Genomic DNA, 65,516 nt, shown 5'->3' with positions numbered 1-65,516 from the left:
CAAGCGTTCTGTGGTTTCCCTGCGTGAAATGTTTACTTCCTGAAATGTTCAGACATCTATGAAAAGACGTGGAAAAGTGAAGGGTGGAATCATCAGCATAGGAGTGGACAGGTTCAGAAGATTATTGATGAATAATTAAGAAGAGAGTGGGTTACAGGGACAAGAACACTGAAAAACACCACTGTTAATAGATTTAGGAGAGAAAAACAGCAACTGTCTACCACAGCGGCAATAGATTTGTTAGAAAGGAAACTTAAGATGAAGTTACAGAGAAAAATGATAGAAGTCGTAAGAGGGTAGTTTGGGAAATGAAAGCTTTATGCCAGACTCTATATAAAGCTTTTGATAGGATCCAAGACAACTAGCGAAGGTTTCACCAAAATCTCTAAAAGAGAATGACGAAGATTCAGTAAGGGAAAGCCAAAAGAACACTAGTAGAGCGGCCATGACGGAACCACATACTGGCGATTAGATAGAAGAGATTGTGAAGTGATAGATGTTTAAGAATGCCTCTCCCATTGAGGTTATATTAAAAAAAAAATTACATAGGGCAGGAAATTTAAGGGATTAGAAAGGTCACCATTTTTAGGAACAGGCTAAATATAGGCAAACTTCCAGCAAGAAGGAAAGGTAGATGTTGACAGAGTTGAGTTTGACTAGGCAAGGCGCAAGAACAGAGGCACACTTTCGGAGAAACAATATGGAGGACCTTATCAGGTCCATAAGCCTTCCGAGGGTTTAGGCCAGCGAGGGCATGGAGAGCATCATTGTGAAGAATTTTAATAGGTATTGTGAAGTCGTCAGAGGGTGGAGGAGAGGGAGGAACAACCACTAAATCGTCCAAGGTAGAGTTTTTAGGAAAGGTTTGAGTGAAGAGTTCAGCTTTAGAGATAGATGTGATAGCAGTGGTGCCATCTGATTGAAATAAAGGAGGAAAAAAAAAGAAGAAGCAAAGTTATTGGAGATATTTTTGGCTAGATGCCAGAAGTCACTAGAAAAGTTAGATCTTGATAGATTTTGACACTTTCTGTTAGTGAAGGAGTTTTTGGCTAGTTGCAGAAGAGACTTGGTATGGCTCCGGCCAGAAACATAAAGTGCATGAGATTCTGGTGATGGAAGGCTTAAGTACCTTTTGTGAGCCACCTCTCTATCATGTATATCACGAGAACAATCTGTATTAAATCAAGCTTTTGAAGGTTTAGGTCAAGAAAAAGACTGAAGAATGTACGACTCCATGCCAGACACTATCACCTCTGTTATGCGCTCGGCATACAAAGAACGGTGTCTGACATGGAAGCAGTAGTCATTCCAAGGAAAATTAGCAAAATACATCCTCAGGTCCTTCGTTTAAGGGGATCCTGAGGAGTAACTGGATAGGTAGGACAAGATACATAAATGAGATTGTGATAGGAGGAGCCTAACGGAAAAGAGAGGATGACAGCATAAACAAAAGGATTAGAGGTCAGGAAAAGGTCAAGAATGTTGGGCTTATCTCCAAGACAGTTAGGAATATGAGTAGGTTGTAGCACCAATTGCTCTAGGTAGTTGAGGATAGCAAAGTCAAGGCTAGTTCACCAGGATGGTCAGTGAAGGGAGATGAAAGCCAAAGCTGGTGGTGAACATTGAAGTGTCAAAGAATGGACATCTCTACAAAAGGGAAGAGAGTCAGAATTTTCTCCACTTTGGAAGTTAAGTAGTCAAAGAATCTCTTATAGTCAAAGGAGTTAGGTAAGAGATATACAGTACAGATAAATTTAGTTTGAGAGTGACTCTGTATTCGTAGCCAGATGGTGTAAAACTTGGAAGATTCAGGAGCGTGGGCACAAGAGCAGGTTAAGTCGTTGCGCACATATGCGCAACATCCAGCTAGGGATTAAAAATGAAGATAGAGAATGTACGAAGGAACAGAAGAGGGGCTATTGTCCGTTGCCTCAGACACCTGAGTTTCAGTGAGTAAATCAAGAAGAGGTTTAGAAGAGGAGACGTGATGCTCTACAAATTGACAATTAGATCTTAGACCACCAATGTTGCAGAAGTTAATGAAAAAAAAAGTTGAGGGGGTTTGTCAAATCTCTTAGGGTCGTTCTCAGAAGGGCAGTCTGAGCTGAAGACATTTATGTTTCCCTCCCTAGATGAGGACTCTGAGGCTGGTGTAGGAGTCGCCATGATAATTTTGAAATTTTGAGTAAAGGGTGTGTGTTATTAGGTGCTTGTAGTTTTATGTGGAGGAAGAGAGTTGTCTTTAGAGGGCAGACTGTGACTGCCCCCTTGTGTTGTGAGACACAAAGGAAAACGTTCAGTGAGGTCACAGCTGGGGTTTAATGATTAGTTCACAGCACCCCCTGAACTGTGACCTCACTGGGAGTAATTATCGTTTCGGCAGGTGCCTCCTGCCTCCTCCAGTCACAGTACCTATAAGGAGAGCCAGACAGTCGTTATGCAGTCAGAATAAAATGGTTGTGTTATATATTGACAAAGACGGATTGAGTAGGTGTAGGATGTGTTCCTCATTGAATGTTAGTTGCGAGGTTTGTGTAGGGTGTGATTTGTCATTGATAATTAAATATGTGAAGTGATTTGAATCGGAACTGTAATGTGAAGTGTTTGAAATATTTAATGGAATTTTATTTTTAAGAGAGACAAAACAATTTTTTGTAGTGTATCGTTGTTGTCAGAAATCGTATATGATTACCATAGTGAAAATACATGTATATAATACAAATTAAGTAAAAATTATAAAAAAAAGTTTAAGCGTTTCCGAGAAAACACAAAAGCCAGTCTCATAGATTAGGGATGCATCAAGATCGTGCAATGTATAAGCACGACACTGGTGGCAGCATTGGGATTTTATATTGCAAAGGATAATGTTGCAAAGATAGCATTGTATAGATTGACACTGCAGAGAGAGATATTATCATACTGTTATTGCAAAATTAAGAATTTTGCAAGTATAGGATGTGGCAAATGTGACATGATAGCTGTAATGATTTGTTGCAATGGATGTTATAATTAATTGTTGTTGAGTCGCCTGCTAAATTTGGTGATGTACTGAAATAATAAGAAAGAAGTTTTGGTCACATCAGAAATAAATATATATATATATATATATATATATATATATATATATATATATATATATATATATATATATATATATATATATATATATATATATATATATATATATATATATATATATATATATATATATATATATATATATATATATATATATATATATATATATATATATATATATATATATATATATATATATATATATATATATATATATATATATATATATATATATATATATATATATATATATATATATATATATATATATTGCAAAATTTAGAATTTTGCAAGTATAGGATGTGGCAAAAGTGACACGAGAATTGTAATGATTTGTTATACATTTTGCGTCTGTGTTGCTCGCAAATCATCGTCACACAAGTTCTCACTCCCACACACTTCATGATTATTTGACTGCTTAAACCGTCTTGCTCTGATTTAAAAAAAAATGTAATATGTTCAAAGGATTATATTGCTCATGAGATCAAGAAATTATGTCCTCTTGTTATGGTCATCAGTTACGTACTTGTTTCACCAGCGGCGTACATTGGTGAAGCAGGGAAGCACATATGGCAAAAAAATAAAAATCTACAGCATGTCATAGGTGCTGTCATAGTAACTGGTATAAAAGAAAAAAAAAAAAAAAGGAATATTGTTGCCTTCTGGACGGTAGACCAAATTTAGCAGGCGACTCAACAACAAGTAATTATAACATCCATTGCAACAAATCATTACAACTCTCATGTCACATTTGCCACATCCTATACTTGCAGTATTCTAAATTCAACAAGTTACTTATAGATTCAGCTGGGACATGGAACGCAGGTGCTAGAGATTTGTACAGAAGATGGTGAGGATAAGATTGAGTTGTAAACACTTAATTCTACAAATGGCAGAGTCTGTTTGATACGAGAAAATTTAGTTGTTAAGAGACGTAATGGAAAGGATTTATTAAGCAGAAATTTACAGAGAGAAGCAAGTGAAGAGAAACAAGACGATAACTTTAATGGAGGAAACATACGAGCCGAAAAATTAACAATATATAAGTAGTAGCTTTGATACAGAAGCGAGTGTCTCAAATAATGTTGAAAAATTCTGAAGGGTGATGTATGTTTGTATGATCATCATAAAAAAATAAATAAGTAAATAAAAATAAATAAATAAATAAAATAAATAAAATAAACGAAAACTAAAAAAAAAAAAAAGAGCTGTCCTCACAGCTGATGTGAGTACTTGATATGAATAAATTAAAGGTATATAAAAATTACCGTGGAAGCGTATGTGTGATTTCCAGGCCTAAATAAGCCATAACTAAACTGAGTTGATAAGGCGACTGGACATAAAAGGAAATGTTAGGGGTGAAGACAGAGGAAATTTTTCAGTGAAGCATTAACAAAACTCTCAGCTATGTGTTAAGAAACATAAAGGGAAGAATTAGGATACTGAGGTCCCTGTAAAGTACTGGGAGAGGTCATCGAATCAGGTAACACTGTTGGAACGGTGGTAGCTCATGCAACAGAAGGACTGTTAGTTAGACTCTGACTCACGGGACTCTCTCAGTGACGAAATGCGAGATAGATCAGGTTATCACTGCAGCTTCTGCTTGTGCTATGAGATCAATTACAATTAGATCAATTATTTGTAGACAGACTGAGTAAAGAGAATTTAAGCATATGGTAACAAAAAAATAAATAGTGTGGAAAGGTAAATACATGTTAATCATACGGAATCATGACTGTATATTCACAAAAAGTAGTTAACAACAAGTGTCTGTATTAAAAGACGATAGCATGCTGATCTGCCTTCTTGCAAAGTACAATGATATGTGGTAAAAAATATTAAATGATATCGCAAAGAGAGGAGTAGATTTTCAAAATAATAAAGAGATAAGGTTGAAGAAGTCTTAAAAGGTAACGTAAGTCTGAGTTCGCAGTGTGAAAATTAGCCGCCAGTAAATGACGAGAATTGTTTATGTTAGAATAGTTAAGAGTGGGGCGATGGAACAACTGTTTTGCAACTTCTGTAGCTCACACTCCAAATACACTGCAAATTCGGCGATAATGACTTGATGAGGATTACGAAGATTATGGAAGGGCATCTTGATAAATTAAGACATTGGTCAGAGTCGTATATCACGTACTATTATAATGATGATTTACAAAATTCGTGCTGTTTCATAAATTGAAATCAGAATAGGAGATAATGCAAGTGCATAGTACTGAAATAGACAAGTGCACCACTGAGAAAGCCCTCTCCTTCCTTGCTATTAATAACGATTTCAATAAACAGAATTACGTGTTGGGTAACAAGTTGTTTTCAAGAAACCAGAGCCTCCTGTAGTGGGTACTGTCTGCAGCTAGACGCACAGTGTAGTATATCAAAATGACACTGATGGCACAAGCTGACATCAAGGTGAAGTACATTCCCGGGAAAAAAAAAAAAAACATGATATTATAGCAATGTTATCATGTGTGGATGACCTTAAATGATGGAATATGATGGAGAGATTTTTCATATAATTGAAAGAAAGTATACACTGATGCGTGATATATATATATATATATATATATATATATATATATATATATATATATATATATATATATATATATATATATATATATATATATATATATATATATATATATATATATATATATATATATATATATATATATATTTTCATCTCATATATATTCTCTCAATCATTTTAAGTAGCAAATTTTGACATTTTAGCACAAGATGAACGATCGTTAATATTTTAAGCACATCACTAATTGGAAATTTAACATTAACTTTTCCTTCCTCGCTTTTTGAAAATACAACACTGAAGCAATTATGCATCAAATTATCTGAGTCTGCGTTGCGTGCAATGTTTTTTTTCTTTTCCTTTTCTTCAGTTGAGTATTTTTCTTTTCTATCTCGGATAATTTTTCGATCATTCATATATATATATATATATATATATATATATATATATATATATATATATATATATATATATATATATATATATATATATATATATATATATATATATATATATATATATATATATATATATATATATATATATATATATATATATATATATATATATATATATATATATATATATATATATATATATATATATATATATATATATATATATATATATATATATATATATATATATATATATGAATGATCGAAAAATTATCCGAGATAGAAAAGAAAAATACTCAACTGAAGAAAAGGAAAAGAAAAAAAACATTGCACGCAACGCAGACTCAGATAATTTGATGCATAATTGCTTCAGTGTTGTATTTTCAAAAAGCGAGGAAGGAAAAGTTAATGTTAAATTTCCAATTAGTGATGTGCTTAAAATATTAACGATCGTTCATCTTGTGCTAAAATGTCAAAATTTGCTACTTACTCGTAAAATGATTGAGAGAATATAAATGAGATGAAAATATTTGTGTCTATGGATAAAGGGAAGTCATTACTTATATATAAGACTCTGATGTTGTCCAGTTGGCTATTGCGTCCATTGCAGCAGTTCATATTGTTCTTATGATGTGATTAAAAACCATGATGAAGGTACATGCTTTTAGATAATTATTGTTGTTCCTTCTGCACATTATTTAAACACATAATGAAATGTTTATTCCTCTAAGAGATGAGATTCCTGCCGACACCTGATGTCCGCAGGATGACCTCCCTTCCATTATTTCTTTATAAATACAAGTGTTTTCTGACTGCATCAGACTTGTAGTCATATTGAAAATACTCAGAACTGATTTTCCTGCCTTACGATATAACTATTGTAGAAAAATATGATTGATTGTTGATATCTCTTCTTCCTAGTCAAGATATTGAATTTTATATTTTGTTTTCGCCACAAAGGCTCTATTTCTAAACTCGGAAGTTATGAATTTTGCTAATATATGCCTTCCCAGGAGTTATTGATGGGTACTTTTGTCTCTACACAATGTAGAAATAACATGCACTTCCTGATAAAGGTATCAGCCACACAGGACATGGACAGGTACAACTGGCTGTTGACAATGCTGGCTGTTGGGATCACCCTGGTGTTCGTGGGCGTGGATGAGGGCCGCACCGATGGCTCCCCTGGTTCCGGGAGCATGAAGCGGGCCTTCCAAACCCACACCCTGCACCACATCCACGGATGAGGGAACGAACACCTAGCTAAGTAACCAGTCGCGGGAGGACGCGCGAGCATAAGGAGGGAGGCGTGTTGTAACGCAAAAAAAAAAAAAAAAAAAACAAGAAGAAAAGAAACACGTAACAAGAGAGAAAAATAAAAAAAATATATATAAAAAAATAAGAAATAAAAAAGGAAATAAGAAGTAGAAAGAATAAATGAGGGAAGACGATGATAAAAACGAAAGCATATACCAAGAAGCTATCACCACCTTGATAGATAAGAGACGTGACGTGACCACCGAAGAGATGCGGTGAGTCATCACAAGACTAACATAGCCGGAGATTAATACAAGATTACAAGAAGAGATACCTAGGTATCACTGAATTAGTACACGATTAGAGCAGAAGTCAACGGGATCTGATAACGAGGACAACATGGACAGAAAGAACACCATAGGAGTCGCCGCCTCCTTGTTCCTGACTAGAAGATGCGATTACCAAAGGTACTCGAGAATGAACCTTATTGGAAGTTAAGGAAAAATAAACTGTATGATCGAAGTACGGGGAGATAAATATAGTTACTTGAAAATCAACCTTATTGAAAGATACAGGAAAATGAACTGTGTGATTGAAGTATTGGAAAATAAACCTTACAGAAACGGAAGCCTTCTTGGGGCAAAAGGTCGCTCTAACCTCACGTGTATATTATGAGGTGTAGAAGAAGGGAATAGACAGAAGCAGACAGAGAGATAAGCTAGACAGAGCTGTCAGACCAAAGAGGGTCAGGATGGGCAAGCCGCCTGTCTCAGTACCAGTAAGTAAAGCCAGACAGTTGTAATGCAGTCATAGTAAAATGTTGGTGATATATATTGACAGAGAGGGATTGGGTAGGTGTAGGATGTGTTCCTCATTGAATGTTAGTTGCGAGGTTTGTGTAGGATGTGATTTATCATTGAGTATTAAACATGTCAAATGATTTGAATCGGAAGTGTAATGTGAAGTGTTCGAGATTTTTAATGGAATTTATCTAAAGAGAGATGAAACAACATTTTTTTTCGTTATTGTCGGAAGTTGCATATGATTGCTTGAGGATATATATATATATATATATATATATATATATATATATATATATATATATATATATATATATATATATATATATATATATATATATATATATATATATATATATATATATATATATATATATATATATATATATATATATATATATATATATATATATATATATATATATATATATTAAGCAAAAATTTGAAAAAACAAAATCCAAGCTTTCCTTTGAACCCACAAAAGCCAGTGTTATAGATGAGGGGCGCAACAATGTTGTGCGACGTAGAAGCACAGCATCCCAACAAGACACTTAATATGTAGCTTCTTTTTATACACAGCTTCTTTTTCCCGCAAATATTCTACCATAACTGCATCTACAATCAGTGTTAACACAAAGCCTTCTATGTGCTTTTTTGTACTTTCATTTCATGGGAATTCTGAACTGAAATTACTTTTCTTTCAAGTGTTTTTATTCTAAACAAGAACATTACCTGCTTAACGAGTCAAAACTCCCTGAAGCCTCAACCCCTCGCTTGCTGTCTCCTTCCTTCATCTGACAGACAGTGTCAGCGCAGTGTTGCTGAGACACAGGGGAAGAGCGTAGAGCTGTGTGGTGTCGACTCCTCTGCTGATCCAAGCTGTCAGCATGCAGACAATAAGTCCCCAAGAGAAGACTAAACCTGCATCAGCCAGCAGTTCACTGATCATTGCAAATACAGTATGACACTGACAAAGAAAAAAGTGTACGTGAGGCCTGTAAATCAATTAAAGAAATCACCCGTGGGCTTGAGTATACTGGAATAAAATACCAAGAAAATCTACAGGGAAATGACATAAGTTTTGTGCAGTGGTGTAATAACTACAAAGACTTACTTTTACATAAAAGTTGTGGCTGAGTGGCACTTTTCTATTAAACACTGTACCAACATAATCCTTAACAAGACAGAAAACCACCGGTACATTTCTTTCATTAACTGTAAGTGGTAATGTGTTATTTATAGAACATGGAAAGAAAACAGGCAGACAAGTTTTTGGTGTATAAGGTACCAATACACTTCCTTACACCGTATAAACTGAGTGTACGACTGACGCTTACGAAGTGTGCACCCTAATCCTGCTCAAAACCTGTTTTAAATTGCTCACTATGACAATTACAAGAAACTATGATTAAGAATAATATTACGTGTGTGGAATACCCATCATAAACACATAAGAACTCAAAAAATATATCGTGTTAAAGAAAAGAAAGTGACAAATATGCACTTATGTTTAAATATAGTGAAAGCATGCATTTGCATATATAACCCTCGCAAGCCCATGTCACCATTCCTCACTAAGTGCAGTACTACACCAGAATATATATATATATATATATATATATATATATATATATATATATATATATATATATATATATATATATATATATATATATATATATATATATATATATATATATATATATATATATATATATATATATATTAGCACTGGTAGTTCTGTATACCTAAACTTGATGCAAACTCCAGAACAAAAAAAAATAAATAAATAAATAAAAAGAAAAAAAATACACGGATGCACAAAGCAAGCAAACTCCACTCATCGCACATCACCTCCACCCTTGCTCCACTAGGCTTCGCCACCCGCCCGGCTACCACGCCAACATATTATTATTATTATTATTATTATTATTATTATTATTATTATTATTATTATTATTATTATTATTATTACTAACATAATAATTGTTTTAATTTTCATTAGTGTCATTTTAATTATCATTTTTATTACCTATAATCATTACTTTCTTTATTTCTATCAATATTTTTATTAATAATAATAATATATTCAACAACATTATAATTATAACTACAATTGTTATTGTTAACCTAATGTATGGAAGAAGTTGTTGATGGAGAGGCCAGCGGTGCAGGAGGTGCTTCATGGAGAGGAGGAGGCGGCTATGCATGGCAGCATATGTGCAGGGAGGGTGCACTCCATCCTGAGGCGTGCCACGATTAAATGCAATAGAAAAATGCAATATAAAAAAAATGTGAACAAGACTTTGTAAGTTTGCTTTAGTCACCGTCACTGCGTTGATCTCCTCGAAGACTGCGTTGACGGAAGGGGTGACTGCACCAATGCCACTGATGGGATGCACTGCGCTTAAAACTGTCAGGCATTACTGTCATCGTTGAGGGAATTGAAAAAAAAGGGATGTGCTTCAGAACTGGAAAAAAAGCAGGGAGGATCTAGATACTTGCAAAGCCATGGGAGTGACAAATGTAATGGTTGCACCGCTTGTTTAGGTGGCTGATGAATAACAACATAATGAAATTAGTCAAACGCAAAATTTTGTGAGAGGAGGAGCAAAGGGATTTACGCTGTAGCAATGTTTGAGTGACCCCTCTGTGTATTAAGTACATAAGTGATAGAAGCACCGCAGGATAGCAGAGCTGGGTTAAAAAAGACACTTAGTGTTGACGGAAATTTGCCTTGCAGGAAAGATAAGGAACGGTGCAAAAGAAAGGAGAAACTAGACTTGACGAAGAATGGCATAGGTGAGGCAGCAAGATGGTGAGGAAGACAGCAGAGGAGAATATGACTGGGGCAGTAGACAGTCAGTTGAAGCAATGACAGTGCCAGTATTGTGAAAGCCTCTGCCCTCACCAACTCTGTTAGCGATTGGCTGGGGTTTTTTTTTGGTGTTTTTCCTGTAAATAACGTAAAAAAAAAAAGTTAATCTGTCACTAGAAGAGTCAAAACCTCCTTAAAAGCCCGTCTCACTTGAAGCACAGCCTAGTGAACGTAGCGGAGGTGCGGTGCAGAAAGGCTGCACAGTACTAGCTTGTGTAGAATGAAGAGGCGATGGAAAGGTTCAGCGTCAAGTGTTGTAGATGTGAGCGACACAGAGGCACACTTTTTAGAAGGGCAGTTGTGGGAGCCACAGTTGAACCAGCGTGGTGGTGGCAAGGGAGGAGGTGCTTAGACAGAGATGGACTCTGGCAGTGCTGCCAGTGTATCATGGCAATGAAGAAATGGAAGGGACCCTAAAAGAGAAGAAAAGTCCTTTGTGCACTTTTAGGAAGTACGCCACACAGAGCTTACTTTTTAAATTAGAGGAGACATGTTGACACTGTGCTTCAGAAAGCGGACCTACGGAAGGCCCTATCTTGATCTTGGTCTTGATCTTACAGGAGGCTCAGGATTTCTCACAAGCCAGTCCTTTACATCGGCACTCCTGTGGGGAAAACAATGAACGACAAACAGAAAATGGCATGTAGAGTCATACAGCATCAATCACAACACTGGTTTCCATATCTAGAGCGTTACTTGTTCTCCAGGAACTCTTCCACAGCCTCAATCATCCTTTCATTGTCTCCCACACAGTCCCAGCAGCAACACCATCCATTCCCTTCTTGTCTTCTCCACTCTGGTATGCCCCATTTCCCTCAGCACCACTTGTATCATCTCATATCTGTCTGTGGCATACTTTACACAGTTCAGCACCATCTTCTCCACTGTCACATCCTCTCCCATGGCACACGTTGCTATGGGACTCAGACCATCTGTAACTCCTTACGTTCACAACCATACACTGCGCCCTCGCTCGGAAGAGATGATCCCCACTCAGGCTTCCCTCATACCACTTTTCATACATTGTGGCCTCTTTCTCTCTATACCACTCCTAAGCACTCTTTTGTTCCATCTTACTCTTCATTTCACTCAATCCCACATACTTCACTACTCTGTCTCACTTTTCCGCTTTCTTACATCCCATACTAAGCCTTCTCATTTCTGACAATCATACTCCAGTCAATCTCTACATGCCTCCCTTCAAACCGCTGAAAAGCCCAGCTAGTTTCCATGCTACTCTTTACTAACATCTTAACACACTTTTTCCCCCACCTGGTGTTCCTAACATTCCACAGAAACACCTTTTCTCACTAGTCTGGCATCATCCATTCGCTCTAATCTACCTTTGTACCTCAAGGCTGCTTTTGCATGACTCTCTAAAAGTATTCCTTCCAATTTTCCCCTCTCAAAGCCTCTACCGCAGCATACCTTGGTGCATTCAGTGCCATTCTTGCTACTGTACTCTGTCTTACTTTTAAATTTATCAGTACATTCTCATTCCACACAATCACATCCATAACATACACAATGCTCGGAACAGTCACGCTCTTCCTAACTTCTCGTAGCGCGTCATTTTTACTCACTCTCATCCTTGCTGCACTTCCTAGACGACCCATCCACCCGTCCAGAATGCTCATCTTTTCATTATTTACCTTCACACAGCCATTCGGACTCATCCACATACCCAGCTACTTGTATTCATCTGTCTGTTGCAGCTCATTCCCTGTCGGTCTCCAAACTTAATTTCTCTCATCCTCTAACTTATTCACAATCATGTCCTTGCTTCTCTCACTGCTAAATCTCACACCAAAGTCCCTTCCATACCCATCTACAACAACAAACAAACTTTGAGGCTCATCTGCCGATTCAGTCATAACCACTACATCATCTGGACAAAAAAGCACACACATCTTAACATTCCCCACACTCACTCCCCACATTCATTCTTCTCATTCTGGGTGCTAACTCTTCTGTGTACAAGCTAAAAATGGTTAGTGATAAAAAACAGCCTTGCCTAACACCCCCTCTGACTCTTTACCCAGTCTGTTTCTATATCTCCTAATCTGTATCTAGCTCTTGTATCCACATATCATTATTATTATTGTTTATTGACCATCAACATCCCTTATAAATTTACACTTAATAACATACGACTGGTTCATAAAAAAATGACAAATAATTCCTCATATATGCCCATAAACTTCATATTTCAATAATAATACATCGCTGTAATGCATCGCTGCTAGCAGTTAACCGAAAGAAGAAAGAAAAGGAACTAAATTATTTACGTAAAAAATCAATAAAACACTACTTTTCAACTGAGAAAACTGCAAAAAAAAAAAATATCCTGTAAAAAAAATAATCTTCAAAATAGACTTCAAATAAACTGTAACAATTTACAAGCGTACTAAACAAAATAAAAGGGAATAACATTCAAAAACATTAACTTAAAACTTAATCAAACTAACCTAATATAAAAAAAAAAGTTGTAAATAAAAACTATTCTAAAAAGGTAAATCTCAAGTAAGAGTAATCCAAAACTTAATTACACACGCATCAATACACACAAGAAAAAAAAATATTAAAATTAGTTAAATCACAATTAAACATCCCCTAATTAACTACATAAAAAGTATTATTTACACACAAAAAAGCTATTGATTTACTATCAAGATCTTATAAATTATCTCACATATCAGAGCATCACTATACTTATCTGAGAACACCTCAGCAACAGCGGAAAAATTGTAGGTGTCTCTTAATTGTTGTGTTAATGTACAATATTGAACTACATGTACCTCTGTTTGTATCTGACCACACACACATGTCCTGTCCTCTACTGGCAATCTTCCTTTACCATTTCTGTTTCACCTTCCAACTTCAATTGCCAGCGAATGTGCCGACACCCGGAACCGAGTGAAGGCAACACGATGGTGCTCACTGACATTACATTTCGTACTATACACAGAGTGAACTGACAAACTAGGGTTTATATCTTTATATACAATTCGTCTGGAAGAGGTTGAATTAAGGAGATTTGCTCTCAGCTCATTAACTCCCTCACATATGTCGTCAGTGTTGGCATACAACAAATCACTGACGTAATTACGTATCCTATATTGACTTTCCATAACAGTTTTTACAGAGAGAACCAAGGGATCATCATCCATTGACGACCTCTCGTTCCACATCTTACCAAAGAAGTTTCTCTGTCTACTCTTTACTAAAGCGGGCAATGGGGGACAACCAGACTCGGTATAACATACATCATTTCATGTAGATAATCGTACTCCCAATAAATATTTTAATGACCAATTATATAATTTCATCACCGGTCTCAAGTCAGCGTTCAGCCAGGACTCACACCCATACAGTATAGCTGACATTACACAGGCTTCAAACACTCGTTTTTTGACATGGAATGGAATATCATTATTTTTCTTTAGGAACGATATAAATTTCGTGACATGAGCCATTTTAGCAGTGGCGTGGGCCTTCACTGACGACGACACGGACCCATCAGCAGTGAAGGGTGCAGCCAGTACATGTACTGGCTGCACGGCTCCACCTTCAGGTCACCTATGCGTACGATTTCTTTGTCCTCGATCGTGCCATTTATCACAAAAAAAAAAAAATGTTTTTGCCTCATTGACTTCCATTCCGTAATCATCACAAAACTTATTCATAAGAGACAGTTTTTGAATCATTCTTTCTCTGGTAGTTGACAATAAAACAGTGTCATCCATTACAATAATTATGTGTAACCATTTCAAGAAGCCATCATCATTACAGTTATCCTTAATAAGCTTAATAAGATCATTTACATATATAATAAATAACAGACAGGATGTGGGAGAGCCCTGGCGGACCTCGATTGTGGCCACGAACATAGCGGTGCCAATGATACTCTCTGTCATACTGTACATGGCACAGACGACAGTCAGCATCACCATTCCACACCCAAGGCGCATTAGAATTCTTATTAATATATGTCTTGGCACTAAATCATACGCTTTCCTAAAATCGAAAAAAAGTAACAAATTTTTTTCTTTCTTCTTCTGGCAAAGTCCATGAGGAGACGTAAGGTAACAATATTAGTGACCCGTTAGTTTCTGTCTTTAGGAAATCACTGGAGTCGGGTGAGATAGCAGTAATGTGGAGGCAGGCTAATGTAGTACCCATCTTTAAGAAAGGAGATAAAACTTTAGCGTCTAATTATAGACCTGTCAGCTTAACTTCAGTTGTAGGTAAAATGTTACAGTCAATAATAGCGAGGAACATTAGGAAACATTCAAACAAACATAACTTGATAAATCAGTCACAGCATGGCTTCACGAAGGGGATGTCTTACCTGACAAACTTGTTAAGTTTTTACAGTAAGGTGTACGAGGCAGTAGATAATGGTGATAGCTATGATATCTTATATCTGGACTTTAGTAAAGCATTCGACAAGGTACCCCATCAAAGGCTCTTGAGAAAGGTTAGGGCACACGGGATAGATGAGAAGGTGTTAGGCTGGATAGGGTCATGGTTTAGCGACAGGCGACAGAAAGTGGTAATAAACGGCTCGAAATCCGAGTGGGGTCATGTAATTAGTGGGGTGCCACAGGGATCAGTATTAGGGCCATTGTTATTTCAAATATATATCAATGACTTGGATAGTGGAATTAGTAGTGATGTTAGTAAATTCGCGGATGACACAAAGATAAGTAGATTAATTAGGTCAGAATCGGATGCCATCGCCTTGCAGGCAGACTTAGATAGAATGAATGAATGGACGGATAGATGGCAAATGCAATTTAATATCAATAAATGCAAAGTGTTTAGCGTAGGTAGAGGAAACCCACACAATAGGTACACATTAAACAACCAAACTCTGGTAGGTACAGGGTACGAGAAAGATTTAGGAGTTATAGTTAGCTCTTAACTCCGTCTAGGAAAACAATGCATAGAAGCCAGAAACAAGGCAAATAGAGAACTAGGATTCATTTTTAGGAGTGTTAAAAGTAGAAGTAATATTAAAGTTATACTTGGCACTGGTCAGACCTCATCTAGACTACGCTGTGCAGTTCTGGTCCCCACATTACAGGAAAGATATAGGTCTATTAGAATCAGTACAGAGGAGAATGACTAAAAGGATACAGGGGATGAGGAGTATTCCTTGCGAGGCGAGGTTGAAGCTATTAAATTTACATTCTCTAGAGAGACGTAGGTTAAGAGGGGACCTGATAGAAGTCTTTAAGTGGTATAAGGGTTATAACAAGGGAGATGTAAGCAAAATTCTTAGGATCAGCAACCAGGGTAGAACAAAAAATAACGGGTTCAAGCTTAAAAAAATTAGGTTTAGGAAGGAGATAGGAAAAAATTGGTTCGCAAATAGAGTGGTAGATGAGTGGAACGGACTCAGTAATCATGTAGTTAGTGCTAGGACACTAGAGAGCTTTAAGAGAATATTAGACAAGTTTATGGATGGGGATAACAGATGGAAACAGGTAGGTGTGTTCCATACAGGGACTGCCACGTGTAAGCCTGGTCGCTTCTTGCAGCTTCCCTTATTTCTTATGTTCTTATGTTCTTAAGTAAAAGGTTTGTGAAATGTTTTATATGGTCGGTTTTGTTGTATGGCTGTGAGTCCTGGACAATGAGAAAGGCAGATGAACAAAAGACTGCAAGCAGCTGAGATGTGGTTCTGGAGGAGGATGCTTAAGATATCTTGGACAGAAAGAACAAATGAAGAAGTGCTGCAAGGGATGGGTGTTGGAAGAGAGTTGATGAGTACGGTTAGGAGTAGACAGATGCACTTCCTGGGCCATGTTATGAGAAGAGAGGGACTGGAACATCTATCTCTAACTGGTAAAATAGAAGGCAAGAGACCACAAGGAAGACCAAGACAGAAGTACATGGATGGACTGGTGCAAGTGACTGGAGGAGGAATGTCTGCACTCTGAACCTCACCTAACCTCCCCTAACTTCAACAAATGTCACCTAACATTACTTAACCTTATCTAACCTCACTTAACCTAACCTAACCTCAACTAACTTCAACTATCTTCAACTAACCACAATAATCTTACATAACCTCACCTAACCACACCTAACCTCACCCAACCTCACCTAATCTCACCTAACAATACCTAACCTCACATAACATCACCGAACCTCACCTAACGTCACCTAGCTTTTCAAAACTTCTTCCAACAACAACCTAACTAACCTCTAACAATCACCTAATCTACATAACCTGAAGTAAATTCACCTTACATAACCTCACGAACTTCACCTAACCTCTCATAACATAACAAAACCTCATGTAACCTCACATAATTACACCTGACCTCACTTAACCTCACCTAAACACACATAATTCTCCTAACATCGCCTAATCACACCTAACCAAACCTAACCTCATCCAACCTCACCTAATGTCTCCTAACTACACATAGACTCACCTCACCTAACCTCCACAACAAACCTCACCTAACCGAACATAACCCAACCTAACCTCACGTAACTTCTACCCAAACCTAACCACACCTATCCATACTTAACCTCACCATACCTCACGTAACCTAACCTAACGTAAAACAGTCAAGAGGTTAATGAGGAAAGCTAAGGGCAAATATGAATTAAAGATAGCCTCCTGGCGGAAACAGACTCCAAGAGATTTTATCAGGTATACAGGACGATGAATAAGGATACTATAAGTCCATTAAAGGCAGCAGATGGCGAGGTGGTTAGTTCTGAGGGGGAGATTAGTAAAATTTGGAATGAGTATTTCTTAACTGTCTTTAACCAGGAAAACATACAGGATATGCCAAATAGTGAACAGATATTTAGAGCAGATGAGAATAAGAAGCTGACATATATTACCTTAACTAAAGAGATAGTGGAACAGGAGATAGATTGGATAAAAAAAAAAGTTCAATACACCAGAACCAGGTGAAATGTGTTCTAGAGTACTTAAGAAATGCAAAGAGGTTATAAGTGAGCCATTCATTTCTGTCTTTTGGAAACCACTTGAGTCAGGTGAGGCACCAGTAACCTAACCTCACATAACCAAACCTACTGAACATACCCTAACCTTACCTAAAAAACACCAATCCACACCTAACCTCAATTAGCCTAACCTAACCTCTCCTAACGTCTCCTAACCTCAGATAATATTTTTTAACCTCACGACACGTAACCTAACCCAACTTCAATTACCATTACCTACCATCCCTTAACCTCAGCTAACTTCACACCTAATCTCACCTAACCTCTCTTAACAACACCTAATCACACCTAACATTACCCAACATCAACTAACAATAACTAACCATAAATAACATTCTCAAACTTCACCTAGCCTCTCCTAACCACACTTAACCACACATAACCTCATATAACCTAACCAAACGTCTCCTAACCTTACTTAACCTCTCCTAAGAACACCTAACCTCCACTAACCTCACCTAAGTCACATAACATTAGTTAATTCCACATTTTTTTTTTTTTTTTATGTAGGAAGGACACTGGCCAAGGGCAACAAAAATCAATAAAAAAAATGCCCACTGAAATGCCAGTCCCATAAAAGGGTCAAAGCAGTAGTCAAAAATTGATGAAAAAGTGTCTTGAAACCTCCCTCTTGAAGGAATTCAAGTCATAGGAAGGTGGAAATACAGAAGCAGGCAAGGAGTTCCAGAGTTTACCAGGGAAAGGGATGAATGATTGAGAATACTGGTTAACTCTTGCGTTAGAGAGGTGGACAGAATAGGGGTGAGAGAAAGAAGAAAGTCTTGTGCAGCGTGGTCGCGGGAGAAGGGGAGGCATGCAGTTAGCGTGATCAGAAGAGCAGTTAGCATGAAAATAGCGGTAGAAGACAACTAGATATGCAACATTGTGGCTGTGAGAGAGAGGCTGAAGACAGTCAGTTAGAGGAGAGGAGGCGATGAGACAAAAAACTTTTGATTCCAGCCTGTCTAGAAGAGCAGTATGAGTGTAACCCCCCCAGACATGTGAAGCATACTCAATACATGGACGGATAAGACCCTTGTACAGAGTTAGCCGCTGGGGGAGGTGAGAAAAACTGGCGGAGACGTCTCAGAATGCCTAACTTCATAGAAGCTGTTTTAGTTAGAGATGAGATGTGAAGTTTCCAGTTCAGATTATAAGTAAAGGACAGACCGCGGATGTTCAGTGTAGAAGACGGGGACAGTTGAGTGTCATTGAAGAAGAGGAGATAGTTGTCTGGAAGGTTGTGTCGAGTTGATGGATGGAGGAATTGAGTTTTTGAGGCATTGAACAATACCAAGATTGCTCTGCCCCAATCAGAAATTTTAGAAAGATCAGAAGTCAAGCGTTCTATGGCTTCCCTGCGTGAAATGTTTACCTCCTTAACAATTCTCACATAACCAAACTTAACCACATTTAATCACAGATAACCACACCTAACCTCTCCTAGCCTCATTTAACTTTACCTAACCTCACCTAATCTCAGTTAACAACACCTAACCACACCTAACCTCACCTAACTTCAATTAATCACACTTAATCTCACCTAACCTCAACTAAACTTACCTAACTTCACCTAAACTCTCCTAACCACATCTGACCTCACATAACCTCTCCTAACTTTCCCTTATATCTTTTAACTTCACCTATCTTCACCTAACTACATGACGATTGTAACCTCACCTAATCTTAACTAAACACACATATTCTCAACTAACAACACCTAAATACACTTAACCTCACCTAACCTCACCTAACCTCTCTTAACCACATCTAATCTCACCTAACCTTACCTAGCCTCTCCTAACCTCACCAAATCTCACTTAAGCACATCTTATTTCACCTAACTTCACCTAAATTCACATAACTCTAACCTCACTTAACAACACCTAACCTAACCTAACCTTTCTTACCCTCTCCTAACCTCATGTAACATCACCTAATTCACCTAACTTTACCTAACCTTACTAACCACACCTAACATCATCTAATATCACGAAAACTACACTTAACCTCACCTAACCTCTTCTAACCTAAGTAACTTGACATAACATGACATACCCTCACCTTACCTATCCTAACATCAGGTAATATCATCTAACCTCACTTAACCTCACCTTCCCTTACTTAACCTCACTTAACTTGACCTAACCATACCTAACCTCATCTAACTTCAACAATCCACAACTAACCACTCATAATCTCACTTAACCTCACCTAAGGACATGGAACATCACCTAACCTTACCTAATCTAACATATCCTCACCTGATCACACCTAACCTCACACAACCTCACCTAACCTCACATACCTTCTCCTAACCTCACATATCCATAACTAACTTCATTTAATCACATCTAACCTCACATAACCTCAACTAACCTTACCTAACCATACCTAACCTCACCTAACTTCACATAACCTCACCTAAACTAATGTAACCTACCATAACCATACCTAACCTCACTTAAACCCCAGAAAACCTCACCTAACTATACCCAACACCACCAAAACTTACCTCACCACAGCTATCCTCATTCAACCTTTACTTAACCTTACTTAACTAACTTACTCACCTAACCTTATCTAACAACACCTAACCTCACCCATCATCAACTAGCCATACATAAGGTCACCTAACCTCACCTAACCACACTGAACCTCACCTAACTTTACCTATCACCAACTAAACATACATAATGTCACATAAACTTACCTAACCACACTGAACCTCACCTAACCTCACCTAAACACAACTAACCTCACTTAACCCAACATAAGAACTCCTAAGCTCACCTAACATCACCTAACCTCACCCAACATCTCCTAACCACGTGTAACCTCACCTAACCTCAGCTAACTACTCCAAACCACACCTAACATCAACTAACCACACCTAACCACACCTAACCTCCTATAACCCCACTTAACCTCTCTTATACATAGCTAACCACACCTAACCTCACCTAACCTCTTCTAACCTCACTTAACATCACCCAATTTCAACCTAAGCACACCTAACATCAACTAGACACAAATAACCTCGACTAACGTCATGTAACCACATTTAACCTCATATAAAATATACTAACCTCACTTAACTTAACCTGACATCACCTAAGTCCTTAACTTCACCTAATGACACCTAAACTCATCTAACCTCATCTAATCACAAATAACCACACCTGACCTCACTTAACGTCCCCTAAAAATACCTTACCTCCCATAACATCGCCTAACTTCAGATAACCTCGTCTAACCTCGCCTATCTACACCTAATCCCATTTAACGACATTTAACATGACATAGCCTCACAAAACCTTACTTTCCCTCACCTAACTTTACCTAACATTATATAACTTGACCTATCAACACCTGACCATACTTAACGTCACCTAACCTCACTTTAGCATACCTAACATCACCTAACCTCACCTAAAATCAACTAAACTCAGCTAACCTCACCTAACCTAATTTAACCTCCACCTCACCTCAACTATCCTTATATATTGACACCTAATCTCACCAAAACAAAAAAGATTATGTAACCTCACATAATCTCATCTAACCTTTGCTAACCACAACTAAAAAAAAAACTTTCCTCAAACAGCCACACCTAGCATCACCTAGACACCTGCCGAAACGATAATTACTCCCAGTGAGGTCTAAAGCACTGTTCAGGGGGTGCTGTGAACTTATCATTAAACCCAGCTGTGACCTCACTGAACGTTTCCCTTTGTGTCTCACAACACAAGGGGGTAGTCACAGCCTGCCCTCTAAAGACAACTCTCTTCCTCCACACAAAACTACAAGCACCTAATAACACACACACCCTTCACTCCAAAAATTTTAAAATCATGGCGACTCCTACACCAGCCTCGGAGTCCCCATCTGGGGAGGGGACCATAAATGTCCCCAGGTCGGACTGCCTTTCCGTCGACGACCCTAAGTGTCTTGACACCCCCCTCAACTTTTTCTTCATTAACTTCTGCAACATTCGCGGTCTAAGATCTAATTTTCAATCTGTAGAACACCACCTCTCCTCTTCTAAACCTCATCTTCTTTTCCTCACTGAAACTCAGGTGTCTGAGGCAACTGACAGTAGCCCCTTTTCTGTTCCTTCCTACTTTCTCTATCCTCATTTTCGATCCAAAGCTGGATGCTGCGTTTACGTGCGCAATGACTTAACCTGCTCTCGTGCCCACGCTCTTGAATCTTCCGAGTTTTCCACCATCTGGCTACGACTACAGAGTCACTCTCATACTAAATTTATTTGTGCTGTATACCTCTCTCCTAACTCCTCTGACTATAAGAAATTCTTTGACTACCTAACTTCCAAAGTGGAGCACATTCTGACCCTCTTCCCTTTTGCAGAGATCTCCATTCTTGGAGACTTCAATGTTCACCACCAGCTTTGGCTTTCCTCTCCCTTCACTGACCATCCTGGTGAACTAGCCTACAACTTTGCTATCCTCCATGACCTAGAGCAATTGGTGCAACACCCTACTCGTATTCCTGACCGTCTTGGAGATACGCCCAACATTCTTGACCTCTTCCTGACCTCTAATCCTTCTGCTTATGCTGTCACCCTTTCTTCTCCTTTGGGCTCCTCCGATCACAATCTCATATCTTTATCTTGTCCTATCACTCCAATCCCTCCTCAGGATCCCCCTAAGCGAAGGTGCCTCTGGCGTTTTGCCTCTGCTAGTTGGAGGGACCTGAGGAGGTATTTTGCTGATTTTCCTTGGAATGACTACTGCTTTCGTGTCAGAGACCCGTCTTTGTGTGCTGAGCGCATAACCGAGGTGATAGTGTCTGGCATGGAGGCGTACATTCCTCACTCTTTTTCTCGTCCTAAACCTTCTAAACCTTGGTTTAACACAGCTTGTTCTCGTGCTATACATGATAGAGAGGTGGCCCACAAAAGGTACTTAAGCCTTCCTTCACCAGAATCTCATGCACTTTATATTTCTGCCCGGAAACATGCCAAGTCTGTTCTCCAACTAGCCAAAAACTCCTTCATTAACAGAAAATGTCAAAACCTTTCAAGATCTAACTCCCCTCGTGATTTCTGGCATCTAGCCAAAAATATCTCCAATAACTTTGCTTCTTCTTCTTTCCCTCCTCTACTTCAACCAGATGGCACCACTGCTATGACATCTATTTCTAAAGCTGAACTCTTTGCTCAAACCTTTGCTAAAAACTCTACCTTGGACGATTCTGGGCTTGTTCCTCCCTCTCCTCCACCCTCTGACTACTTCGTGCCACGTATTAAAATTCTTCGTAATGATGTCTTCCATGCCCTCGCTGGCCTAAACCCTCGGAAGGCTTATGGACCTGATGGGGTCCCTCCTATTGTTCTCCGAAACTGTGCCTCCGTGCTTGCACCTTGTCTAGTCAAACTCTTTCAGCTCTGTCTGTCAGCATCTACCTTTCCTTCTTGCTGGAAGTTTGCCTACATTCAACCTGTTCCTAAAAAGGGTGACCGCTCTAATCCCTCAAACTACCGTCCTATTGCTTTAATTTCCTGCTTATCTAAAGTTTTTTAATCTATCCTCAACAGGAAGATTCTTAAACATCTATCACTTCACAACTTTCTATCTGATCGCCAGTATGGGTTCCGTCAAGGCCGCTCTACTGGTGATCTTCTGGCTTTCCTTACTGAGTCTTGGTCATCCTCTTTTAGAGACTTTGGTGAAACTTTTGCTGTTGCCTTGGACATATCAAAAGCTTTTGATAGAGTCTGGAACAAAGCTTTGATTTCCAAACTACCCTCCTACGGTTTCTATTCTTCTCTCTGTAACTTCATCTCAAGTTTCCTTTCTGACCGTTCTATTGCTGCTGTGGTAGACGGTCACTGTTCTTCTCCTAAATCTATTAACAGTGGTGTTCCTCAGGGTTCTGTCCTGTCACCCACTCTCTTCTTATTATTCATTAATGATCTTCTAAATCAAACTTCTTGTCCTATCCACTCCTATGCTCATGATACCACCCTGCACTTTTCCACGTCTTTTCATAGACATCCAACCCTTCAGGAGGTAAACATATCACGCAGGGAAGCCTCAGAACGCCTGACTTCTGATCTTTCTAAAATTTCTGATTGGGGCAGGGCAAACTTGGTATTGTTCAATGCCTCAAAAACTCAATTCCTCCATCTATCAACTCGACACAATCTTCCAGACAACTATCCCCTCTTCTTCAATGACACTCAACTGTCCCCGTCTTCTACACTGAACATCCTCGGTCTGTCCTTTACTTATAATCTGAACTGGAAACTTCACATCTCATCTCTAGCTAAAACAGCTTCTATGAAGTTAGGTGTTCTGAGACGTCTCTGCCAGTTTTTCTCACCCCCCCCAGCTGCTAACTCTGTACAAGGGCCTTATCCGTCCATGTATGGAGTATGCTTCACATGTCTGGGGGGGTTCCACTCATACTGCTCTTCTAGACAGGGTGGAATCAAAAGCTTTTCGTCTCATCAACTCCTCTCCTCTAACTGACTGTCTTCAGCCCCTCTCTCACCGCCGCAATGTTGCATATCTAGCTGTCTTCTACCGCTATTTTCATGCCAACTGCTCTTCTGATCTTGCTAACTGCATGCCTCCCCTCTTTCTACGGCCTCGCTGCACAAGACTTTCTTCTTTCTCTCATCCCTATTCTGTCCACCTCTCTAACACAAGAGTTAACCAGTATTCTCAATCATTCATCCCTTTTTCTGGTAAACTCTGGAACTCCTTGCCTGCTTCTGTATTTCCACCTTCCTATGACTTGAATTCCTTCAAGAGGGAGGTTTCAAGACACTTATCCACCAATTTTTGACCACTGCTTTGACCCTTTTAAGGGACTGGCATTTCAGTGGGCATTTTTTTTTATTAGATTTTTGTTGCCCTTGGCCAGTATCCTTCCTACATAAAAAAAAAAAAAAACACATAACCTCAAATAGTCTTATGTAACCTTTCTTAATGACACCAAACCTCATCTAGCTTTCCCTAACCTTCCTTAAGGAAACTAACATCACTTAACCTTGCCTAAATACACCGATCCTCACCGAATATCAACTAACTCACTTACTGCTAACTAACTAACTCACTTACATCTAAACTATCTCACTTAAGCACACCTCATATCACCTAACCTCACCAAACCACACTTTAGCACACCTAACCTCAACTAACCTCACCTAACATCACCTAAACTAACATAAGCACACCTAACCTCATCTAACCTCACATTATCACATCTAACCTAATGTAACCTCAAGTAAGATCACCTAACCTCACTGACCTTCAAATAACCTCACCTAACCACACCTTTCCACACCTAACCTCACCTAGCCTCACTTAACCTCATCTGACATCACCTTATGTTTCCTAACCTAAGCTAATCTCACTTAACCACAGCTAAGCTTATATAACCTCCCCTGACAACACATACTCACAAATAACCTTACCTAACATCACTTAAACATACCTAAGGACAACTAACCTTACATAACCTCACTTGACTACATCTAACCTCAAATAACTTTACCCAACCTCTTCTAACAATACCAAATCTCACCTAAGCAGAAATGTCTCACCTAACCACACCTAACATCACCTAAGTCACCTAAACTCTGATCACACCAAACCACACAGAAACACACCTATCCTCACCTAGCCACAGTAGACACCTGACGAAACGATAATTACTCCCAGTGAGGTCTAAAGCACTGTTCAGGGGGTGCTGTGAACTTATCACTAAACCCAGCTGTGACCTCACTGAACGTTTCCCTTAATGTCTCACAACACAAGGGGGCAGTCACAGCCTGCCCTCTAAAGACAACTCTCTTCCTCCACACAAAACTACAAGCACCTAATAACACACACACCCTTCACTCAAAAATTTTAAAATCATGGCGACTCCTACACCAGCCTCGGAGTCCCCATCAGGGGAGGGGACCATAAATGTCTCCAGGTCGGACTGCCTTTCTGTCGACGACCCTAAGTGTCTTGACACCCCCTTCAACTTTTTCTTCATTAACTTCTGCAACATTCGCGGTCTAAGATCTAATTTTCAATCTGTAGAACACCACCTCTCCTCTTCTAAACCTCATCTTCTTTTCCTCACTGAAACTCAGGTGTCTGAGGCAACTGACAGTAGCACCTTTTCTGTTCCCTCCTACTTTCTCTATCCTCATTTTCGATCCAAAGCTGGATGCTGCGTTTATGTGCGCAATGACTTAACCTGCTCTCGTGCCCACGCTCTTGAATCTTCCGAGTTTTCCACCATCTGGCTACGACTACAGAGTCATTCTCATACTAAATTTATCTGTGCTGTATACCTCTCTCCTAACTCCTCTGACTATAAGAAATTCTTTGACTACTTAACTTCTAAAGTGGAGCACATTCTGACCCTCTTCCCTTTTGCAGAGATCTCCATTCTTGGAGACTTCAATGTTCACCACCAGCTTTGGCTTTCCTCTCCCTTCACTGACCATCCTGGTGAACTAGCCTACAACTTTGCTATCCTCCATGACTTAGAGCAATTGGTGCAATACCCTACTCGTATTTCTGACTGTCTTGGAGATACGCCCAACATTCTTGACCTTTTCCTGACCTCTAATCCTTCTGCTTATGCTGTCACCCTTTCTTCTCTGTTGGGCTCTTCCGATCACAATCTCATATCTTTATCTTGTCCTATCACTCCAATCCCTCCTCAGGATACCCCTATGCGAAGGTGCCTCTGGCGTTTTGCCTCTGCTAGTTGGGGGGACCTGAGGAGGTATTTTGCTGATTTTCCTTGGAATGACTACTGCTTCCATGTCAGAGACCCGTCTTTGTGTGCTGAGCGCATAACAGAGGTGATAGTGTCTGGCATGGAGGCGTACATTCCTCACTCTTTTTCTCGTCCTAAACCTTCGAAACCTTGGTTTAACACAGCTTGTTCTCGTGCTATACATAATAGAGAGGTGGCCCACAAAAGGTACTTAAGCCTTCCTTCACCAGAATCTCTTGCACTTTATATTTCTGCCCGGAACCATGCGAAATCTGTTCTCCAACTAGCCAAAAACTCCTTCATTAACAGAAAATGTCAAAACCTTTCAAGATCTAACTCCTCTCGTGATTTCTGGCATCTAGCCAAAAATATCTCCAATAACTTTGCTTCTTCTTCTTTTCCTCCTCTACTTCAACCAGATGGCACCACTGCTATCACATCTAACACTGAACTCTTTGCTCAAACCTTTGCTAAAAACTCTACCTTGGACGATTCTGGGCTTGTTCCTCCCTCTCCTCCACCCTCTGACTACTTCATGCCACGTATTAAAATTCTTCGTAATGATGTTTTCCATGCCCACGCTGGTCTAAACCCTCGGAAGGCTTATGGACCTGATGGGGTCCCTCCTATTGTTCTCCGAAACTGTGCCTCCGTGCTTGCACCTTGCCTAGTCAAACTCTTTCAGCTCTGTCTGTCAACATCTACCTTTCCTTCTTGCTGGAAGTTTGCCTACATTCAATCTCTTCCTAAAAAGGGTGACCGCTCTAATCCCTCAAACTATCGTCCTATTGCTTTAATTTCCTGCTTATCTAAAGTTTTTGAATCTATCCTCAACAGGAAGATTCTTAAACATCTATCACTTCACAACCTTCTATCTGATCTTGATCACCGCTCTACTGGTGATCTTCTGGCTTTCCTTACTGAGTCTTGGTGATCTTCTTTTAGAGACTTTGGTGAAACTTTTGCTGTTGCCTTGGACATATCAAAAGCCTTTGATAGAGTCTGGCACAAAGCTTTGATTTCCAAATTACCCTCTTACGGTTTCTATCCTTCTCTCTAAAACTTTATCTCAAGTTTCCTTTCTGACCATTCTATTGCTGCTGTGGTAGACGGTCACTGTTCTTCTCCTAAATCTATTAACAGTGGTGTTCCTCAGGGTTCTGTCCTGTCACCCACTCTCTTCTTATTATTTATTAATGATTTTCTAAACCAAACTTCTTGTCCTATCCACTCCTATGCTGATGATACCACCCTGCACTTTTCCACGTCTTTTCATAGACGTCCAACCCTTCAGGAGGTAAACATATCACGCAGGGAAGCCACAGAACGCCTGACTTCTGATCTTTCTAAAATTTCTGATTGGGGCAGAGCAAACTTGGTATTGTTCAATGCCTCTAAAACTCAATTCCTCCATCTATCAACTCGACACAACCTTCCAGACAACTATCCCCTCTTCTTGACACTCAACTGTCCACCTCTTCTACACTGAACATCCTCGGTCTGTCCTTTACTTATGATCTGAGCTGTAAACTTCACATCTCATCTCTAGCTAAAACAGCTTCTATGAAGTTAGGTGTTCTGAGACGTCTCCGCCAGTTTTTCTCACCCCCCCAGCTGCTAACTCTGTACAAGGGCCTTATCCGTCCATGTATGGAGTATGCTTCACATGTGTCTGGGGGTTCCACTCATACTGCTCTTCTAGACAGGGTGGAATCAAAAGCCTTTCGTCTCATCAACTCCTCTCCTCTAACTGACTGTCCTCACCCCCTCTCTCACCGCCGCAATGTTGCATATCTAGCTGTCTTCTACCGCTATTTTTATGCCAACTGCTCTTCTGATCTTGCTAACTGCATGCCTCCCCTCCTTCCGTGGTCTCGCTGCACAAGACTTTCTTCTTTCTCTCACCCCTATTCTGTCCACCTCTCTAACGCAAGAGTTAACCAGTATTCTCAATCATTCATCCCTTTCTCTGGTAAACTCTGGAACTCCCTTCCTGCTTCTGTATTTCCACCTTCCTATGACTTGAATTCCTTCAGGAGGGAGGTTTCAAGACACTTATCCACCAATTTTTGACTACTGCTTTGACCCTTTTATGGGACTGGCATTTCATTGGGCATTTTTTTTTTATTAGATTTTTGTTGCCCTTGGACAGTATCCTTCCTACATGAAAAAAAAAAAAAAGAAAAAGACCTAACATCACTTAACCTCACCTAACCTCCCACAACCTTACCTAATATCTTTAATATTCACCTAACTTAACCTTACCCGATTTAACCTCACCTAACCTTACATAACTTCATCTAACTTCAACTGTCCTCAACTAACCACTCATAACCTTACCTAACATCACCTAACCACAGCTAACCTCACTTAACCTCACCTAATCTCATCTATCCTTATCTAAATATACCTAACCTCACATAAAATCACCTAATCTCATATAAGCTCACCTAACATGAAATATCCTATTCTAACCTAGTCTAACCACACCTAACCTTACCTAACTTCACCTAGCCAAAACTATACCTAACATTACCTATCCTCAACTAATATCACCTTATGTTTCCTAACCTAAGCTAATTTCACTTAACCACAGCTAAGCTTTTATAACCTCTCCTGACAACACATACTCACAAATAACCTTACCTAACATCACTTAAACATACCTAAGGACAACTAACCTTACATAACCTCACTTGACTACATCTAATCTCAAATAACTTTACCTAACCTCTTCTAGCAACACCTAATCTCAGCTGAGCAGAAATGTCTCACCTAACCACACCTAACATCACCTAAGTCACCTAAACTCTGATCACACCAAACCCACCATAAACTAACATTAACTAACGTCAGCTAAATTCACCTAACCACACCTATACTCGTTTATCGTCTCCAAGCCTCACCTAACTTAAATTCACTTCACATAAGTTCCTAATCTCACCTAATCACACTACACTCAACCTCACCTAATGACATCTAACCACATCTAACCTCACCTAATTTCGCCTAACCACACCAATCTTCACCTAACCTCTCCTAACCCCAGCTAACCTTCCCTAACCTCACCTAACTCACCTTACATTAACTAACCTCTTATAGCCTCACTTAACCATACTAACACCTGACTTCAGCAAACCAAAGTTAACAACACCTAAGAAAAAATAGCCTCACCTATTCACACCTAACCTAAAGTTACCTAACCTCACCTATCCACACCTAACATCACCTAACCTCACTTAACCACAGTTAACATCACATAACCTCACTTATCCTTACCTAACCTCACCTAACCACATGTAACATGAAATGACCTCACCAAACCTTAACTTACCTCACCTAACCTTAATTATACTCACTTAACCATACCTATTCTCACCTAACCTCAACTACCAACACCTAACCTAATCTAACAACACCTAACTACACCTAAACTCACCTGACCTCACTTAACCTCACCTAACCTTTACACATATTACAAAATCTAACATCACACAACCTTACCTAACCAGACCTAACATCACTTTAAGCTCACCTAACCTCCCAAAACCTTACCTAATATCTTTAAAATTCACCTAACCTAACCTTACCTGATTTAACCTCACCTAACCTTACATAACTTCATCTAACTTCAACTGTCCTCAACTAATCATTCATAACCTTACCTAACATCACCTAACCACAGCTAACCTCATTTAACCTCACCTAATCTCATCTATCCTTATCTAATTATACCTAATCTCACATAAAATCACCTAATCTCATATAATAATAATAATAATAATAATAATAATAATAATAATAATAATAATAATAATAATAATAATAAACGGTTTATTATTTAGGCAGTTGACAAACTGAAAATGTACATAGGGGATGGGGAAAAAACTTAACATTAATCCTAAAGGTAAGTCTAATCTAGGAGGGAAATATTATAAGCTCACCTACCATAAAATATCCTATTCTAACCTAATCTAACCACACCTAACCTTACCTAACTTCACCTAACCATAACTATACCTAACATCACCTAACCTCACTTAATATCAACTAACTTTATCTAACCTCACCTAATCTAAATTCAACTAAATTAACTTCACTAACCTTCCATAACATCTCTTAACCACACTTCTCTTCATCTCTTATCCTCACTAACTATAGCTAACTTGAGCTAACCTTTCCTAAACACACCTAATATCACCTAATCTAACCTAACTTCACATATGCTCACCTAACCACATCTAACGTCACTTAACCTCATCTAATAACATTTAACTTCACCTTCCTAAAAACAAATAACCACACCTAACCTCACCTACCAATACCTAAACTCACATATGTTCACCTAACCTAACCTAACCTAAACTAACTTCACCTAACCTTTCCTAAGCAAAACTAAACACACCTAACATCACCTTACCTCACCTAAACCTTACAACGCCTAACCTCACATAACCTCACCTAACCAAGCAAAACCTTTCTTAACCTTATTAAGCACACCTAACCTCTCCTAAAATTACTTAAGCTCACCCAAGCACAACTAAATACAACTAACCTCACTTAAATCTCTGAGCAGACCTAACATCAGCTAATCTCACCTAACCTCACCTAACATTAACTAATCTCACTTCACCACACCTAAATACACCTAACCTCACATAACCACACCTAACCACACCTAATCTAAACTCTCCTGAACATGCAAAACCTTATCTAACCTCACCTAAACCCACCTAACCTCACATATACTCACTTAATAACACCTAACATCACTAACCTTAGCACACTTAACCTCATCTAACCACACTTAAACACAACCAACTCAACCAACCCCACATAAACTCACCTAACATCACTTAACCTCACCAAAACTCATCTAACCTCACCTAACCACAACTAACCTCTCCTAAACTCTCATGACCACACCTATCCATCCTTATCTCATTTAACCTCCCCTACTTTTTATCTAATTTTACTTACCACACCTAACCTCACTTAACTTCACCTAAACTATCCTAAAAACACCTAATATTCCCTAACCTAACTTAATCACACCTAACCTCATCTAATCTTTCCCAACTACATCTATCCATACCTAACCATACCTAATCCCACATAGCCTTTTGTAATCTCAGTTAACGTCACTTAATCTCACCTAAAAACACAAAACCACACCTAACCTCACCTAACCTCAGCGAACCTTAATATAACCTCATCTAACCATATGTAACCTCACTTAACGTCACATCACCTAACCACAACTAACTGCACCTAACCTCACCTAGTCTCTCCTACCTTCACCTTAACTCATAACCTCAAATAATCACAAATAACATCACGTAGCATAACCCACCCTCATTTAACCAAACCTAACCACATGTAACCTCACCTAACCACATCAAACCACACTTAATCTTAACTAACCTCACCTAACCTCTCCTAACCACACCCAACCAATTTAACCTAACTTAACACCTCATAACCTCTATAATCTCACTTAACATAAGCATACCTAACTTCACCTAACCTCACCTAACCTCACCTAATCTTACATAACCACAACTAACCTCACCTAACCTGTCTTAACCTCACATAACCGCACTTATTCTCACCTAAGTGGCCTAACCTTACCTAATCTAAACTAACAACAGCTAAGCTCAAATAACCTCACCTAACCTCTCTTAACCACACCTAACTAAACCTAACCATACTTAACCTCACTTAACTTCTCTTAATGAAACTTAACCTTGTCTAACTTCACCTATCATCACTTAACCTCAGTTAACCTTACACAACCTTACCTAAACTTAGCTAAGCTCAAGTAATCTCACATAACCACACCGAACTCTCCTATTCTCATGTAACTTCTCTTAACGACAAATAACCTCACCTAACTATAACTAACCTCACTTAACCTCACTTAACCTTACCTAAAAACATCTAACCTAACCTAACCTCTCTTAAGTACTACCAAACACACCTAACCACAACTAACCTTGCCTAACAAAACCTAACTACACATAGCATTACATAACCTCAGATAATCTCATAAAACCTGTTTTAACCTCACCTAACTTCATCTTAGCACACCTACCCTCATCTAACCACAGCTAAGCACACCTAACCTTCCTAAACCGTTTCCAATTTTTCCTAGCACACCAAACCTTTCTTAACCTCACCTAACCACACCTAAACTAACCTAACCCCACCTAACCTCATATTACCTTACCTAACTTTACCTAAGCATAACTAACTTCATCTAACAACACCTAAGCACACTTACTCTGAACTAAACTCAAAAAACCTTATTTATGGACACCTAACCTCAGCTAACAACACCTACCCTAACCTAGCTTCACCTTACCTAACCTATCCTCACCTAACATCTCTTAACATCTCAAGTAACCTGGTCTAACCTCTTCTTATCTCACTTAACTTTACCTAAACTCACCTAACCTCACATAAACTCACCAATTATCTCCTAACCTCTCCTAACCACAACTAACTACACATATCTATACCTAACTTCACCTAACCTCACTCAACCCAACCTGACCTCAACCAACCTCACATAAACACTTCTAAACACACCTAACCTCACATAACCTCACCTAATCTCTCTTAACCACTCCTAACCACATCTAACCTCACGAAACCTTACCTAACCTCTCCTAACGTCACCTAATCTCATATAAGCATGTCAAACCTCATCTAATAACATCTAACCACACCTAACCACACCTAACCTCTCCAAACCTCAGCTAACCTAACTTCGCCTCACAAAACTCACCTAATCGCACTTAGTCACACATAACTTCACCTAATGAGACCTCACAAAAGCTAATCTCATCTAACCTCACCTAACTACATCTAACCTCAATAACATAACTGTCCTCACTTACCCTCACCTATCCTTACCTAACTTCACCTAACCTAATTTAACAACACAAAAGCATAAATAACCACACCTAACATCAACTAACCATACAAAACGTCATCTAACATAATGTAACCTCATCTAATGTCAGCTAATCTCACCTAACCTCACTTAATATTACCGAACCTAAAACTAAACTAACCTAAGCTAAATTCACCTACCCACAGATAACCTCATCTAACCATCATTTAAACATATCTAACCTCACCTAATCTTCTCTAATATCATTTAACATCTCATAACACTCCTTACCTAATATAATAACACCTAACTACACCAAGCATTATCTAACCTCATCTAACCTCACCTAACCCTTAATAACCTCACCTAACCACACATAAGCACACAAAACTTCACCTAACCTCCCAAGAGCACACCTAACTTCCCATAACCCCACCTAACCACACATAATTTCAACTAACTTCACCTAACTTCATCTAAACAACTCCAACTAACCACACCTGACATCATATAACCTCACCTAACCTCATATAAGCACATCTAACCTCATTTAACTTCACCTAAGCACACTTAACCTCAACTAACCTCACCTAAACTCATCTAAGCATACCCAACTTCACCTAACCTCTCATACCCTTACCTAACGTCAGTTACGCACACCTAACCTCACTTAACCTCACCTAAGCACACCTAACATAACCTAACCTATCATAACCTCACCTAACCTCACTTAACCTTACCTAACCTCTCCTAACCACACCTAACGAGACCTATCCACACATAACCTAACCTAACTTCCTTTAACGAAACATGACCTTAATTAACATTACCTAAACTCTCCTAACCACACCAAACCACACCTAACCTCACCTAACTACACCACTAACAGAAATATACTCACCTAAACTTATATAACATTAACTAACAACACCTGACCACACATAACCTCACCTAACCTCAACTAACCTCGCCTAACCCCACATTATCTCACCTACCTAACCTAATTTAACCTAACCTAACGATACCTAACTCACCTAAACTCTCTTAATGTAACTTCACCTAAATCACCTAAATTCACCTAATCAAACCTAAACTCACTAATCACACCTAACTACACCTAACCTCACCTAACCTCACCTAACCATACCTGACCTCAACTAACCTCACATAACCTCAGATAACCTCACCTAACCTCACTTATTTTTATCTAACCTCACCTAACCACTCCTAACCATACCTAACCATATGTAACACTTTGCCTATACTTATGTAACCTCACCTAACCTCAGCTAACCTCACCTAAACCTCACTTAACCTGACCGAACCTAAACTAACTTAACCTAACCTAACTTTACCTAAGTTCACCTAATCACACCTAACCTCACCTAGCCTGATCTGACCACACCTAACCTCAAATAATGTCTCCTAACCTTATTTAATCTCACTTAAACTCTCCTAAATTCTTCTAACTTCACATAACCAAACCTAACCTCACCTTAACTCACCTATCCACTCCTAACCTAACCCAACCTAACCTAACTTCAAGTAACAACATCTAACATTACCTAACCTCTCCTAACATCACCTAATCACACCTAACCTCACCTTGCCTATTCTCACGAAACCTCTCCTAACCACACCTAACCTCACCTAACCACCTATTTTTTCATAACCTCACCTAACCTCCCATAACTTGCCCTAACCCCAACCAACCTCACCTTTTAACACCTAAGCTCATCTAACCTCTCTTAACCCCACTTAACCTCACAAAACGTCACTTATTCACAGCTAACCTCACCTAACCTCACATAACGTCATCTAACCTCAAGTATTGTGACCTAACCACACCTAATTTCACTTAACTTCATCTAACCTCTCCTAACCATACCTAACGTCAACTAAACTCTTCTAATCATACCTAACCACCTAAACTCACCTAACCTCATCTATCCTCACCGGACCACACCTAACCTTACCTAACAACTACCAACCTCACTTAACCTTACACAACCTTTCCTAACCACACCTAAGCACAAATGACATAACCTAAACCCATATAACCTCAAATAAAATCACCTAATGACAATTAAACATAACATCTCTCAACCTCATCCAACCTAACTTAATATCACCTCACGACACATAACTACACCTAACCTCTCCTAACGTTACTTAACCTCTCTTAATCATACCTAATTATCTTAGTCTCAACCTACTATCTCAAACTTCAGCTAATATCATCTCATTTCACCTAACCTCACCTAACATTACTTAACCTCACTTAACCTCACCTAACTTCAACTATCCTCAAATAATCATTCATAACCTCACCTAACCACACCCAAGCTCACCTAACATTACCTAATCTCACCTATTATCACCTAACCATACCTGTAGGACAAAAGTAGCCTGGCTGAGCGCCGTCAAATGTTTAATATCAACCTGATAAATATATCACAATAAGATAATTGATACTGACAATGTAATCCTGGCCAGTACAATAAATCAATAAACTCACAATGTTAATGATATAAATACACCACAAAACATGGCCCCAAAGCTGATAGTGGTAAAATATACCAGAGAAAAAGCGAAAATGTTGTACCAAATCCATGATCTATTTTCACCATACACATGTATGTAAATAATAATCATTATACGGAAAGAAACATAATGCTGAAAGGTATACATAATTCAATGAGCCTACACCACTTTTGTCCTAAGCAGTGCTGGACAGCCGCCTCAAATATGCACACTTGTCACCACTCGGACAGTTACCATGCAGCGTAACCTGAATCACGTCATAAATTCACACAACAATAAAAACCTGCGCTATTATCAAAACTAAACATGTAACACCAATACTGAATATTCATCATAACACTATTTCACCCAACACCGCGTAACTCTCTAACCCCACAGTAAAATACAACGTGAAAACATAGTAGTATAAATTATACATACATCACTGGTCCTATGGAGCCCAAAGCAGTCCTGAGATCACTTGCACTGGCCCCACACCCTGGCCACCTTGCTCCACCAAATCCAAGCGTTCAAGAGACGTAGTCACATGACATAAAACAGTAGTAGGATGAACGATCCACGGAGTGTAGAGCGGCAGAACTGGCTCAGGTCTGCCTGACAGCCATCACAAAGACGCTTCCACGCCTGCAAACGAGCAAATGACGAACTACATGCATGGGGATCAAGCCTTACAAGAAGCATAATTTCATAAATATCATACTCATGATACTATACCTAATATCACTTAAAATTACCTAAACACACCTAACCTCACCTAATCATACATAACCTCAGCTAATATCACCTAACTTCACATATCCTCATCTAACCACACCTAACCTCACCTAACCTCATCTAACTGCGCCTAAACTCACCTAATCTTACCTAACCTTTCCTAACCACAAGAAACCACACCTAATCTCATCTAACCACACCTAACCTTATCTAACCTTAGCTATCTTTTCCTAACCACACTTAACTTCATTTAAACTCAAATAACCTCACCTATGTACATCTAATCACACCTGACCTCACCTATAGCTACTTAACCTAGCTTAAACAGTTGTAATGTCACAAAACCTCACCTAAGCAAACCTGATCTCACCTTAAATCACCTAACCTCTACTAAGCACACCTAACTTCAGATAACCTCTTTTAATCTTCTCTAAGCACACCTAACCTCACCTAACCTCTCCTAACTTTGTTTTACCTAACCTAAGCGCATCCAACCTCATTTAATCTTAACTAATCACAACTAACCTTATCTAACCTCACTTAAGCACACCTAACTTAATATAAATACAACTAATTTCACCTATCCTCACCTAACCTCACCTTACCACACCTAAAACATCTAATCTCCCCTAGCCTTACCTAACGTCACTTATCCTAATCAAATGTCTCCCACAATCACCTAATCTCACTAAAACTTACCACACTTAACCTCACTAAGCCTATCCACACTTAACCTCACTAAGCCTATCCACACTTAACCTCACTTAACCTCACCTAATCTCAAATAACCTCATCTAACCACACCTAATCTCACATAAACTCAAATAACGACACAAAAGCTCACGTAAAATAATCTGACCTCTAGTAACAACACCTTATCTCAACTAACCTCACTTAACCACACCTAGGCTAACCTAACTTCTCTTAACTACACTTATCCACACCTAACCTCACCTAACATCACATAAACTTTTCTAACCTTGGTTAAACACACATACCTTTACCTAAACACAAATAACCTCATCTAAAATCACCTAACCCACCAAATCTTATCTAACCTCACATAATGAAATCTAACTTCACTTAACATCACCTAACCTCATCTAACCACACTTAACCTCATCTAACCTCTCCTAACGTCTTCACCTTAGCTAATAAAACCTAACCTCAGGAGGTAAACATTTCACGCAGGGAAGCCACAGAACGCTTGATTTCTGATCTTTCTAAAATTTCTGATTGGGGCAAAGCAAACTTGGTATTGTTCAATGCCTCAAAAACTCAATTCCTACATCTATCAACTCGAAACAACCTTCCAGACAACTATCTCTTCTTCAGTGACACTCAACTGTCCCCCTCTTCTACACTGAACATCCTCGTTCTGTCCTTTACTTATAATCTGAACTGGAAACTTCACATCTCATCTCAAGCTAAAACAGCTTCTATGAAGTTAGGAGTTCTGAGACGTCTCTGTCAGTTTTTCTCACCCCCCCCCCAGCTGCTAACTCTGTTAAAGGGCCTTATCCGTCCATGTATGAAGTATGCTTCACATGTCTGGAGGGATTCCACTCATACTGCTCTTCTAGACAGGGAGGAATCAAAAGCTTTTCGTCTCATCAACTCCTCTCCTTTAACTGACTATCTTGAGCCTCTCTCTCACCGTCGCAATGTTGCATCTCTAGCTGTCTTCTACCGCTATGCTCTTCTGATCTCGTAACTGCATGCCTCCCCTCCTCCAGCGGCCTCTCTGCACAATACTTTCTTCTTTCTCTCACCTCTATTCTGTCCACCTCTCTAACGCAAGAGTTAACCAGTATTCACAATCATTCATTTCTTTCTCTGGTAAACTCTGGAATTTCCTGCCTGCTTCTATATTTCCACCTTCCTATGACTTGAATTCCTTCAAGGGGGAGGTTTCAAGACACTTATTCATCAATTTTTGACTACTGCTTTGACCCTTTTATGGGACTGGTGTTTCAGTGGGCATTTTTTTTATTGGATTTTTGTTGCCTTTGGCTAGTGTCACTCTTACATAAGAAAAAAAAAAGGTGAGATTAGCTGGTGTTAGGTGAGGTTAAGAGATGTTATGTGAGATTAGGTGAGATTTGGTGTGGTTAGGTGAGGTTATATGAGGTAAAGTATGGTTAGGTGAGGATAGGTGAGGCTTCATGAGGTTAGGTTTCGTTAGATGAGGTTAGGTGAGATTAAGCATGATTAGGTGAGGATAGGTAAGATTGAGGTTAGGTAATGTTAGGTGAGGTAAGCTGGTTAGCTTAAGTTAGGTGAAGTTAGTTGAAGTTAGGTATGGTTAGGTGAGGTTATGTGAGGTTATGAGAAGTTAGGTGTGGTTATGCGTGGTGAGGTGATATTAGGATAGACAGGGTGAGGTTAAATGAAGTTAGGTATGATTAGGTGCTTTTAGGTGAAATTATGTGAGGTTAGAAATGGTTAAGTGAGATAAGGTGTAGTTAGTTTAGATTATAAGTAAAGGACAGACCCTGGATCTTCATTGTAGAAGATGGGGTCAGTTGAGTGTCATTGAAGAAGAGGGGATAGTTGTCTGGAAGGTTGTATTGAGTTCATAGCTGGAGAAATTGAGTTTATGACGCATTGAACAATACCAAGTTTGGTATTGTTCAATGTGTTTTGGTATTGTACCTGTGTCTACCACAGCAGCAATACAACGGTCAGAAAGGAAACTTGAGATGAAGTTACAGAGAGAAGGATAGAAGCCCTAGGTGGGTAGTTTGGAAATCAAAGCTTTGTGCCAGACTCTATCAAAAGGCTTTTATATCTCCAAGGCAACAGCAAAAGTTTCACCAGAATCTCTAAAAGAGGATGACCAAGACTCAGTAAAGAAAGCCATAAGATCACCAGTAGAGCGGCCTTGATGGAACACATATTGGCGATCAGATAGAAAGTTGTGAAGTGATAGATGTTTAAGAATCTTCCTGTTGAGAATAGATTCAAAAACTTTAGATAGGCAAGAAATTAAAGCAATAGGACGGTAGTTTGAGGGATTAGAACGGTCACCCTTTTTAGGAACAGCCTGAATGTAAGTAGAGCACGAGAACAAGCTGTGTTAAACCAAGGTTTAGAAGGTTTATGTCGAAAAAAAGAGTGAGGATTGTACGCCTCCTTGCCAGACACTATCACCTCTGTTATGAGCTCAGCACACAAAGACGGGTCTCTGACACGGAAGCAGTAGTCATTCCAAGGAAAATCAGCAAAATACCTCCTCAGGTCCCCCCAACTAGCAGAGGCAAAACGCCAAAGGCACCTTGAGGATCCTGAGGAGGGATTTGAGCGATAGAGCAAGATACAGATATGAGATTGTGATCGGAGGAGCCCAACGGAGAAGAAAGGGTGACAGCATAAGCAGAAGGATTAGAGGTCAGGAAAAGGTCAAGAATGTTGCGCGTATCTCCAAAACGGTCAGAAATACGAGTTGCAGCAACTTGTTGCACCAATTGCTCTAGGTCGTGGAGGACAACAAAACTGAATCTACGGTTACATGAGCTTAGGTAATGTTAAGTTAGGTTAGGTAAGGTTGGGTGACTTAGGTTAGGTTAGGTTAGGTTAGGTTACAGGAGGAGGCGGTAGACACCTGCCGAAACAATAATTACTCCCAGTCAGTCTAAAGCACTGTTCAAGGGGTGCTGTAAACTTTTCTTTAAACCAGCTGTGACCTCATTGAACGTTTCCCTTTATGTCTCACAACACAAGGGGGCAGTCATTGCTTCTGTCCTCTGAAGACAACTCTCTTCCTCCACACAAAACTACAAGCACCTAATAACACACACACCCCTCACTCAAAAAGTTTAAAATCATCATGGCGACTCCTACACCAGCTTCGGAGTCCCCATCTGGGGAGGGGACCATAAATGTCCCCAGGTCGGACTGCCTTTCTGTCGACGACCCTAAGTGTCTTGACACCCCCTTCAACTTTTTCTTCATTAACTTCTGCAACATTCGCTGTCTAAGATCTAATTTCAATCTGTAGAACACCACCTCTCCTCTTCTAAACCTCATCTTCTTTTCCTCACTGAAACTCAGGTGTCTGAGGCAACTGACAGTAGTCCCTTTTCTGTTCCCTCCTACTTTCTCTATCCTCAATTTCGATCCAAAGCTGGATGCTGCGTTTATGTGCGCAATGACTTAACCTGCTCTCGTGCCCACGCTCTTGAATCTTCCGAGTTTTCCACCATCCAGCTACGACTAAAGAGTCACTCTCATACTAAATTTATCTATGCTGTATACCTCTCTCCTAACTCCTCTGACTATAAGAAATTCTTTGACTACTTAACTTCCAAAGTGGAAAACATTCTGACCCTCTTCCCTTTTGCAGAGATCTCCAATCCTGGAGATTTCAATGTTCACCACCAGCTTTGGCTTTCCTCTCCCTTCATTGACCATCCTGGTGAACTAGCCTACAACTTTGCTATCCTCCATGACCTAGAGCAATTGGTGCAACACCCTACTCGTATTGGACCGTCTTGGAGATACGCCCAACATTCTTGATCTTTTCCTGACCTCTAATCCTTCTGCTTATGCTGTCACCCTTTCTTCTCTGTTGGGCTTCTCCGATCACAATCTCATATCTTTATCTAGTCCTATCACTCCAATCCCTCCTCAGGATCCCCCTAAGCGAAGGTGCCTCTGGCGTTTTGCCTCTGCTAGTTGGGGGGACCTGAGGAGGTATTTTGCTGATTTTCCTTGGAATGGCTACTGCTTCCGTGTCAGAGACCCGTCTTTGTTTGCTGAGCGCATAAGAGAGGTGATAGTGTCTGGCATGGAGGCATACATTCCTCACTCTTTTTCTCGTCCTAAACCTTCTAAACCTTGGTTTAACACAGCTTGTTCTCGTGCTATACATGATAGAGAGGTGGCCCACAAAAGGTACTTAAGCCTTCCATCACCAGAATCTCATGCACTTTATATTTCTGCCCGGAACCATGCCAAGTCTGTTCTCCAACTAGCCAAAAACTCCTTCATTAACAGAAAATGTCAAAATCTTTCAAGATCTAACTCCCCTCGTGATTTCTGGCATCTAGCCAAAAATATCTCCAATAACTTTGCTTCTTCTTCTTTTCCTCCTCTACTTCGACCAGATGGCACCACTGCTATCACATCTATTTCTAAAGCTGAACTCTTTGCTCAGACCTTTGCTAAAAACTTTACCCTGGACGATTCTGGGCTTGTTCCTCCCTCTCCTCCACCCTCTGACTACTTCATGCCACCTAATAAAATTCTTCGCAATGATTTTTCCCATGCCCTCGCTGGCCTAAACCCTCAGAAGGCTTATGGACCTGATGGGGTCCCTCCTATTGTTCTCCGAAACTGTGCCTCCGTACTTGCACCTTGCCTAGTCAAACCCTTTCAGCTCTGTCTGTCAGCATCTACCTTTCCTTCTTGCTGGAAGTTTGCCTACATTCAACCTGTTCCTAAAAAGGGTGACCGTTCTAATCCCTCAAACTACCGTCCTATTGCTTTAATTTCCTGCCTATCTAAAGTTTTTTTAATATATCCTCAACAGGAAGATTCTTAAACATCTATCACTTCACAACCTTCTATCTGATCGCCAGTATGAGTTCCGTCAGGGCCGCTCTACTGGTGATCTTCTGGCTTTCCTTACTGAGTCTTGGTCATCCTCTTTTAGAGATTTTGGTGAAACTTTTACTGTTGCCTTGGACATATCAAAAGCTTTTGATAGAGTCTGGCACAAAGCTTTGATTTCCAAACTACCCTCCTACAGTTTCTATCCTTCTCTCTGTAACTTCATCTCAAGTTTCCTTTCTGACCGTTTTATTGCTGCTGTGGTAGACGGTCACTGTTCTTCTCCTAAATCTAATAACAGTGGTGTTCCTTAGGGTTCTGTCCTGTCACCCACTCTCTTCTTATTATTCATTAAAGATCTTCTAAACCAAACTTCTTGTCCTATCGACTCCTACGCTGATGATACCACCCTGCACTTTCCCATGTCTTTTCATAGACGTCCAACCCTTCAGGAGGTAAACATATCACGCAGGGAAGCCACAGAACGCCTGACTTCTGATCTTTGTAAAATTTCTGATTGGGGCAGCGCAAACTTGGTATTGTTCAATGCCTCAAAAACTCAATTCCTCCATCTATCAACTCGACACAACCTTCCAGACAACTATCCCTTCTTCTTCAATGACACTCAACTGTCCCCCTTTTCTACACTGAACATCCTCGGCCTGTCTTTTACTTATAATCTGAACTGAAAACTTCACATCTCATCTCTAGCTAAAACAGCTTCTAGAAAGTTAGGTGAATGTAAGCAAACTTCCAGCAAGAATTAAAGTTAGAAGTCTGGGGGGGTTCCACTCATGCTGCTCTTCTGACAGGGTGGAATCAAAAGCTTTTCGTCTCATCAACTCCTCTCCTCTAACTGACTGTCTTCAGCCTCTCTCTCACTGCCGCATAATTGCATATCTAGCTGTCTTCTACCGCTATTTTCATGCTAACTGCTCTTCTGATCTTGCTAACTGCATGCCTCCCCTCCTTCCGCGGCCTCGCTGCACAAGACTTTCTTCTTTCTCTCACCTCTATTCTGTCAACCTCTCTAACGCAAGAGTTAACCAGTATTCTCAGTCATTCATTCCTTTCTCTGGTAAACTCTGGAACTCCCTGCCTGCTTCTGTATTTCCACCATCCTATGACTTGAATTCCTTCAAGAGGGAGGTTTCAAGACACTTTTTCATCAATTTTTGACTACTGCTTTGACCCTTTTATGGGACTGGCATTTGAGTAGGCATATTTTTTATTGGAATTTTGTTGCCCTTGACCAGTGTCCTTCCTAAAAAAAAAACGTAAGGTAATGTTAGGTTAGGTGTTGCTAGGTGTGGTTAGGTGATTTTAGAATTGTCTCTAAAAATATTGATACCGTGTATCTCACTCAAACTTATTTCATAGGTTACATAAGTATCTCTTAGAACTGCAATACCATTTTTTTTATTCAGACTTGGTTTTCTGGTGATTATAAATATATAAATATTGGAGGACGTCCACTTAAAATGGCACAATTACGTCGCCACCACCACAGAAGCCTTCCTCCGCTACTTCCCAACCAAGACCGTCACAGTGCACCCGTTTGATACCCCTGGATGGCGCCCTGCCTTAAAAGACTCATGTGTCAGCGGACCTGGGCGTTCCACTCCTGACCGGTCCTATACAAGAAACTAAGAAACAAAGGGATCAGGGAGATTAAGGCTGCCAAGGCATGATATTACCGGGACAAGATACACCACCTCAAGTTGGCCAACAACAGACAGTAGTATGCTAAGATCAAACCAGTGTGTGGCCTACAAAAGCACACTTCATCTCTTCCTTGCACCTCACACCTTCCTGCTAATCTCGCAGCTCAGGAGATGAACCATCACTTTGCCGCTATCTGTCAGACCTTTCCTCCCCTCCACACCACTCCGCTTCCAGACCATCTTCCCGCTCCCTCCCCACCCCCCACCGTCCAGGCGATGGATGTTTTTAAGAGAATGCTTAAATTTAAATCAAGATCACCACACCAACTGACCATCCTATAAAAATTTACAAGGAGTTTCCTGAAGAGCCAGCAACACCGCTCTGCTCCATAATAAATGCCTCTCTCTCTCTCAACACTCCTGCTCCGCGGACTGGAAGACATCTTGCGTCACTCTCATCCCCAAAACTTCCAGTCCAGTCACTCGTTGACCTCAGGCCAGTCTCTATCACCCCTATCCCTAGCCTTATTTGCGAAGATTTTGTGTATGACTGGGCCTACACCAAAGTTATAATACCGTGGATATCAGACAGTTTGGCAATATCAAAGCCACCTTCACCTCCCATTACCTGACCAGCTTCCTTCAATTCATCCACAGCCACTTGGGCAAGCGAAGCACCTCTCTAGCTGTTGCTTTTCTGAACTTCAAAAAAGCCTTTGATCTTGTTGATCATATTTTTGTCATCAGCAAGGTCTGGGTCTCCCTCCTAACCTGGTAGCGTGTGTAGCCGACTTCCTCTCAAGGAGGCGTCAGGCTGTTCGCTACCAGGGCTCTGTCTCTAATTTCCAACAGCTGACATGTGGGATCTCCCAGGGGACCACGATGGGTCCACTATGCTTACTACTCCTGATTAACGACGCACTCACTGACACCCCCATCACTGGAAGTATGAGGATGACTGCACCATCAGCATCCCAGTCTGCAACAAGAACCCGGACTACTCGCCAATGCATGCAATCTTGGAGCGACTGCAGAAGTGGACGAAAAAGAACAGGATGACCATTAACCACAGCAAAACTGTGGTGATGCATTCCAGTACCTCCTCTTTACCAGTGCCCCCTCCCCAGCTCACGGTGAGCCCGTACTCCCTCCAGATGGTCTAATGTGCCAAGCTTCTCGGAGTCACGGTGGACGTCCAGCTGACATGGAAGTAGCTTGTCGCCAGCACCGTAAGATCGGATACTTACAGGCTGTACATGCTGCGCAGATTCAGGTCGCTGGGGACGCCGACAGACAAGTTAAAGGGGGTGTACCTCGACTCCATCCTCCCCAAAACATATGTATGTCTCCCCAGCGTGCTTCTTCTCCCTCACACACACTCAACAGCTCCAGCTAGAGAGCCTGCAGAAAAGGGCGTGAAGGGTCATCCTTGGTCCTGCCTACACAACCTATGATGAAGTCCTGACCACCCTGAGTCTGTTCAGAATATACACCAGGCACCGAGAGGCTTTGGTGGAATTTGGAAGGGGACTTTTGCATCATCCAACTCTCAGACACATGCTGCCGCTTGACACGCCTCACCCAGTCCGTGCCACCAAACACCACAATAAGATAACGCCACTAAGGGTGCCGCGCACGGACCGGTACAGACTCAGCGCGATTCCCACCATGGTACGAGCCATCAATCAATAGTATTTCACTTCTAGATTAGACCTAGCTTCAGGATTAATGTTAAGTATTTCCCCACCCATCTGTGTACATTTTCAGTTTGTAAACTGCCTGAATAATAAACCATTTATTATTATTATTATTATTATTATTATTATTATTATTATTATTATTATTATTATTATTATTATTATTATTATTATCATTATTATTATTATTTTTATTATTATTATTATTATCATTATTATTATTATTATTATTATTATTATTATTATTATTATTATTATTATTATTATTATTATTATTATTATAATTCTTCTTCTTCTTCTTCTTCTTCTTCTTCTTCTTCTTCTTATTATTATTATTATTATTATTATTATTATTATTATTATTTTACTCTCACCTAACCTTAACTTAATTCAACTCATCATCATCAATTATCCTCACCTAACCTCACCTAACAACACCTAACTACACCTAACATAACCTAACCTCATCCAACCACAACTAACCTCACTTAAACTCGCATAATCTCACCTAACTTCAACTAATTTCACATTACCACACTTAACCTTACATAACCTCACCTAAACTTACCTTACCTTAACTCACTTATCATCAGTTATCCTCATCTAACCTCACCAAACCTCACCCAAACACACCTAACCTCAACTAACCTCACCTAAATAAGAAACATCATCCAACCACACCTAACCATACCTAGCCTCTCTTAACCTTACCTAACCTCATGTAACCTCACCCAAGTATTCAAACATCACCCTACCTTACCTAACCTCACCTAATCTCACCTAACAATACCTAACTTAACATAACCTCACCTATTAATACCTAACATCTCCTAACCACATTTAACCTCACCTAACCTCAGCTGCTGACAATTAACCGCAATTAATATCACCTAACTTCACTTAACCTCACCTAACCTCACCTAACCTTACCTAACTTCACCTAACTTCAAATATCCTAATCACTCATACTAATCACTCATAACGTAACCTCATATAACATCATATAACATCCTCTAATCTCAGCTAATATCATCTAACTTCAGCTAACCTTACAATCAAATACTTAACCTCATGTAAGTTTACCTAACCTTACCTAACATCACTTAACCTTATGTAACCTCACTTAACACTCAACTATCCTTAACTAATCAATCAGAACCACACCTAACATTACCTAACCTCACCTAATCTCACATATCTTTACATAACAGTACTTAACCTCACATAACCTCACATTATCTCAACTAACCTCACATAACCTCTCCTAACCACAACTAACCACACCTAACCTCACCTAACTATGATTAACCATACCTAACCTCATGTAACTTCACCAAGCAAAACTTGTCCTAACCTCACCTAATTTCACTTAAGCACACCTATTCTCACCTAATTACACCTAAATTCACCTAACCTAACTAATCTAACCTAACCTAACCTCACCTAACCTCACCTAATCTCACCTAACCACACATAATCTTACCTAACCTTACCTCACGTAACCTAAGTTCACCTGACCTCACCTAACCTCAAATAACCTCACCTAGGGAAATATAACCTCACTTACTCTCACCTAAGCACACTTTATGTCATCTAACGTCACATAAGCTCATGTAACCTCAGATAAACTCACCTACCATCTCGTAACCTGACCGAACCTCACTTAACCTTAATTTCTCCCACTTAGCCTCACCTAACTTACCTTAATTTCTACTAATCTCACTTAATCGCACATGACCTTACCAAACCTCACCAACCCTCACCTAACCTTCTAACCTTACCTAACCTCAGCTAACTTCTCCTAAAACACCTAATATTACCTAACCTCTTCTAACACACCTCACCAAATCCTATCTAACTTTTAGTAACCTTAGCTAATCTCATCTAACTTTATGTAATCACACATAGCCTCACCTAACCTCACCTAACCTAACTGATCCTCACCTAACCACATCTAATCATAGCTAACCTCACTTAACCTCACATAACCTCACCTAACCACACCTAATATCACCTAACCTCTCCTAATTTCATCTAACCTCACCTAAGTCATATAACCTCAACTAATTACACTTAACCTCACTTTACCTCATCTACCCTCATCTAACAAGACACCTAACACCATATAACCTTACCTAACCACAAGTAACCTCATCTAACCTTACTTAACCTCATATTACCTTTCCTAACCTCATCTATTCTCACCATACAACACACAACCTCACTTAATCTCAGCTAACCACAGCTAATATCACCTAAAGACACCAAACTACACTTAATCTCTCCTAACCTCACCTAAACTCTCCTAACCGCACCTAACCACATCTAATCATTAACCTCACCTACCTTCTTCTAACCTCAGGTAGCCTTTAGTAAACTAACTTCAGCACACCTAACCTCACATAACATTAGCTAATAGCACCTAACCTTACATAATTATAAATAACCTTACCTAACTTCTCTTGACTTCATCTAGACACACCTAACCTCACCAAATCTCACCATATAACCACACCTAACCGCATGTAACCTCGACTAACCAAAGGTAACCTCAACTAACCTCACCTAACATTACTTATTCATACCTACCCATAGGTAACCTCAGCTAACATCACCTAACCACTCCTAACCTCATCAAACATAACTTAACCACACCTAACACACTTAATTTCACCAAACCTAACTTAACCTCACCTAACCATACGTAACCTCAACTTAAATCAACTAACCGCACCTAACCAACAATAGTATCATCTATCCTCACCTAACCTCTCATAACAACATATAACCACATTTAACCTCACTTAACCTAAACTAACCTCTTCTTACGTCACGTTACGTAACCTAATGTGAGCACAAATAATATAACCTAATATCACCTTACCACATATAACCTCACCTAACCTCACCTAACAGGACCTAACGTTATATAACATACCTAACTTTACCTTACCTCTCTTCAACTCACCTAATCTCTCCTCACTTAATCGCCCCTAAAATTTACCTAACTTCACCTAACAACACCTAACCACACCTAACGTCACATAACCTCACCTAACACACATAATCTCACTTAACCTAAACTAACCTCATATAACCTTACTTAACCTCACATAACCTTACATAGCTTCACGAAACCTTATCTAACTTCACCTAACCGCACTTAATACAAACTAATCTTACCTAGCCATACCTAATACCAGCTAACTTCATCTAAACTTATGTAACATCACCTAACCTCACCTAAACTTAGCTAACCTCAACTAACCTCACCTTACCACACCTAACCTCACCTAGCTATACCTGATTTTATGTAACAAAACTTAACCTTACTCACAGAACCTCACCTAACTTCTCCTAACCACACCTAACCTCACTTAACCTCATCCTTATCCTCACCTAACATAACCTAACCTATGCTAAACTCAACTAACCTTACCTAATCACACCTGACCTCACCTAACCTCACCCAACATCCCCTAAGCACACAAACTCTTTTAACCTCAATCTACACCTTACCTTACCGTTCATCACCTAACCACACCTAAGCTCACATAACCTCACTTAACCACACTTAACCACACCTAATCACATCTAACCTCACCTAACCTCTCCTAACAAAACATAATCTTATCTAACTTCACTTAACCTCACTTAACCTCACCTAACTTTACCTAACATTACCTAAAACTTAGCGAAGCTCACCTAATCTCAATTAACAACACCGAACCTCTCCTGTACTCAGATAACTTCTCCTAACGACATGTAACCTCACCTAACGACACTTAATCTCACCTAACCTCACATAACCATACCTAACCACACCTAGAATTACCTAACCTAACCTAACCTAACCTAACCTAACCTAACCTAACTTCACCTAAGTACACATAACGTAACCTTACCTAGGCACACCTAACATAATTTAACCTCACTCTTAAGCACACCTAACCTCACCTAACCTCAAATAACCTCACCTGACCTCACCAGACCTTACCTAACCTCATGTTACCATACATATCTACTCATAACCTCACCTAGACTCACTTCAACTTACCAGCCCTCACCTAAAATCTCAAAACTTTACCTCACTAAATCTCAAGTAACTTTACCTAACTTCAACTAACCTCACCTAAACTACCTAACCTCACCAAACCTCTCCTAACTACACCTAACCACATATATTCATACCTATCTTCACCTAACCTCACTTAACCAAACCTGACCTCACCTAACCTCACTTGAACTCTCCTATCCATATCTAACCACACCTAACCTCACCTAACCAAACCAAACCGCAACTATCCTCACCAAACATCTCCTAATCTCTCCAAACCACACCTAACCTCACCAAAACTCGCCAAATCTCTCCTAACATTATGTAACGTCATATAAGCTTGCCTAACCTCACATACCCTCACCTATCATCACTTACTCTCTCCAAACCTCACATAAACTAACCTAGCCACACCTAAGTTATCTAACCTCATCTAGTCACACCTAACCTCACCTAATCACACAAAACTGCAACTAATTTCACCTAACCTTACCTAACAATATGTAACATCACCTAGCTAGCCTCATGTAACCTCACCTAATCTCAGCTAACCTCACCTAACCTCACTTCACGTAACCAAACCTAACCTAACCTAAATTAACCTAGCTTCACCTAATCTCACCTAATTTCAAGTAATCTCACCCAACCTCACTTAACCATACCTAACCTCTTCTAGCCTCTAGCCTCACCTAACATCTCTTATCCTCTCATTACCACTCCAGAACACACTTAACCTCATCTAACCTCAGCTAACCAAACCTAACCACTCCTAGCATTAACTAACCTCACCTAACTTCACCTATCCCCACCTAAGCACACCTAACCTCAAGTTAATGTCACCTAAGCACACATAACCTCAACTAACCTTACCTAACCTCACCCAAACACACCCATTCTCTCTAACCTCACATACCGATACATAATCTTACTTAAGGACACATAACCTCCTGTAACCTCATCTAAGCACACCTAACATTACCTAATCTCACATAACCTTACCTAACCTCACTTAACCTCACCTAAGGTCTCCTAATATCACCTAACCATCCCTACCCACAAATAACACAATCTAACTTCTAACCAAAGCTGACCTTAATGAAACTCACCTAAGCTCTCCTAACCACACTTAACCAAACCTAACCTTAAATAATCACACCAAACCAGAACTATCCTCACCTAATATGACCTAACATCTACTAACCACACATAATTACACTTAATCTCAACTAACGTCACATAACCTGTTATAACCTCATGTAAACTTCCCTAAGCAAACTTAAACTCTCCTAACCTCACCTAACCACACCTAAAAACTTACCTAACCTCAACTTACCTCAGCTAAACACACCTAACCTCACCTAACAACATCTAACCTCATCTAAACTTACCAAACCTAACCTCACTTAAGCAATCACACCCTCAAGAAACCTCACCTAATCACACCTATCCTTACCTAATCTCACATAACCCAAACAAACCTTACCGAACCTCACATTATCTCTCTTTACAACACTTATCCACGCATAACCTCACCTAGCCTCACCTAACCTTACATAACCTCTCCTAACCTCACCTAGACATGAACTAACCTCACATAACCACATGTAACTTCACTTAACCTCACCTCACCTCATTTAAACCTCTTAACCTCACATAACCTCTCCTAACCACACCTAACCACACCCATCAGTACCTAACCTCATCTAACCTCAGCTAACCTCACCTAACTTCTCCTAGCCACACCTAACCACAACTAACCTCACTAGACATCACCAAACCTCTCATAACCTAGCAAAACCTAATATAAGCATTCCTTACCTGATTTAACCTCACCTAACTTCACCTAATCACACCTAACCTCAACTAATTACACCTAACCACACCTAATCTCACCTCAAGTAACCATACCTATCCTCAGTTAAACTCATCTTGCCTCAGCTCACCTTACATAACCTCATCTAGCCTCACATAACCTGACCTAATATTATCTAACCTCACCTAACCACACCTTATCATAATTATAACACAACCTCACCTAACCATATGTAGCGGTACCTAACCTCATGCAAGCTCACATAATCTCAGCTCACCTTACCTAACCTCACCTTACCTCAACCTAACCAAATATAACGTAACTTAACATAACTTCACCTAACCTCACCTAATTTCAGCTAACCTCACCTAACCTTAATTAAACTAACCTAACTACATCTAACCTCATTTAACTTCACCTAACCTCATTTAACTTCACCTAACATCACCTAACCTCTCATAACCCTCATCCCATACCACACGTAATCACACCCAGAATTACCTAACTTCACCTAACCTCTCCTAACCTGTCCTAACCTCATCTATCCTCATGTAAGGATACATAAACTCACCTAATAACCCTAAAAAATCTTAACCTTACCTAATCACCGTAAGCACACCTAACTTATGCTCACCTAACCTTAACTAATCTCACTTAACCTTACTTAACCTCACCTAACCTAACTTCACCTTACTTAACCTCACCTAACCTAACTTCACCTAACCTCACTTAACCTTATGTAACCACATTTAGCCTCGCCTAACCTCGCCTCACCTCTCCTAACCACTACTAAACAAACCTAACTTTACTTAACCTTACCTAAACACACCTAACCATACCTAGTATTACCCAACATCACATAACATCACCTAACCTGTCCTAATTTCACCTAACCTAATCTTACCTAAGCACACCTTACCTCACCTAACCTCACCTAAGCAACCCTAACCTTCCTTAACCTCACCGAACCTCTCATAAGCACACCTAACCTTTCTAACCTCACCTTACCATACCTAAATTCATCTAACTTCACCTAACTTCACCTAAACATACCTAATATCACCTAACCATACCTAACCTCACCTAAACATACCTAATCTCACCTAACCACAACTAACCTTACCTAAGTACATCTAACCTCACCTAAGCACACATAACTTAAAGTAAACTTGCCTAAACTCACCTATGAACACTTAACCTTACCTTACATCACCTACACTTGCCTAACCTCATTAAACCTAAACCTCACCTAGCAGGAAAACTAGCCTTACCTAAGCACACCTAAACACACCTAACCTCACATAACCTAAACTAACCTGACCTAATCTCATATTACAACAGCATTCCACACCTAACCTCACCTAGTTTTACCTAGCCTGACCTAAGCTCACCTAATCTCATGAAACTTCACCTAACCAGACCTACCCCCACTTAACCTAACTAAACCTCTCCTAACCACACATAATCACACATATCCACTGCTAACAACCTCTCTTAACCTCTCTTAACCAAACCTGACCTCATTTAACATAACATAAACCCTACTAACCACAAGTTACAACAACTAACCTCACCTAACCACACCAAACAACAATTAACCTCACTTAACCTCAACAAACAGCTAATAACCAGACCTATACATATCTAACTTCACCTAAACTTACCTATCCTCTCCTAACCTCACATAACCTTACCTAAGCATGCCTAACCTCATATAACTTACCTTACCTAGCATCATTTAACCTCTCCTAACCTCACATAACCAAACATAACGTCACCTAAGTCACCTAACCATTCCTAATCACAACTGACATCACCAAATCACATCTAATCACATCTAGCCTAACCTAACATCACCTATCTTTCCCTAACCTCACCTAACCATACCTAAACACACTTAAACTTTATATAACCACATATAATGTCACCTAACCTCGCCTAACCTCACCTAATCTTAAAATAAGCTCACCTAACCTCAGTTAACCTTACCGAATCTAACTAACCTAACCTAACTTCAACTAACCTCACCTAATCACACCTATCCTCTAAAAAACTCACTAGCCTCACCTAACCTTTCCTAACGTCTCCTATCCTCAGCTAACCTACCCTAACCTCACCTGACCCCACCTAACCTCATATTACCACACCTAATCTCATCTAACAGCACCTAACCTCACCTAAACTCTCCTAACCTTACATAACTTCTAACCAAACCTAATTTACCTAATCGCAGCTAACGTAACATAACCACTCCCAACCAAACTTAACCTCATATAACCTCACCTAACCACACCTAACATCACCAAACCTCACTCAGAGTCACCTGATCACACCTAACCGCACCTAATCTCACCTAACCTCAATTAACCTCACCTAACCTCACTGAACCTAACTTCAGCTATTATCACTTAACATCACTTAACATCACCTAACATTATTTCACAAACATCACAAGCTCACATAATCTTAGCTAAAATCACATAACTTCACCTATCCTTCACTAACCACATCTAACCACATCTAACCTCACATAACTTTACCTAATAACATCTAACCTCACCTAATCTTACCTAACCTTACCCAACCTAATGTAACTTCACCTCACCACACATAATGTGACTTAACCTTTCCTAACTTCACCTAACCTCACCTAACCATACCTAAAGTCACCTAACCTCATCTATCATAAAATAACCTCACTTAACCTTACCTAACCTCACCTAACTTTAACAAATCTCACTTAACCTCACCTAACTATACATAACATTACCTAACCTTACATAACCACACCTAACCTCATTAAACTTCACCTGTCCTCACTAACAACACATATTCTCACCAAACATCACCTAAATACAACAAACCTCACCTAAACTACCCTAAGTCACCTAATCTCACCTAATCAAATCTAACATCACATATCTCAAATAACCACACCAAGTTACACCCAACCTCACCTAAACTCACCTACCTCACCTAAACTTACCTAATCTTAGCTACCCTTACCTAAAGTCACATAATCACAGGTAACCACACCATCTAACATCACCTGAATATGCATAAAACAACTTAACCTCACCTAACCTCAGCAAATATCATCTAACCTCACCTAATCTTACCTAACCTTGCTCAACCTCTTCTAACCTTACCTAACCCCACCTTAACATTACCTAACCTCATCTTATCTCACTTGATCTTACCTAAAATCACATAAGATCACCTATTCTCAACTAACCACACCTAACCTCACTTAACCTCACCTAATTATACCTAACGTTACCTAATCTCACCTAATTTTACCTATCATCACCGAACATCACCCCCTTTCCCAATATCACTTAAGCACACCTAAACTCATACAACTTCACCTAAGCACACTTAACTTCACCTAACCTCACAAAACTTCAACTCACTACATCGAACGTCACTTAACATCACCTTACCATACCAACTGACACTTAACCTCACACACCCTTACCTAACCACCAAACCTCACATAACTTCACCTAACCACACCTTAACTCCCCTAATCTCTTCTAAGCACACTTAACTCCACCTATCCAAACAAAAACTAAAGTAACCTCACTTAACCTCACTTAACCACGCCTAACCTCATCTAACCTTTCTTAACCACATCTAACCACATATAACCACACCTAAACTCACATAACCACACCTAACGACACCTAACCTCACCTAACTTCTAACCTTACCTAACCTAACCTAAATAAACTTAAGTTACCTAACCACACCTAATCTCACCTAACCTCACTTAACCACACATAACCATACCTAACCTCACCTAGCCATACCTAGAATCACCTAACCTCACATAGCCTCAGCTAACCTCTACTAACCTTACCTAACTTAACCTAAATTTACCTAAGTCACCTAACCTCATGTAACATAACCCAATCAAACCTAACATTAACTAATCACACCTAACCACATCTAACCTTACATAACCTCACCTAACCTCAACTAACCTCACTTAACACCTAACCTCATCTAACCTCACTTAACCTCTCTTAAACTCTCCTAATCACACCTAACCTCATCTAACCTCACCTAACCACATCTAAAATATAACTAAACTTACCTAACCTCACCTATCATCTAAACGCTCTTAACCTCACCTATCCTCACTTAACCTCTCCTATCCTCACCTAACCTTGCCTAAGCACACCTAACCTCACCTAACAGTACCTATTCCTACCTAATCTCACATAAACACACCTAACATCACCTGACCTCATTTAACCACAGCTGACCTCATTTAACCTGGTAGATTTTAACGTTTAACAAAGTATGCCTAACCTCACCTTACCTCACATAACCTCTCTTAACATAACTAAACATAACCTAAACTTACCTAAATTACCTAACTTAATCTAATCTCACCTAATCTCATATAATAACACCTATATACACCTAATATTACCTAACCTCACATAAACACACATCATCTCACTTAACCTCACCTAAACTCAGCTAAACTCACCAAAACACCTGTATCTAACCTCACCTAACCACACCTAACCATACCTAGCCTCACTTAGCCATACATAACGTCACCTAACTCACTTATCCTCAACTAACCTCTACTAATATTACAAAACCTCACCTAACCTTACCTAACGTCATTTAAACTCACCAAACCTCACCTAATTTTACGTAACCTCAACTAACCTCACCATACCTCACCTAACAAACCTAATTTCATCTAACCTAACCTAACCTCACTTAACCTTATCTAACCTCATGTATCCTATCGTTATCTATCCTCATGTATCCTAACGTAACTAACTACACTTAATCTCATCTAACTATACCTAACCTCATCTAACCTTAACTAACCATTCCTAACCTCACAAAATTTCCTAACTACACCTAACCTCATCTAACCTCACCTAACCACACTTCACGACACCTAATTTCACATAACCAAACTTATTAAAATCTAACCTGTCCTAACGTCACCTAACCTTAGCTAAGTAAACATAACCTCATCTAACCTCACTTAATCCTTCTAAGCATAACTTATATTACCTAACCTCAACTAACCTCATCTCAGCACACCTAACCACACCTAACACCACCTAACCTCACCTAACCATACATAACCTCACCTAACCTCACATAAACACACCTAACCTCAACAAATAACACCTATTCTAACCTAACTTTACCTAACCTCCCATAATCGCACCTAACTTCACCTAACCTCACCTAACAACACCTAAGCACACCTAACCTAACATAACCTTACATAATCAAACCTAACCCCATCTATCCTCATATTACCTCACTTCACTTCATCTAACCCCACCTAACTTCAATTTACCTCAACTAACCTACCTTAACTTCACCTAAGCACACCTAACCTCGCCTATCCTCACATTACCTCACTTCACTTTATCTAACCACACTTAACCTCAATTTACCCCAACTAACCTCTTTTAGCAACACCTAATCATAATCAACCTCATCTAACTTCACCTAAACACAACTAACCTTAACTAACCTCACCAATCATCTTCTAAACATACCTAACTTCACCTATCCTAACATAACCTCTCCTAAACTCACCAAAAATTCGAATGAGCACACCTAACCTCACCTAACATCACCTACCCTCACATAAAAACACATAACCTCAATTAACCTCATTTAACAATACCAAACCTTTCCTAATCTCTTGTAACCTCACCTAAATTAAACTAACCTAACATAACCTAAGCTAAATACACCTAACTTCACCTATCCTAACATAAACTCTTCTAACATCACCTAATTTAAAAAAAAAGCACACCTAACCTCACCTAACTTCACCTAACCATATATAACCTCATATAACTGCATCTAACATCACCTGATCTCACCTAACCTCTGTAAACTCACTCAATTTCACATAAGTATGCCAAACCTCACTTAACATCATGCAGCATCTCCTAACCTCACCTAACCAAAACTGACTTCACATAACCTCACATAACCTTACCAAATTTCACCTAATATCCCTTAACTTCAAGTAACTTCTTAGTTAATTATTCCTAACCTCACCTAACCATACCTAATATCACCTAACCTCACTTACCCTCACCAAACATCTACTAAACTCATCTAACCTCAATGAACCTTACCTAAGGTCACATAATCCCACCTAACCTCACCTAACCTTACTTAACCTAACTTAACCTCACTTATCCTCACCTAACCACATGTAACCTGACCAAACCTCACCTAACCGCACCTAACCTTATATAACCTCATATAATCTAATTTAACCTCATTTAATTTCACCTATCCTCTCCTATCCACACTTAACAATATAACCTCACATCACCTAACCTAACAACATCTAACCTCACCTAATCTTACCTAACCTTGCCAAACCTCACCTAACCTCACCTAACCTTATAACCATATTAACCAAATCAAACCTCATTTAACCACACTAAATTTCATCTAACCTCACCTAACTTCACCATACTTCCCATAAACTCCCATAAACTTTCATAACCTCAGCTGAATTTACATACCCACCTAATCTCACATATCCTCTCATAAACACACCTGATCACCTATTCTCACCTAACCTCTCCTAACCTCACCCAACCTCGAATAATCTCACATAATCTCACCTAAATTCATCTAGCGCTTCTTAACCTCACCTAACCTCATCTTAACATAACCTCACTTAAATTCATTGTACCATACATAACATTACCTAACCTCTTCTAATCTCACCTAACATTAAGTAACCTTAACTAACCTAACCTAAGTCACCTAACCTCACATAATATTATGTAATATTATCTAATCTCACCTACCCTCAACTAATCACAACTAGCCACACATAACCACATGTAAACTCAAATAATCACACCTAACCTTATTTATCATCACCTAACCTTACCTAATGTCACCCAACCTCATATAACCACACCAAACATTACCTAATCTCACTTAACTATACCTAACCTAACCTAACCTAACCTAACCTAACCTAACCTAACCTAATCTCACCCAACCTCATATAACCACACCAAACATTACCTAACCTCACTTAACTATACCTAACCTCACCTAACCTCACCTACATTACCTCACTAACGTTACCTAACCTCCCATAATTTCACCTAACCACACCTAACTTCACTTAACCTCACCTAACCTTACCTAAGCACACCTAACCTCACCTAACGTCACCTAAGTAAACCTAACCATAAATAACCTCACCTAACCTCACCTAAACACACTTTACTTCACATAACATCACTTACCCTTACATAACATCACTAATACACACCTAACCTCATAAAACCTCCCCTAAGCACAGCTAACCTCACCTAAACTCACATAACTTCACCTAGCCTTAGCAAACCTCACCTAACCTCACCTTTCTACACCTATCCACATCTAACCTCATCTATCATCATCAAACCTCAACTAGCTTTATTATACATCTCCTAACCTTACCTAGCCTCACCTAACCTCACCGAATCTCATATAGCTTCACCTAACTACACTTAACCTCACCTAACCTCAACTAACCTCATCTAAACTCTCCTAACCATACCTAATCACACTTAACATCAACCAACAACATCAAACACAACTAACCTCACGTAACCTCTTCTAACCACACTTAACCACATATAATCTGACCAAACATTACCTAACATCATGTAAACTAACCTATCCACACCTAACCTAAGTTAACCTCACCTAACCTCATCTAACCACACCTCATCTAACATCACATAACCTCTCCTAACCACACCTAATCACACCTAACACCATCTAACCATACCTAACAAAACCTAACCTCAACTAACCTCACCTATCCTTACCTAACCTCTCTTAACAACCACTAACCACACCTAACCTCATCTAACCTTACCTAACCACACTACCTCACTTTATCTTTCCTAATCTCACCTAGCCTCACCTAACCTCACCAAATTTACATTACTTCTCTTAATCACACCTAACCTCACCTAACCTTATGTAACCACACCTAATCTCACCTATCCTCACTTAACCACCCATAACCTAACCTAACCTAACCTCAACTAACCTCACCTAACCTAACAAAACATCACCTAACAATTAACCTCACTTAACCACACATAACCTCACCTAACCTCTCTTAACGTCATTTAATCTCACATAACCTCACCTAAGTCACCTAACCTCACTTAATCATACCTGACAATATCTAACCTCACCTAAACTAACCTAACCTTACCTAGCTACAACTTACCACACCTACCTCATGTAACCCCTCCTAACCATTCTTAACCTTACCTAACCTTAGCTAATATCACCTAACCTCATATTCCCCCATTCAACATTAGCTAACCTCATCTTAACTCACTTAACCTCAGCTAACATGACCTAACCTCACATAATCCCACTGAACATTACCTAAAATCATCTTAACTCATGAAACCTTATGTAACCTCACATAACCTCACCCATCCTGAAGTTACCACAGTTAAGCTCACCTGACCTCACCTAACCACAACTAAACTCACCTAACCTCACGAAATCTCACCAATCATAACAAAACCACACCAAGCATCACCTAATAGCATCTAATCTCACCTAACCACACCAAACCTCTCCTAACCACACCTAACCACACCTGACATCACTTAACTTAACTCATTGTTAATATGTCACTGGAACTGTAAAAACACCCTTAAAAACCTGCATCAGTTCAACTAGAGCCTTTTAAAAGTGTGTTTCTCCTATCAGTAATGCAGAAATGTTGTTAATATGTCACTGGAACTGTAAAAACGCCCTTGAAAACCTGCGTCACTTCAACTAGAGCCTTTTAAAAGTGTTTCTCCTGTCAGTAATGCAGAAATGTTGTTAATATGTCACTGAACTGTAAAAAAACACCCTTGAAAACCTGTGTCACTTCAACTAGAGCCTTTTAGAGCCTTTTAAAAGCGTTTCTCCTGTCAGTAATGCAGAAATGTTGTTAATCTATCACTGCAACTGTAAAAACACCCTTGTAAACCTGCATCACTTCAACTAGAGCTTTTAAAAGCATTTCTCCTGTCAGTAATGCAGAAATGTTGTTAATCTGATACTGCAACTATAAAAACACCCTTGAAAACCTGCGTCACTTCAACTAGAGCTTTTAAAAGCATTTCTCCTGTCAGTAATGCAGAAATGTTGTTAATATGTCACTGCAACTGTAAAAACACTCTTGAAAACCCGCGTCACTTCAACTACAGCCTTTTAAAAGAGTGTTTCTCCTGTCAGTAATGCAGAAATGTAGTTAATCTGTCACTGGAACCGTAAGAAACACCCTTGAAAACCCGCGTCACTTCAACTAGATCCTTTTAAAAGCGTGTTTCTGCTGTCAATAATGCAAAAATGTTGTTAATATGTCACTGCAACTGTAAAAACAGCCTTGAAAACCCGCGTTACTTCAACTAGATCCTTTTAAAAGCGTGTTTCTCCTGTCAGTAATGCAGAAATATTGTTAATATGTCACTGCAACTGTAAAAACACCCTTGAAAACCTGCGTCACTTTAACTAGAGCCTTTTAAAAGCGTGTTTCTCCTGTCAGTAATGCAGAAATGTTGTTAATATGTCACTGTAACTGTAAAAACACCCTTGAAAACCTGTGTCACTTCAACTAGAGCCTTTTAAAAGCGTGTTTCTCCTGTCAGTAATGCAGAAATGTTGTTAATATGTCACTGCAACTGTAAAAACACCCTTGAAAACCTGCGTCACTTCAACTAGAGTCTTTTAAAAGCGTGTTTCTCCTGTCAATAATGCAGAAATGTTGTTAATCTGTCACCGTTCACACACAACAGCACAACAGCAAGTGTAACAGCAAGCTGAGTCTATGCAGTCTAGTTATGTTAGGTTAACTTAGGACAGGTTAGAGCACTAGTGTCGACGTGGGGTCCCCGGCTGGCTGGCGTCTGGCAGGTCTGCATTGCCAGATGTGTATTTTTCTTGCAGTGTTACCAGGTCAGGCGAGGATACCACTCTCTCTCTCTCTCTCTCTCTCTCTCTCTCTCTCTCTCTCTCTCTCTCTCTCTCTCTCTCTCTCTCTCTCTCTCTCTCTTCTCTCTCTCTCTCATTATAGCTGTTGTGTTTATGCATGTATGTGAGAGAGAGAGAGAGAGAGAGGAGAGAGAAGAGAGAGAGAGAGAGAGACAGAGGAGAGAGAGAGAGAGAGAGAGAGAGAGAGAGAGAGAGAGAGAGAGAGAGAGGCATTATGTGTGGATGTTGAATATATTTGAAAGCAGATTTGTGCATTTTTATAGCTCAATTCTGTCTTTACTTCATTGAGTTTTACAAGTAGAGATGTTGTTTTTGAAAGTGTTACCTTTTTTCATACTTGATACCTAAGAGATGGGATGTTGTGAAACGGAGGGAAATGTTCACAATTTTTTGGGTGTTCAATATTAAACACATAAAGCCTGCAGGTGATGAGGAATTCATGAGATCATTTAACGTTTTGGGATCAATTCCATCCTCTTTAAGTTTACTTATTACCTTATTCATAGTTTGAGTGTGCTGCAAAGCCAAAAGGTCTTGCAAATGTTCAGTGAAATCTTTAATAACTACAGAAGGGAGCAACTTCTCCTCTCTCAGTGCTAAAAGCCTTGCAAACAATTTCCTGGGTGCAATTGATATTTAAATGTGATGAAGCACATTCGTTTTCCCTTCGTCAGTTATCATTTCCACACCAGCTTCACTCTGCATACAAATCCTAATCTCTGGATCAGGTAAGGAATCATCACAAACTTTAAATTTCCCCCTCACTCTATTAAGATGGCAATTATAAAATAATGCGTGATGTGAACGAATGTGTCTTAGTAGATACTTTACAGATTTGTATGATCTAGAACAGCCATCAATTTCACATCCAATTTTATATCCTGGTTCTGAGGAGTGTACATTTGTGTAATGATTTGACAAATTAAAAAAATGTCCTGGTTTTAAAGCACCACGACCTGCATGCAAAAAACTTTGCTATCAACTTTCATAGTGCTAAATACAAAAATGTATGCATAAGTAAATTATGAAGAGATAAAACACAAACTTTCACACAACTGTTGTCCACCACCACTTACTGCAATACAGGACCTTGCAAACTTTTTATTCTTATAAGTTTTTTTTTTTTTTTTTGTTAATGGGATAACCAAACAGGACTAGCAATGGTGGTATTATATTGCTTTGGAGGACATCATCAGATCCCTTTCTGCAACTGGAAAATAAATACATTTTAATAGTTTACTTTGGTATAGTCCTACACATTTTTTGCATTGCACCATCAATTCTGCCTTCCTCATAATGGTCTGTCTTTGTAAATCAATTATATACCTGGTTTCATTCGTGGCCGGAACGATAGCTAAAGCACATTTCAACGAAGGACATTTGGTCAATGGACATTTAATCAAACTTTCAAAATCATAATTACGTGTGTGTGTGTGTGTGTGTGTGTGTGTGTGTGTGTGTAATTCACCTTCTGGTCGCCTGCTGGTCTCTCGACACAGCCAGCTTTTCCCCTACGTCCCTAGCTCAAAGCTAATATGGTATCGATCTTTCCTACGGTATCTACCTATGTAATGATACGTGAGTGTGTGTGTGTGTGTGTGTTTTGAAATGAGTGAGACAGGGATGGAGGGGGAGTTGGTGGTGGGGTAAAACTGTCAGATTTGACCTTGACAGTGAAAACGAAGGGAAAGCAAGGGGTTTGGGAGGGGGTGAGGGGAGTAAAGGGAAGAGGAGGAGGTAGGGGAGAGATAGGGGAGGGGAGGAGGTAGGGGAGAGATAAGGGAGGATGGGGTAGGGGTGGTTTGAGCTTCCAACGGTTGACCGTGAAAAAATATTATTATCCTTATTATTCCTATTATTATATTATTCTTATATATATATATATATATATATATATATATATATATATATATATATATATATATATATATATATATATATATATATATATATATATATATATATATATATATATATATATATATATATATATATATATATATATATATATATATATATATATATATATATATATATATATATATATATATATATATATAGAGGACATTCTTATTATTGTCTCAAATCTCCTCATGACTTCACACACACACACACACACACACACACACACACACACACACACACACACACACACACACACACACACACACACCACTAAATACAATACCACTGCCTCTTGTTCTGGTATTAATTAATCAGATATGTACAACCGCTATGTTGTCGTTGTTGTTATAGTGTTGTAGTGATTAATAATATAACTCGTAGAGGCTGTTCTTAAAATTGTCTTTTTTGTCTGTCTGTCTGTCTGTCTTAAATGTCTCTGTCTCTGTGTTTAGTTACAGTGTTAGAAGGTTTAATATAACTCAAAGAGGTTGTTATGTATATATAGGGTGGTTAATAACTGGAACAGGTTAAGTAGACATGTGGTTAGTGGTGAAACATTAGATAGTTTAAAAAAGGGCTAGATGAGAGCATGGATAGGGAGGATAGATGGGATGGGTAGGCGTTGGATTGCTCCAATGGTGTGGATAGAGGAGCTGCCTTGTGTAGGCCATCACTTGACCTCTTGCAGTCTCCTCACTTCTTATGTTCTTATAACCACCACCACAACCACAGCCACAACCACCACCACCACCACTACTACGAGCACCTTAACCTCTTCGGCATGGCCAGTCAAAACGCGCGCCGGCGCCATATCCGGGATTTCCGCGCGTGCGGCAAACTTTGAACTCTACCACCAACATTCATCAAAACTAAATATAATCATAACATACTATGTATGGGCATATCTGGAATGGTTCCATTGTGCCTTACACACCAATATTCAGTCTAAAACAAACTGCAGTTTATATTTTACCTACTAGTTTTCGTGAGAGGATGGTGATGGTGGAGTGGTGTAAACGTGCTCCTCTTCCTCAGACTGATATAATATACGAGTGTTGAAAGACTGAGTCAAATGTGTCTTCTGCAGCTGGTGGCGGTGATGGTGGTGGTGGTGGTGGTGAGGGTGATGGTGAAGGATGAGGGAGTGGGGGAGATGGAGGAGGAGGTGATTGTGAAGGAGAAGGTGGTGCGGGTGGTGGTGAGGGTGATGGTGATGGATGAGGGAGCGGGTGAGATGGAGGAGGGGGTGACTGTGAAGGAGAAGATGGTGGGGGTGGTGAGGGTGAGTGGTGAGGGGAAGGAACACTGGGTGATGATGGGAGAGAAGGAAGCTGGCAAGAAAAAATAGCAGGAACAGGTGAAGGTGAGCGGGGGTGGGAGTGGTGGGAAGGTGAGAAAGGTTGAGGATGTAGAGAGGGAGGTGGTACGGAAGGTTGGTGAAGTTGAGAGGGTTCAGATGGGGGTGTATGGGGTGACTGGTCTCTATCGCACACGATCACCGCGCGAAATGTAATCCGTGACTGACAGTATGATGTAGTGCAGTGGCGTGATCACAGGATGTGTCAACATAAGACACTTGCCACTTGTTTTATTTATTGTATGATTTATTTTGTCATTCTTTTCGTAATTCTCATTTTACTATGACATGATCATTATTTTATATTTGTCCATTTTTCATATTTTCATCTCGGTATAAGCGAGGTGTTTGAATGTTGGTGTGATAAATTACTGCAGCGGCTGAGAGAGAGAGAGAGAGAGAGAGAGAGAGAGAGAGAGAGAGAGAGAGAGAGAGAGAGAGAGAGAGAGAGAGAGAGAGAGAGAGAGAGAGAGAGAGAGAGAGAGTTTTGTTATCGAAGTTTTTCTTTGTTTTCCTCTTCTTCCTCTTCCTCTTCCTCCTGCTCCTCCTTCTCTTCCGCATCTTTCAGTTTCTCTTCCTCCTCCT

General features: G+C 39.5%; 1 long non-coding RNA gene across 4 annotated transcripts; it reads right to left on the bottom strand.

Annotated features, from left to right (window-relative positions):
* Positions 1-8,804: 8,804 nt before the first annotated feature.
* LOC135095260 (uncharacterized) lies at positions 8,805-38,552 on the bottom strand. Of its 4 annotated transcripts, none has more exons than XR_010264184.1 (4): positions 36,554-38,552; positions 11,413-11,545; positions 10,391-10,534; positions 8,805-8,942 (listed from the first exon to the last, which is right to left on the bottom strand). It is a non-coding gene; the product is annotated as an uncharacterized LOC135095260 (long non-coding RNA). The 4 variants fall into 4 exon arrangements; XR_010264183.1 differs by lacking the exon at positions 8,805-8,942 and adding an exon at positions 10,217-10,306; XR_010264182.1 differs by lacking the exons at positions 8,805-8,942; positions 10,391-10,534 and adding an exon at positions 10,216-10,306 and having other exon boundaries at positions 36,554-38,551.
* Positions 38,553-65,516: the final 26,964 nt, after the last annotated feature.

The sequence above is a fragment of the Scylla paramamosain genome, chromosome 48 (assembly GCF_035594125.1).
Source record: "Scylla paramamosain isolate STU-SP2022 chromosome 48, ASM3559412v1, whole genome shotgun sequence".
In the NCBI taxonomy this organism is placed as follows: Eukaryota; Metazoa; Arthropoda; class Malacostraca; order Decapoda; family Portunidae; genus Scylla; species Scylla paramamosain.
This window is presented reverse-complemented; position numbering and strand designations above follow the sequence as displayed.